The sequence below is a fragment of the Oryx dammah genome, unplaced genomic scaffold (assembly GCF_014754425.2).
Source record: "Oryx dammah isolate SB20612 unplaced genomic scaffold, SCBI_Odam_1.1 HiC_scaffold_17, whole genome shotgun sequence".
Classification (NCBI taxonomy): domain Eukaryota; kingdom Metazoa; phylum Chordata; class Mammalia; order Artiodactyla; family Bovidae; genus Oryx; species Oryx dammah.
This window is the reverse complement of record NW_024070201.1, coordinates 33,629,812-33,701,900: the sequence shown is the minus strand read 5'-3', so window position 1 is coordinate 33,701,900 and position 72,089 is coordinate 33,629,812. Positions and strand designations below refer to the sequence as shown.

At 40.5% G+C, this 72,089-nt stretch overlaps 1 protein-coding gene and 1 pseudogene across 1 annotated transcript; both read right to left on the bottom strand.

Annotated features, from left to right (window-relative positions):
- Window positions 1-15,070: 15,070 nt before the first annotated feature.
- SAAL1 (serum amyloid A like 1) lies at window positions 15,071-40,432 on the bottom strand. The gene is made up of 12 exons (XM_040258255.1): window positions 40,258-40,432; window positions 38,803-38,916; window positions 34,495-34,578; window positions 33,451-33,530; window positions 31,878-31,937; window positions 31,628-31,743; window positions 30,836-31,016; window positions 28,576-28,658; window positions 28,298-28,486; window positions 23,637-23,833; window positions 20,830-20,922; window positions 15,071-19,820 (listed from the first exon to the last, which is right to left on the bottom strand). The coding sequence occupies exons 1-12, from the start codon at window positions 40,387-40,389 to the stop codon at window positions 19,728-19,730; spliced, it is 1,422 nt and encodes a 473-aa protein (XP_040114189.1). The 5' UTR covers window positions 40,390-40,432; the 3' UTR covers window positions 15,071-19,727.
- A 3,641-nt stretch (window positions 40,433-44,073) lies between these two features.
- On the bottom strand, window positions 44,074-50,236 carry LOC120876108 (annotated as a pseudogene).
- Between the last annotated feature and the right edge of the window lie 21,853 nt (window positions 50,237-72,089).

Genomic DNA, 72,089 nt, shown 5'->3' with positions numbered 1-72,089 from the left:
ACTTAAGAACATAGGGCTTTGATCTTTACTAAAATTTGGCCGCAGCTTGACCTGATAGAACTTATGAAGCATTTTTATTCTGTCTTTATTGTTACTCCCAAACCCCTTTCAGAACCTCAACATTTTCCCCTTGTCACTTTTTTTCTTTCCCCCTTCAGGCTACCTACCCCCTCTTACTCCTTCAGGGGCAAAGCCCACCATACTAGCCTAGTAAGACAAAAGGTTATGAAGTATCCAATGGGTCACACTTGTTTGGACATATGTCTCATGAAGAAGTGTATATTTTACTTTGAAAGCAACACTCTAATAGGCCAGTGCCAACTGGTACTTCCCGCTTTTCTGTGAGAGGCAGTGAGCTATTCTCCTATCACCTTTCCTGATCTGAGTAAAGACACACTGGGATATAGGAACCTGCCATGTGAAATAATGAACACATACCAAGAAGGCAGTCCGAAGTCCAACATGCCCTTGGTATAGAAGAGGTCAAGGTGTTTACACTGACTGTTTTCTCCATTAAGTTTAATCAGTAACAGTGTAACTTAAATTTCTATGATCTAGGAAGCACAGAGCATTATTAAAGTATTTTGAAAGCATGGATGCTATTTGAAGACAGAATTAAAAGCTTCTGGAAAGACTGGTGAGAAAGAAGAGAACCCTCCAGAGAACCTTGATGTTCTTTTCTGAATGGAGGAAGGGAATGAGGATGAAAGTAAAGAAATAAAAAATAAAATATGAAAATGTGAAAAACATTATTTCAGGAAATAAAGGCACCAGCAAACAAAATGGTAATAGAAGATACATCCCTGCCTGAAGATAATCTGACAATAATACATCTCCAAATGAACTCCAGTGAACTTCATAGGTCACAGATTATAGCTTTACAGAACCATGTATAATTATTTTAAGCTGTGCTCACTTCTACTTTTAAACCAAATAAGTGAATTCCATCCTTCTTTGAGAATTAATTGACAGGCGCAAACTTTCACTGGGTTCGAAAGTTCAACTCTAGTCTTTTTGCCCTAAGTCAATTAGAGCAGAGCATCAGTGGGGAGTTAATTTTAAACCTCTGTAAACCAAATGGCCAGAGGCAAGATTAAGCTTACCTCGACTATTAACAGGATCTGAACTAGTAGGTCGGATGCCTCTTTGTTAGCTGCAACCTAGTACTGGAGCTCTTAGTCCTGGGTTGGGGTGGAGGTGATAAGATGTGATGCTTGAGAGGCTTTGCATCAGAGACTCCCTTTTCTTTGGGAGCGTCTAAGGGAAGGTTCCCTTTGTAGGAGTAGAAGGAAAAAAAGAGATGTTTTAGTTTGACATAGAAGAGAAGAAGAGTGCGTCTGTTTCTGCTAGCATAGAGGAATCATGCACTCTTGGGTTCAACTCAACTTCAGTTTCCTCACCTGTAAAATTCAAGACATATCTACTTCACAGGGTTTGTTGGGGAGGTGAAATCAGATGACATGTAAAGAGCCTGTTTCTGGCACTCAAGAGGTCCTCAAAAATAGTATCTTTTCGCCCCAAAGAGAGTAGGCGGAAGGCAGAAGAATGAGTGACCACAGGAGCACAACTTCGACTTCCCAGACCCAGCTCCCCACAAGCATTTACCTCCCGGAGGATGATCCTGCCTCTCCCCGAGCCAGCCCAACGCCCCCAAATCCTTGACGGTGGTCCCTGATCCCGACGGGAAGGCACCAACCCACTCACCTCGAGGGCGGCTTAGCTGTGAGCTAGATCCGCGCGCAGCCTCGCGCTGCCCGCCTCTTATAGAGGCGGGCGTCAGAGCCGACCAATGGGAGCCCGAGACGGCCGTGCAGTGACCAATGAGGAAAGGGTTCGCCTCCGGGCGGGGGTTGACGGGGCACCCAAGGAGCTGACCTCCTCTGGGTGCTGACTGTCCCTGCCAGCCTGCGCGGAGACTCGCACGCCTTAGCCTTTTAACTAAGCTAATGTGAGGCCATCCTTAACTACAGAAGTCCGACCAATATTAAGCAATCGAGTTGGAAATTCCCTCCAAATCAAGATAACATCCGTTATTGACATCGTAGGCTTGCACTGCTTATCCTGCTTGGCAACAGAAGCAGGAATCCGCCGCCCCACCCCCACCCCACCTCCCAGAATATGTGCTCTTAGGTTAATAGTCCAGCCCAGCCTCATCGTTCTCTTGATGCCTTCCCTTGTTCCTTAAAACAAAGCAATTGACCTTTTAAGAAGTGTTCCGTACCTTTCCAATTTAAGAAACTTTAAAGCTGCAAACAGATGAGCACGCTGTATTAGCAGAACATCGTACGTGAACAACGTGGCACTAAGTTCAAAAATTTGGACTAAAGTACTTGTTGATTGAGCACTCAGTCCATAAGATCCTGTCCCCAAAGGCTATATATGTGCTTCAACTTTTTTAAAGTCAAGTTTGTTGATGTATAATTTACTCACAGTAAAATTCACCCTTTTGAGATGTACATTTCTGAGTTCTGACAGATATAGTTGTGTAGCCACCAAAGGAACATAATATAGAAAGTTTTTCTCACCTCAAAAAAGCTCCTGTTTCAATTCTCTCCCCGTACATCCAACCCTTGACAACCACTGATGTAATTTATGTCAGTCTAGTTTTTCCTTTTCTGGCATGTCATACAAACGGAACTATACTGGCATGTGTTTATGGCTCTGGCACTTAACATGATGTTTTTGAATATCATCCATTTTGTTGCCTGTCTATCAGTAGTTTGTTCCTTTTCATTGCTGAATACATTTTTAAAATGCAGGACACCTACTGCTTTCAAGTGCACTCCTCCTTTTATCTGCCTAATAATACTATGAGATAAATATTATCCTCATTTTACAGGTAAGGAAACTCAGGCTCAGAGAGGTTCTATGACCCTTCTCTGGCACAGGCTGGTAAATAGAATCTCAAACAAAAGTATTTTGACTTTAAATCTGGTATTTTTACTACAATTCCATGAAAATCACTAGCCAGGTACAGACGTTTCAGAATCAAGCTGTGGTCAAAGACTGATTTCCTAAAGTTGGGTCTTAACCACCTCTGTTAAGTCGTTCAAAGAAATCAGGAGAACAAGTTGGGCACTAGCTCTATGTGAAAAGCTTTGAGTAATTGATATAAATCTATCTAAGGTCACTTTGAAGGACTGCGCAAAGCAGGAATTGTCTCTGGACCTCACTGAACGTACTCAGCTCCCACAATCCTAGGAGCTTGCAGGCATTTGGGTTTTCCCACTACTCTGACAGAATTCTAAGGTAATGCTGACTCTCCCCTAGGTATAATGTTTGACATCTCAAACATTGTGCTTGGAATTCCACCAAAGAATAATTTTCACTGGAGCTAATGATACAATTTAAATTAAATTCATACACTCTGACAAGGCACAGAGAAAGAACTATCACTTGGAGAAAAATTATGTGTATATATATGCCTAATTAGAAGAGCTTATAATTAATATAAAACTGATATCATAGAATGAAAAAATTACATTTCCATGGAAGTTATGGAAGAGGTAAATTAATCAAGACTTGAAGAAAAGAAGCCGTCTCAGTAAATGTATTCATTTTCCACCATTGCTGGAACAATTTGCAACAAGCTTAGTGGTTTAAAACAACACACATTTATTATCTTATAGTTCTGAAGGTCAGATCCAAAATGGGTTTCACTAATCTAAAATCAAGGTGTCAACTGGCTTATGTTCCTTTTGGAGGCTCCAGAAGAAAATCTGTTCTCTTGCCTTTCCTAGCTACTAGAGGTCCCCTGTGTTCCTTGGCAGTAATAAACCATAGTGGAAAGGAATATGAAAAAGAATATAACTGAATCACTTTACTATACACCAGAAAAAGACACATTGTAAATCAACACTACTTCAATCAAAATAAATTAAAAAAAAGTTTTTAAGAGACTTTCAATTGCCTTTAATGCTACTCTCCAAGTTAAGGACAGAAGTGTCACCACTGGATTCAGCAACAGGGAAGTCACTGGGATCCTCGATAAAAGCATCAGTGATATATGGCAAAGGGAATCCAGTTTGTATGTGCAGAGGTAAGATTAGGCTTCAGAAATAATATCAGCTCCTTCAGGAGGTTTATTGTAGAAAGGAGCATAAAAAATGGGGTAGAAACTGGAGGGGAATATGAGGTGAAGGAAGGGATTTTTTTTTTAAATAGGAGATAATAGAGAAAGAATGATCCAATAGGGCAGAAGAAATGGATGACTTAAGGAAGTGAGAAGATAACTGTAGAAGCTGAAGTCCACCCTGCTGATCTCATTAGTTCTAATAGGTCAGTCAGGTAAGCCTCCTGATTTCCTAGGTATATAATCATATCCACTGAAAAGGCATCTGAAAAACATCTTAGTACTTTTCAAATAAGTGAAAAAAGATCATTCTAAGTGAGTAGAATGGTTTGGAGGCCATATAGAGGGATATCTGGTTGGCTGACAAAGTTGTTTCTCGAATTGGCAGATGGAAACAGGAGTATTTGCCTTTTAATAATCAATGAAATCCAGTTTTCTGCCTCTATATTTTGACAAGAAGAAGACTGATGAAAAACAGAAGTTATGAAAAATAACAATTTGACCCTTTCTAATATTTAAATCTTATTTGTTTTTCATCCTATTCTATTAGTCGGGCTGTCAGAGCAATTTTCAATAATAACATCTTGTTTTGTTCCAGACTTTAATGCAAATGTTTCTGTTTCAATTAAGAATCCTATCTGCTACAGGTATTATGTTAATGAAATTTTCTTTTATTTCAGATTATAAAGGAGTTTTTCTTAGGAACAGATGTTACAAATTCTATCAAATTGTTGGCATTTACTGATTTGAGTTCTTTTTAAAGTTCATTTCCTAATGTTAACTTATCGTTGCATTCATAGGATAAATTCACCTTGTTCATGATGGTTTTATGGTTTTTTTAATATATATTTTGTGTGTTTGCTCAGTCATGTTCAACTCTCTGTAGCTCCATGGACTGTAGCCTGCTAGGTTCCTCTGTCCATGGAATTTTTCAGGCAAGAATACTAGAGTGGGTTGCCATTTCCTACTCTAGACCTTCCCAACCCAGGGATCAAACCTGTGTCTTGCATCTCCTACATTGGCATGCCAATTCTTTACCACTAGTGCCACCTGGGAAACCCAAATAATAAATAATTCATATATATTTTAATATGGTGTTAAATTGTATTTCTTGGTATTTTGTTTAGAATTTTTGCATCCATATCAATAAATAAGACTGGTCTATAGTTTCTGGCTCAGTCAGTAAAGAATCTGCCTGCAATGCAGGAGACCCGGGTTTGATTCTTGGGTCAGGAAGATGGCAACCCACTCCAGTTGCCTGGGAAATCCCATGGACAGAGGAGCCTGGCAGGCTACAGTCCATGGGGTCACAAGAGTCGGACATGACTGAAGTGACAAAACCATCACATAGTTCCTTTGTGTATGACTCTTCTTATGCAGTTGTTATCTCTGTAGAAATAATTCAAAAAATTTCCACCATTTTCTGTTGCCTTGAAGTAGAGATGGGGGTAGTTCTTTTATTACCTTTTCAACGTCAATATCAGTCTTTTACAGTTTTCTGCCTCTTTCTGGGTTTAGTATTGAATCTTTCCCTAAAAAAATTTTTTTTTCATTTCCTTGTGGTTATGTTCTGGTTTTCCTTCTAATTTTTTTTTCTTTATTGTACCTGAATCAAAGAATGTATCTGTATGATTTCTACTTAGAAAAATTTATTAGGATGTCTTTTGTGGCTCATCACATTATCTCTTATGGATGTTATATTAAATTTGAAAAGAATGTGAATTTTTCATTTGGGGGTATGTAATAATCAAGGCAGAGTAAGCAATCCTATAGTAATGAATTATCCTTTTATTATCATAACTTAGTAAAGGTTTATTTATCTCTCACTCTAAGTCCAACGTGTATTGGGTGACTCTCTGGGGAAGCTTCCCTCCATGTGGTTCTGTGTGGTTACTCAGGGATTCAAACAACTTCATCCTGTTGCTCTGCCATCTCAAGCCATGGCTGTAACCCAAAGGGAGAGTTTCCCAGTAGCATGCCAGCTTTTAAATGCTTTGGCCCAAAAATGATACTTGTCATCACTGTTCTCACTTCATTGGTTATCACTAATTGTATTGTTCTTTCTTACTGCAAGAGAGCTTTGCGGTCTAGTCTCCTGATAAGCCCAGAAGAACCAAATATGGAGAGCCCAAATATTCTTTACTATAGAGCACCAAGGTCTAGGTATGTGTGCATTCAGTGCATAGGAGTTGAGAGCATGGACTGTGGGGCCATACACAGTCTTGCCATTTACTTAGCTGTGTGATCCAAGGCAAGTTACTTACATTTTTCGTAACTGGTTTTTTCCATTTGTAAAATGAAGATAGTAACATGTCTATCCCATAGGACTGTTATAAAGATTAAATGAATACATGCTTATAAAGTATTTAGAACAATGTCTAGCTCATAGATTTGATAATTAAAACATAAAATCAACATTTAAAAATAGTTATTCACATTCTCCATGTCCTTACTTTTAATTTACTTTAATTTTTTTTAAACTTGGTTTGTCCATTTCTGAAAGGCAAGTTTAAGTTTCTTACAATTAAAAAAAAAACTCCTTGTATTTCTAACAATATATTTTTCCCTCTATTATTTGGTATTTTAAAGTTTATGATTGTTATATCTTATTAATTTTATCAATTATAGTTTATGAAATAAACCAAGTGTCTCTTTTTGCTATTAACTTTATTCTTAATTTTTTCAATTCTTGTTTTCGATTTTATTACTTACTTAATCATTATCCACCCCTTTATTGAGTGCTGTCTGTCTTAGGTTTGTCTCTTGTAAACAACAAAAAACTTGATTTTGTCTCTTAGAAAAATCTTTACCTTTTAATAATGAGATTTAACTCATTCATATTATGTGTATATTTCACCCTAAAATGTATATTTTTCTTTCCTAGCCAAATTTTTGCTGGATAGATCAAATTTTCTTTGGTCTCCTTCTTTTTTAAGTAGTGGTTCCACAATTTTTTCTTATTTCAATAGTAATTATCTTTGAATGCTTAACATACTTAAATGCTAATGTTCATACACTAACACTTAACAATTGTAACAAACACCCCATCAACTTTTACCAGTGATTGTTTGATATTAACTAACAAACTTCCTGATTTATTGGTTCATTGCTTGTAGAGGATATTACTGTTTTTACGCTTTGCATCTATTTTCTCTTCTTCCATTAGCAGAACCCCAGTTTTCCTCTGGAGATCCATATCTCTCCTAGTCTCCGTCCATTTGCTTTGGGTAGATTTTATTCTACCTACTTTCCACCCAGTTCTAGGGTAATCACATGACTCTAAACTGCTGATCAGAGAATTGTAAGCCTTTAGCCAGATTAATCAGTTCAATGATGGTAACATGATTTGATATGAGCCCATGCGAATCAGGCCTATGACTTATTTATAATTCAGAAAAAGATCCTCTTTCTTATCTTTAACCTTGGAGGATAAAAGCCTGGAGTTAATGAAAGTTAGCCAGTGGAGAAGGACACCAACATGAAGACACGACTGAAAGATGAAGAGAAATTAGGACTAATGACTTTGTTTGAATGTCTGGAACCACCCATACCCGAAGCTTGCCTCCCATTTTTTTATTAAACCAAGGACTAAGTTTACCGTGAATTCATATTTTATTTTCTTGAAGTAAATCCTTGACTTTTTATTTTTCTAGAAAGACTTGGATGGGTATTAATTATATTTTCAGAATACTCACACAAGGAAAAGTGTTCCAATTCTGGAGACTTACTGTCTTTGTCATTTCATGTGTCTCTTCGGGAAAAGAATAAGTAAAACTCACAGAGCATTTCATACTATGGCAGTCCCATGTTCAATATGATAGATATAGGAAAAGGAGAATTTTTAGGTAAAGAAATAGGCTTTACAGTCAGACAAATTTTGATTCGAATTCCAGCTATCTCTGTGATCAGCAAAATTTTCTTAACCTTTCTGAACTTTTCTTCATCCAGAAAACAAAGATGATATAATCTCCCTTGTGAAACTATTGTATTAATAAGACTATGTATGTAAATTCCCTGGTTCGGGGATCAGGTCCCAGCAAACACTAAGCACTCAATAACTGCAGGTTTCCTTCTTTTTCCCTTTCTTTAAATCTCTTCAATATAAAGTAGAATATCACCAGAGACAGGAACATTTAAATACATGTCTTGGAACAAATAATTTATTGAGTTGAAAAATAGCATTCATAAAAAAAAAGAAAAATAGCATTCATGATCTACACAATTATTTTTTAAAAGTTGCAGTCCCAAGATAACATACTTCTAAGATAGCCAGAGTCATGCTGAATTTTCAGTTTTGTGTTTTGATATATTAAATAATATATCAAATCTGAGTGTATATTGTATGGAATGTATGGAGGGCTTTCTCTTTTTTGTGTAGTAAGACCTCAGACGTTAGAAGCCATATGGGGTTCTATCTATTTTCAAATGGAATTCATTTGATGATGCCAAGGGATGAGAGAGATCAAGCCACACATAATCTTTTGAGTACTCAAGATCTAAATCTACTAAATCTCCCTCCAAAAACAGTAATCTTCACACCATGGTGTCTTTAGGGATCATGCATCTCTGATAACACTCACGTGGCTTTATGGGGGAGAGTTGTGTACTAGTCTGTTGACACACAGCTTTAACGCAAGTTTTATTCCAGATCTGCTTCAAGTCTCAATTCCACTTCTAAAAATTACAACTGGAAACCCTGTTTATCATTTGAACATTCTTGCTTCAACACATTACTCCAAGAGATCCTGGCTTGTGGTCATTTCTAACACAGTGAACAAAGCAGTCCAAACAGACAAAAACCTTTTACTTTCTGTGCATTACAGCTTGCCTGAAGTCACACAGGGAATGACAAAGGGGAGCCAGAATCCAAGACCTCACTTAACCCAGAGAATTTCTCACCTCCATGTACCACCAAATTAAAAAAAAAAAAAAAATTGACTAAGAAATCCAAAGGACTTTTTTTAGTTTCTTCAGGTTTCTAGACTTCTCTGGCTTTGGGCTGTGAGTCATATGGAAACCTCCTAGTCCATTACTGAGAGGTAATTACGAATACCATCTGAAAGACCCAAGACAGTCCAAATCCAGGAAGCAAGATTTACATAAAAGGCAATGCAAATGGTGCTCCCTTGAGTTGTGCAAAACAGCATTCCTGCTCAAGTTAATAAATCAAAGTGTGAAAAAATGCCACTAACTACAAGGTCATGCTGGTTATTCAGACCTTTAGGACGGAAGAGACTATCTTACAGCTGGAGAAACAGCTGGAGAAACAGGCCCCACTGCCCGGGCGTACTTGGTTCCCCCTGCTGCTGCCCTCTTTGCTTTGTGCTGTTTAAAGAGGCATCATCTCTCCTCTCATTCCACACAACCAGTCATTCCTCCTACAAGCCAAACAGCATTAGCTGCAGCTGCAGAAAGAAAAGCCAGTACCATTTTTCTAATTAATGATCTCCGAAGCTTCTGTGAAAGGGTATCACTGAGCCTGCATCAAGAAAAATGAGCAAACTTGATGATTAACGGCCCTTCTCCTTTGTTTCTCCAACTGAGCTCAAGATAGTGTGACCAAGCTTTCACATTATCAGGAAGATTCTGAAAGACTCTAAAAGCGACCACTTGGAAGAGTCAACAGAGGAAGGTATACCATTCGGACAGACAAGGAATGCCCCTCTTGGAGTTCCACAGGGTCAGAAAGGAGAGATGGGAAAATCTACCTAGCTGGCAATTATACCCTGGATCTCACCCCAGAAGAGGTTAGTTGGGGGCACATTTTCTTAAGTGCCAGATATTAGAAGACTATAGATGCTATTACAGCAGAATTTAATCCAAAAAGCCCCAGTCTTTCCCTACAGAGAGAGAAGCAGCCATGCCCTTAATCTGCCTTTAGTCATCACTGGGGGCTCTGGCTTATGTGTTACATAATATTTTCCTCAGAGTGCAACAAAGACACTGATAATCAGATGCATCAATAACTTGAATGTGACCTGCTAAGTAGGTGTTTAATAACAGAAAGAGCCAAGAGGACTCACACCAAAGCATGATCAGGAAAAGGAAGCCTCAGAGAACCCCGAGCAGCCTGTGCACCCTGTGGATGATATGGGTAAATACAGATCACACAGCCACTTGGCAAGTTCAGAGCCACTTCCAAACACTGCTGAGAGCCTCTCATCAGCGGCTGCACAGCGAGGTGCTCTGCTGCTTCCTCTGCAGGCTGTGGTCGTGCTCACCCTATCGAGAGTCAGGGAGGTGACCTCCCAGGTGGGTACCTGGCCAAAGGCAAGGAAGACGAAGTGCCACACACGGCCCTGCTCTCTGCCAACTGGCCCACATGTGCAGCCGACATGGTTATTGTTTGTCTCTGTAATAAAGTCATTGAGTGAATTCTGTAGAGCTTTAAATCAGCTGCATAAGCATCACCAGGCAACTCCTCCAGGAAAAGGAGCGGAGGATGGTGAGGTACAGACCTCCAGGGACAGTAAAAAGACAAGTGTGTCTCTTGAAAAGGCCCTTGCACTGGAAATGCTATGACATCATAAACTTTGTGCTGACCATGAAATCCAATCAATACAATGGTCCTGGAAGAGGCCCAAGCAAGTGAAGTGTCCTTAAACCAATGGTCCCCAAACTTCACTGTACGTAAGAACCACTCGGGGGGCTTTAAAAATCCTGATGTCCAGTTTGTACCCCATACCAATCAGAATGTCTAGAGGTGAGAGTTGGGCATCAGTAATCTTTTTTTTTAAAGCTTTAGATTCCCCTAGGTGATTTCTAGGTGCATCAGTTTGGGAACCACTGATTTAAGTTCATTAGCTTCAGGTAAGCCTCCCTCTGGAAATGGAGCATAGTTTTTATTTACTTATTTAACATTTGTGGAGCAAATGTCACATCCCAAGCACTGTATCCCCAGCACTTAGCATTGTGACTTCATGTAGCTGGCAACTGCTAAATGCTTGTTGAATGAATAAATGAACTCTACTTACACAGTCTCTCTTGTTTCACATAGAAGACTGGTTGTGTGTTAGACCTGGAATTCTCCAGTTTCTCTTTTCCTTTAGATAGGCCAGCTTTTAAAGGAACACAGGGTTTCACCCCATGATAGAGATCCTTCATGGCTCCACCATACATATTAGATGGTCCCTATAAATTCTAGATACAAAAGATGTCAGTCAGCAAGCCTCCTGAAATGAAATCTTTTTCATCTATTGTCTTTCTCTATTTTCTTGGAAATGAATCTATGCAGAGAAACACTGAGTATATCTGACTGCAGAAATTCCAAAAGGAGTCTGTAAGGATTCTCACTTATCTGCTAAAACTTTGGCAACTCCTTCTCCTCTCTTTCCTCATGTTGCTGCTGCTACTGCTAAGTTGCTTCAGTCGTGTCCGACTCTGTGCGACCCCATGGACGGCAGCCGACCAAGCTCCCCACATCCCTGGGATTCTCCAGGCAAGAACACTGGAGTGGGTTGCCATTTCCTCCTCCAATGTATGAAAGTGGAAAGTGAAGGTGAAGTCGCTCAGTCGTGTCCGACTCTTACCGACCCCATGGACTGCAGCCTACCAGATTCCTCTGTCCATGGGATTTTCCAGGCAAGAGTACTGGAGTGGGGTGCCATTGCCTTCTCTGTTTCCTCATGTTACAGGGTCTCAAAATTCAATTCACACTGGTACTCTGATAGGGAGAGAAAAAGTAACAGCTTCATTTTGTTACCATAATAAAGCTGATATTTTCTGGGTCTCCATCTGTTAGTAGCAGGAAAATTTAAAAACCAAATATCCAATTCCGGTGAAATTCACTCTGGTCCAATAAGCTGGTGTCTTACACAGCTGCCTCCTACGATGCTGTCCAGGTACACAGAGGAGGGGTGTAGCCAAGATTCATGGTAGATGTGAAGATTATGTTCTTTTCTACTTGGACTTCTTGGCTTCCAGGGTTCTTGTTGTTGCTTCATCCTCACTTGAGGTAGTGTCCTAGTTTCTGTAAATTCAGCATTTTATCTTGTTGGGTTTGCCTCGGGCTCCACAGTGCTCCCTCAGTGACTAGGCCTCATCTCAGCTCCCACTGGCAACAAACCCTTGAGTCTCCTACATACACATCATTGCTCCAACCTCCTGGATCAAGGCCTCGTCCTCTCCAGCCTCTGCTGTGGCATCACCATGTCCTGCTACAGCAGGCCTGCTGGCATATTCACCAGCTCTCAGAGCCTCCCTCTGCAGGCAGGATGGAGTCAAGCTCCGGGCTGGAGATGCTTTCTTTATGTGGTCCCGCAAGAAGGGGGGCAAGTATTTATCTGATGTCCTTAACTGTAATGGCGGATGGGCAACAGTGGAAGGGAGCTTGCTGTTAGGCCTGTATTTAACTGCAGGGAGCTCTCTACCCACAAAGAGACCTATATATCTCTTAAGAGTTATGTAAGCCTCAAGAGAGCCCCAGTCTCTGACTAGCATGTAACTTTGAGAAGTGAAAGTAAGTCATTTCAGAAGAGACATGGACTCTGACTTTTGGAGATAAAATAAACGCTTGTTAACTTTGTTTTCTTCCTGTACCAAATTGTCAACTTCTTAATCCCACTGAGCATCGTGCTAAACACATGGCAAATTCAACACACACACTACAACTTCCATACCATGGCATGCATCACTGAGAAGTGTTCATTCACAATTCAGTTTCTCTCTTACTGGTTCAGTAAACAACAAAGCACTTACTGATCCCATATTGGAAGTTTATCCCTGGTTTGAGATGTGACAAAGAGACCTGTGTTCTATGAACATCCATTTTCTCCCACAGAAGACTAAATCCTCTGCTACTGAAACACTTCAAGGCTCAAGAGCAATGTTAACAGAGATCAATACTAGCATATAGGGTGAGAGAACTGGTCCACAGTGATGAAAGTAAAAGTGTGAGTTACTCAGTCTATCCAATTCTTTGAGACTCCATGGATTGTAGCCCGAGAGGCTCCTCTGTCCATGGATTTCCCAGGGAAGAATACTGGAGTGGGTTACCATTTTCTTCTCCAGGGGATCGTCCCAACCCAGGGATTGAACCCAGGTCTCCTGCATTGCAGGCGGATTCTTTACCATCTGAGCTACCAGGGACAAAGTGATGGTACAGCCTAAAAAGAACTGAGCTCAAATTTCAGAGCTGGAAATGAATAGATTTTAACCAAAGCATTTCCCAAACTCAGGATGTGGCAAATAAATTCATGGCAGCACTTCTGTGGTAGAAGTAGACACAAATAAAAATCACTGCTGCTGCTGCTAAGTCGCTTCAGTCATGTCCAACTCTGTGCGACCCCATGGACGACAGCCCACCAGGTTCCCCCGTCCCTGGGATTCTCCAGGCAAGAATAATGGAGTGGGTTGCCATTTCCTTCTCCAATGCACTAGACCAACCCAATTCATTTGATGACAATGACGTAAGCTACAAAATCCCCTTTCTGCTCCCTTTGCATTTATTTCCAGGAGCACAGATAACCTTCCATGTGTATCTTGGGTCCAATGCCCAGTGATTCTGTTGTGTTTGGAGTTATTTAGACCTTTGGGCATTAGACTCTCTTTCCGTACCTCTCTTCCTCACTGTCCAGTTGCTTTCTTCTGGTTCTCTATATCCAGAATTGCAAAAAAATAAATACCAGCTCCAGCTGGCAACAAACCCTTGAATCTGTCTCATCACTTTTCCAGGTTTCGAGGAGAGGCGAGAGGAAGAATTTTTTTTTTTTTTTCCTTTTCAATTAATTTCCATTTCTTTCAAGTCTGAGTAAACTCTGAGCACAGAGCAACCAGGATGATATGATTATGGAAACTATTAATCTCTCCATCAAAGGAGAGCCAAGTCATGGTTACGGAGCAGCTGGCACGTTCCTCCAAAGGGCTTCTGCAGCATGATCCTCCTGGTTTCCTTTGGCTGTAAGTGCTCAGGGCACAACCTGTGGCAACTTCCTAAAAAATAATCCTTGAGTGCCTTGTGAGTTGTTCTGGAAAACTGTGTGTCTTTTCAGCAACAGTCCTAAATAGCCAACCCACATTAAAACATGTTCAAATAGAAATCAAAGATAAAAATCTACTAAGATTTCACATTAGTCAAGACTGATCTGAAAATGTGAAATTTGGACCTTTAAAGATCATTTAGGTATCACTTTATGGGGGCAACAAGCAAAGGGGTACATTTGGAGTAAGAAATTTCCAAATTGCTTTAAATATTGAATACTATAATCACAAAAATTAAAGTAACTTCTATAAGTTAGTCAGGACACAAAAGACAGTTACCTGGTCTGTCCAAACATTTTTTTTTTTTAATTAAAGAATTCAATTTGAGGACTTTGTTCCAGGGTCCACAACGTTGACAGATTTTTTTTTTCTACCACTGGTGACAGAATACAGACTTCTCTGTGGTGGGGAAGTTAAAGGATGTTAAGTTTGTCCACATGAATGCTAGCTGACTGACCACGTAGATGTTTGTTCCTGGTTAACACCAACTGCATTTTGAAGAAAGCACACTCATAGGTTTACAAATGCCACCAGCCTTCCCAGACACAGGTCCTTGGAGAGTTAACTTCCAAAGATGCCAATTTTTTCAAATAATATAGGGTCAGAAAGTGCCATTCAAAATAAAATTACATGATCCTGCATTGACTGAGTGACTTATAATAAAGCCGTATGTCTATATATATAGATATTCTTGAACTGTGGACTATGATAAATATACATTCCCCACTAACCCACACACCTTGCTTTCAAAACATACACTCCTTCGTGGAAGCAAGCCCAAACTTCAGGAAGTCAAGCTCCTCCAGAATACAGAAAGCCTCCTTGTCCTTTCTTCCACTATCTCATTGCTGGAGTCTGCATGCACAACGGGCCTGACCAAGCAGGAAATTGTCAGTTCTATGAAAGAACTGTTCCCTAAAATGTTTCAATTTCTCATGTAATCATATAAACCCTGAATGGTAAGCGGGAAAACCCATAAAATTATAAACAGATCCCGTGATGTCAAAGGAAAAAAAAGAGTTTAATAAGCAGGCTTCTTTTATTACAATAGACTTGACGTCATTATTTATTATTTCCAATACTAAAACACAAAGACACTTGTCACATTATGGACCAGGATGAAAAGGACATGTGGACTTTCCTGAGTATTTTAATATCCTCTTATTGACAATAGATAGAAGAACTGAACAAGGACTGGAAACAGGAAATGATTTTAGTGATTTCATTACAGTAATAGAGAAAAGCATTTCCAATGACAGAGATTGGCAGATGGTCTCCTAAGCCTCCCACTTCTAAACAGCCTGCAGGTCACCAAGCCCAATATTGATACAAGCTCAGTATGTAATTAACTAGGTGTCCTAGTGAGCAGAAATGTTTTTATAAATACATGCTGTAGCCTTAGCAGTAGAACACAGAACCTGGTGTTTAAAAGTTAATTTAAAATCATTTCACAAGGAAACGTATTTAGAGGCAGCAAGAGGCACACAGTTAAGACTGCCGCTAAAGAGCTCTTGATGTTCTAGTACAAATCATATTTGCAGTGAAGTTTCAAATATGGTATATTTCACTTAATATATCCCTAGTGAAAAATAAATGTGGTTGCAGAATTTTCAGATACTTGAGACTTTTCAGATCTCATTCAAGAAAACTTAAAAGGCTTTACAATATATTTTGAAATCATGACGCATGACGTCTCCAGCTTTTTTTTTGGGCTCAAAACTGCTTTGGCTATTAGGTGTCTTTTATGCTTCCACACAAATTTTATGATTTTTTTTCTATTTCCATAAAAAAAATCAGGATTTTGATAAGTGCTACAATGAGCCTGTAGATTATGTTGCATAGTATGGCCAATTTAACAATATTAATTCTTAGAATTCATGATCATGTATATCTTTTCATTTGTGTCTGCCTTAATTTCTTCTGTGTTTTATAATTTTTCAATGTGTAAGTCTTTCACTGCCTTTTTGATGCTACTCTAAGTGGGATTGTTTTAAGAACAGACATATAGACCAAAAAAATAGAATGGAGCCCAGAAAGAAACCCATACACACACAACCAATCTTTGACAAAGGTGGCAAGAATATACCGTGGGGGAAGGACAGTCTCTTCAATAAGTAGTGCTGGGGAAAACTGGATGTCCATGTGTCTAAGAATGAAAATGTACCTCTCTCTTACATCATACATAAAAATTAACTCAAAATGGATAATAACATAAATGTAAAACTTAGACTGTAAAAACTCTGAGAAGAAAACATGGAGGGAAGTTTCTGATAGTAGTCTTTGCAATTATTTCTTGGATATGATACCAAGAGCACAGCCAAAAACAGACAAGTGGGCCTACATCAAACTATTCTGCATAGCAAAGGAAGCAATCAACAAAATGAAAAGGCAGCCTATGGAACGGGAAAAAATATTTCTAAACCATATATCTGATAGTTTATATTCCAATATAATGGGAAATCTGCAACTCACTAGCAAAAAAGCTTCACAAACAACCTGATTAAAAATTTGGCCAAGGAACTGAATAGACATTTCACCAATGAAGACGTGAATGGCTGACACGTATATGAAAACGTGCTCACCACCACTCATCACCAGGGAAACACAAATCAAAACCAAAATGAGATTATCACTTCACACCAGTTAGGGTGGCTATTATCTACATACACTAACGAAAGATAAGTGTTACTGAGCTTGTGGAGAAAAAGGTACCCTTGTACACTGTTGGTAGGAATGTAAACTGAAAGTGACATCTCAGTAATACCGTGGCAAGGTGATCAGCGTTAGTATGCTCCAGATCAGCCTTATCCTGACAAAGATGGAAAATAATCATTGTTTTAGGAAAACAGAGTTGGGGGAGGGGATGAATTAACCATGCTCTTAGCTAAGTTACTTACACTTCAGCAATCTCACTTCTGGGTATCTGACCAAAGGAACTGGAATCAGATCTCAAAGAGAGAGCTTCACCCTCGTGTTCACTGCAGCACTCTCCACAAAGCCAAGACACAGAAGCGACCTAAGTGCCCACTGACAGGGAAGAGAATACGGCATATACACACAGTGGAATACTATTCAGCCTTTAAAAAGACAAGTGTATTTAGACTGCTTATATTAACTTAATGTTCAATTGGCTGAAGCAAAATGACTTGGCCAAGCTCAAAATCAAAGGGCAGGGAAATACACTCCAGTCACCAAGAAGCCATGGCAAGAGAATGGACACAGAGAGGTGAAGAACTGTGAACAATGATCTGTTCTGCTCCAGGCTGAGTGACCTCTTCTGTTCTTCTATGCAGGACCATTTCTTCCCGTTACTCTACAGAAGACTCTAGAATGTGAGCTCCACTTGGCCAGATTCATGTTTCTTTGTCTACTACAAAATTTCCAGTATGTATATCCTTGTCCGTTAAGTTGGCTGCTGTCTTCCTAATATTTAGAATAACACCTGGTACATAGTAGACAATAAATATGACTGGCTGCCCCCAAATAGGGTCTTCAGCCTTGCAAGTTACATGATTTTCAGAGTCCAGCCCTGAACCTGCTTCCGCAGAAAGCACCATTTTAAAATATCACTGTAATTGATACAAGTGTTAATTTTTGGTAAACTCTTCAAACTGTGTAGCATTAAAAAAAAAAAAGTTTTAACATTGCTCACTTAAAAAAAACTATTTATTATAATTTATAGATTTAGGAAGTTTTCAAACATATCGAAGTACTATGAAAATATGCACCACTTCATAATGTTACAATAGCAAGAAGCATCAATAAGGCAGGTTCAAGGCAGAAATGGAAGTAGAAAATAATATGGACATCCCGAGCCTCCCCCTGATGTATCCTTTTTCTCCCTCTGTAACCTGGCCACTCTGAATGGCACTCTTTTGTTCAGACATCCAAGGTTCCTGTGCTCCCCCTTTTAAAATGTGCCCTCAGGAAAAGAGAATGTGAATTTATACACTGACGTTAAACATGACAATAACTTGGAGTATTACTCTAATAGGCTTATTTGCATCTTTAACCTTAAACTTTAAGAGATAACAGAAGTAGAATTTTTACCACTGGCTAGCAGGTAGGAGTGATTACATAGGTGCCTTTGAAAGCTCACATTAAAGTCACATTCCACTTGGCAGACAGGCTACCACCAAAGACATACAAACATACATAAAGCAAACCTACCAATTAAGAGTTTAATCGATAAGATTTTAATTTCACAGTTCAATTCTTTTTGGCAGGGTACTTTCAACACTAAAATTACCCCCAAACTGGAAATTCTATATCTTTTACAAACAGCACAGGAAAACCCTGTGTTTTATCAGCAAAGGTCATTCAAGGAAAGAATACAAAGTGTGAGGCAAGACTAATGCTTTAAAGATTAAAAATTTTAAAGATTCTGCAATAGACTGAGAAGAGGCTATACCAGAAGAAAGGCTTTGGAAAAGCTGGCTTTTTCATTCATAACCGCTATTTTCTGAAAATCTACTAAAAGTCCACTTTCAGTAACTGAAATAATACAAATTGGGTACTTCCTATAAGTGTAGCTGGTTGATTCTCAGAATACGTTTCATTAGGAAGCACTATACTGAATGATACAGTGTGACAGGAAAATCACGTATAACAGTCTGTAAACAACCAGAAGTTATGAAACTTCCTCAATCTTAACTTAAAAAATCTGAAGTCACTCAAGAAAATCGTTTTCTGAAATTAAACCAGATAATTTTGCTAATGTGCTTTCATCAGAATGTTAGCATTTTCATCTTCATATGTAAAACACTGGAAAAAACCTGAACTGTAACAAAGCTAAACTAGTAGTTGCTTTTGATTGTTACTAACAACCTAGCATGGAATCAATACAATTAAAATGGATAGAAAGGTTTGCATATTGTGGCACACACCATGAACTGGGTATACTCAAAAGCCATTCCTATCTCCCTTCTCTCTTGCCTTTCTCTCCTATAGAGGCTAGAAAGAAAACAAGTACTTGATTTCAAATACCTGCAATTAGGGACAGACATAAGACATGGTTCTGGCCAGGGAGGGCTATCTTTTCTAAATAAAAAGTAAAGATTTGTTAAGAGAAAGCCCCTTGGCCTCTTTCTATTTTTTCTTCCATGAATGTGGAAGAAAGGACCAGAGATATTATAGTCCCTTTAACCAAAAGACAACAATAATGAACACAGAGGTCTACCCGGCAGATCACATAGAGATAAAAGGAGTCATGGTCCCTGAGCCACCTTATCAGGGCTGGACTGCACACTTCTGGACTTCTTATTGCATAAAATACATACAAGTTAACAGATCAAGCTACTGTAGTAGGGTTTTCTACTAGCGCAGCTGAATGCACTTGCAGTAGATATGAATACAAAATTCTGAGTAAAAATCAAATTGAGTTCGGAAGAAAATCCTCAGTGACCTCTCAAATATTCTAAAAAGGACCTCTATAATAATTTTGTTTTCTTTATCTGAAGACAAATACTATACAACCAACACACACACACCAAAAAAAAGGAGGGGAGGGAGATGATGTTTGAAGGTAGTGAAAATATTTCAATACCAAACAAAAATGAGATAAGGCTGGAGGAGAAGGGCATGAGTATAATACCAAACAATTATGGTGCAATATTTCCTATTTGTCAATTTCAACAGTCAGTGAGTCCATTTCTTGGGCAGAGGATTCTAATAGTTTTTAAGTCTGAATCTTCAGACTTGGGAAGCTTTCCTCCAGGTTACCAGCAAGAGTCTTATCAACTTCACGGAGGATTTTGAGAAAGTCTTCCACCTGTGAGTTAAACAAAAGAATCAAATAAAAATAAGTAGAGGAAAAGATACCTTAAAAAGATACTGACTACTGTCTATAAAAACGCTCTATGTCTTCTAAATAGTCCAATGGAAAAGAAATGTTAACAGATTGTCAGATGACAAGAATAGTACTTCCTAGACAGTCCTCTGAAACACCAAGGAAATGCCTAGCCCTTATCACTTTGTTTACTTTTACTGTTATTTGTTTTTGGTTGTGCTGGGACCCCGTTGCTGTGTGAGGGCTTTCTCCAGTTGTGGCGAGCAGGGGTTTCTCACTGCAGTGGCTTCTCTTGTGGAGTGCAGGCTCTATGCGGGCGAGCTCAGCAGTTGCGGCATGTGGCTCTAGGGCGCTCAGGCTCAACAGTTATGACTCACGGGCTCTAGAGGACAGGCTTCGTAGCTGTGGCGCATGGCTTAGTTGCTCTGAGGCATATGGAATTTTCTCAGACTAGGGTTCGAACCCATGTCCCCTGCATTGTCAGGAGGATTCTTATCCAACTGGTCCACAAGGGAAGTCCCCTCGTTTATTTTTAAACTATATTTCTCCTCCTATTGATTCCCTTTGAGGGTCCATTACCAGTTATATTATCATCCTCCCTTCTGATCCACTCCCTCACTCCCACATTCCACATTCAATTTTTCTCAAAAAACATTATTTTGAAATTGCCTCTAATGGTAGCAAACGCAATGTAATTTGAAGGACCATAAAAACCTATTGACTGTACCTATCTAAGAATCTTATTTTTAATTAATATATATGCTACAACAGAAAAGGATACTATGAATTCAGTGTTGATCCCTTTGTTGCTCAGGCTAGTGCCGTGAATTATCCAGCAGTCATCTATCTGACAAAGGCACTGAGTCAGGCGTAGTATATGTGCTATCTTTCTTCACAAAGGCCTCAGAGATCAAGCAAGTGCTGATTACTGAAAACATTGTACGAAGTAATCCCCTGAAACTCGGCCACCTATACATTGACTCATACTCACCACAGGGCTATAGAAAGGGAGAAGATTTTCAAATGCACAGGAACACTTCTGTTTGCTTAACTGGCCCTCCTTTAGTCCCTGAGTTACAGTCTCCTAAAACAAATAAATAAAAAGATCTGTTATCAAAAAAAGGAAAATTTCTAAAGCTACATCTGGCGAATAAATACAAATCAGTTTATCCAGTTCCCCACTGATCCTACAGGCATTTCAAATGTTCCAAACTGAACCTGCCATCATTTCTCCTTGTCTAACCCAAACATGTGCTCCATTGAAGGCACCACCAACCCCCAGGCCTGCTGCACAAACCAAAACATAGGGTATCGCCAAGACGTCCTCCTCTGCTGCTAGGCCCCCCACCTAAGTGTTTAGCTCTCCTCTGCTAAATCTCTCTCATCTCACCCCTGCTCTCCATCCACTCTTCCACTGTCTAAGCTCTCACTCTTTTTCCTTGAGGATTACCAGCCACAAGAGCCTATTGGTTGGTCTCCTGTCTTGCAGCTTCAACTCATTCTAATCCTCTACTACTTCTGGAGTAATCTTTCTAAACAGGTCATATCACTTGATGTTTCAAAAAAAACTCTAGTAGTTCCTCAGTTTCCTCAAGATTAAGTCCAAATTCCATTAAGTATGACATATCAGAATTTTCAAGACATATCCCTGGTTTATTCTCAGCCCACTTTCTTCCTATATTCTTATCACATAAAAATTAAGAAACATCTACATCCCTCCCTCCAAAAAAACAAAAACAACAACAAACAATGGGAAAAATACTTGTAACAAATATGCAAAAGATATAGAATCACCCAAGGAGGTCATACAAAAATCAAGATGGATAAGTTTACAAAGAAGGAAACACAATTAATATATAAATATATGGAGAGATATTCAATCTCACTAATAATAAAAAATTATTAAGGCTATGGTTTTTCCAGTGGTCATGTATGGATGTGAGAGTTGGACTGTGAAGAAAGCTGAGTGCCGAAGAATTGATGCTTTTGAACTGTGGTGTTGGAGAAGACTCTTGAGAGTCCCTTGGACTGCAAGGAGATCCAACCAGTCCATCCTAAAGGAGATCAGTCCTGGGTGTTCACTGGAAGGGCTGAAGCTGAAACTCCGGTACTCTGGCCACCTCATGTGAAGTGTTGACTCATTGGAAAAGACCCTGATGCTGGAAGGAATTAGGGGCAGGAGAAGGGGACGCTAGAGGATGAGATGGCTGGATGGCATCACCAACTCGATGGACATGAGTTTGGGTAAACTCCGGGAGTTGGTGATGGACAGGGAGGCCTGGCGTGCTGCAATTCATGGGGTCACAAAGAGTCAGACACAACTGAGTGACTGAACTGAATTGAACTGAATAATAAAAAAAAATGCAACCAAAATAAGGTGTAATATATCTGTTGCATTTTACTTGATATAAAAATTATAATACACAACAATAAGGATCAAGTAAAATCAACATTTTTCACACATCAAGAGCATTTTGGCAATATATAGCCATTTATGCCTCAGTCATCTTTGCATTTATCATGTCGAACCCAGCCATTTAGCTTCTGAAAATCTATGTTAAGGGAATAATCCCAAATCTGGAAAAGGGAAGCATGATAATTCACCAAAAATACAAATCATCACAATAACAAAAGCTTGTTTTAAGGAATATTCTTCTTAAAAGCATCAATGAATATGATCTTCATCATTGCATGCATAAATATATTCTTCCTAAAATATATGGCTTCATGGGAAATAGATGGAGAAACAGTGGAAACAGTGTCAGACTTAATTTTGGGGGGCTCCAAAATCACTGCAGATGGTGACTGCAGCCATGAAATTAAAAGACGCTTACTCCTTGGAAGGAAAGTTATGACCAACCTGGACAGCATATTGAAAAGCAGAGACATTACTTTGCCAACAAAGGTCCATCTAGTCAAGGCTATGGTTTTTCCAGTAGTCATGTATGGATGTGAGAGTTGGACGGTGAAGAAAGCTGAGAGCCAAAGAATTGATGCTTTTGCACTGTGGTGTTGGAGAAGACTCTTGAGAGTCCCTTGGACTGCAAGGAGATCCAACCAGTCCATTCTAAAGGAGATCAGCCCTGGGTGTTCTTTGGAAGGAATGATGCTAAAGCTGAAATTCCAGTACTTTGGCCACCTCATGCGAAGAGTTGACTCACTGGAGAAGACTCTGATGCTGGGAAGGGTTGGGGGCAGGAGGAAGAGGGGATGACGGAGGATGAGATGGCTGGATGGCATCACCAACTCGACAGACATGAGTTTGAATGAACTCCGGGAGTTGGTGATGGACAGGGAGGACTGGCGTGCTGCAGTTCATGAGGTTGCAAAGAGTGGGACTCGACTGAACTGAACTGAACTGAGACAGAATATGCTCAAAGAAAGAATATGCTAACAATCCTGCACATATTCAGGAAGAATATTTCTTAAGACAAGTTTATAGTAAATTTTGAAAACCGATTTTTTGGCAAATTGAGTATTAAACAAACTGGTTCTCAGTGAAAAGTTTTTCAGTATATTGAATTGGAGTCAGGAAAAGTGCTTATAATGTTAAGTGAAAAGAGTGGCCTTTAAAAATTGTATAACTGGTGAAAAGTATATGAAAAGCACATAAATAAATATACCAATTTACATCAGCTGTTAGTTTGAGTATAAACTTATAGTGATAAGTTTTTTCTTTCTCTATTTCCCCAAATTTATGTAAAATTAAAAAATGAAAACACTAACAATAAAATTTGAGAGCAGAAAGTAATCCATACTTTCTTTTTGCTGAAGAAAGCATTTATACTTTTCTCCTACCTTTGTTAACACCTGGAAAATATTAGAAAGAAATTCACATGAAATATCCTTCAAGATTTTCAAGTGGAAATCCTCTTGGGTTAAATCAGACTTTTTAGTTTCTTCTGTGTTAGACTCCACTGAGTTCTCTGGTTTCTTCTGACAGTGTTCCATATTTTGTAAGACACGAATCAGGCTGTCAATTAGAGGAAGATCCACTGTACAAAAAAATCAAGGGGCAAGGAATCAGCCAGTTAAATTTGGTTACCATTCATTCATTCCTGCACATGTACTGAACACCAACTAATACTAGACACCACTGTATTTTAGGTACTGTAGATGTGGCGGTAAACAAGGTTGTCAAGGCCTCAGAGTTCAAGAGGCTTACGTTTTTATACTCTCAAATAAGCAAATGAATAAAACAGATTGAAAAAGAAACCCAAAATGATGAAAAAGAATAGATATCAAAAAATATAATTCAGGAACTGCCTCCCCCCTCAAGATTTAAGTTTGTAGTTTGAAAATACCAGGGAAATGAATAAAAAATAGTCCACATGGAGATATATGCTTTAAGTTATCAGATTTTAAGGATTTTTTTTTAATGAGGGGCATTATAATTGTATTTTGAGACAGTTATAGTTATTAACCTTATTAAATCTCAGATATACTCAAAAAGCAAAGCAAATAAATCATATACTGAAGTATTTCAATATAAATGTATATTATGAAAAATATGACAATATTCAGATCAAACATAACTATCATCAACATATTTAAATGGTTTAACTCATTTACTGAAAAGAAATAACACATCTAAAGCAAAGTATTAAGAAAGGTTGAAACAAATAATATAGACAAAGGTATTAGAGGCAAATGCAAACAAAAGGAAAACAGGGGATATGAACTTTATATCTGATATAAGAGGATTTGAGCAAAAAAAGTAAGTATTATGGGAGACAAAGATGGACAATTTATAATGAATGTCTATATACTAAACAATATGCCATCAACATTCGTTAAACTACAAATGATGAAAAGGACAAACATATTGGCAGTAAAAAATATTAATTTTCCCTCTTTTCATATCAAATCAAGTCGAAAGAAGTAACTAAGGTTTATGGAAGACCGAATAAACATAACAGCTGACAGCTCCAACATTTACAGTCCAGCTGAGGCCTCTCTTCTCCGCTCTAGACTCAAGACTGTCAGCTCAACTGCTCCAGCTGGTCATGGAGTTGACATCTCAACCTTACTAGGTTTAAAAACCAGTCTTTTCTACCTTAGTAAATGGCAATTCTTTTGCACAAAAATGCCAGACAGAGCTTGACTTTTCTAATGCTCATTCTACTAGTCGGCAAATCTTGGCACTATTTAAAAACGATCAGAATCTGACTATTTTTCCCCACCACCTCCCCATTACCTTAATCAAATTATACCACATCTTGCCTCAAGTTCACAGCAGCCTAACTAGTCTCCCTTTTGCCCCCACAGAAAGCCTGTTAAAGTCTGCTCACGTCTGTCCACCCTCTGCTTAAAACTCCCACAGTTTCCTAGCTCATTAAGAGCAAAAGGTAAAATCAAGCCCTCCCCACCCAACCCCCATTACCTCTCTGGCCTCAGGTGCTATTTCTCTTTCCCATGTGGTCTTACCCCAACCATATACAGCTTCATTGCTCTTCTTCAAATATACCAGGCATACTTCTAATTCGGGGCTTTTACACTTGCTGTTGCCTGGAATGCTTTCTGCCCAAGTATTCACATGAGTCACTTCATTACTCCCCTCACATTTGTACTCAATGTCATCTCCTCAGTCAGGTAACTTAACCATAAATGCAAAAAAGACACTTGAAAAAGAACAAAGCTAGTGGAGGTGATGGAATTCCAGTGGAGCTATTTCAAATCCTGAAAGATGATGCTGTGAAAGTGCTGCACTCAATATGCCAGCACATTTGGAAAACTCAGCAGTGGCCACAGGACTGGAAAAGATCAGTTTTCATTCCAATCCCAAAGAAAGGCAATGCCAAAGAATGCTCAAACTACCGCACAATTGCACTCATCTCACATGACAGTAAAGTAATGCTCAAAATTCTCCAAGCCAGGCTTCAGTAATACGTGAACCGTGAACTTCCTGATGTTCAAGCTGGTTTTAGAAAATGCAGAGGAACCAGAGATCAAATTGCCAACATCTGCTGGATCATGGAAAAAGCAAGAGAGTTCCAGAAAAACATCTATTTCTGCTTTATTGACTATGCCAAAGCCTTTGACTGTGTGGATCACAATAAACTGGAAAATTCTGAAAGAGATGGGAATACCAGACCATCTGCCTCTTGAGAAACCTGTATGCAGGTCAGGAAGCAACAGTTAGAACTGGACATGGAACAACAGACTGGTTCCAAATAGGAAAAGGAGTATGCCAAGGCTATATATTGTCACCCTGCTTATTTAACTTATATGCAGAGTACATCATGAGAAACGCTAGGCTGGAAGAAGCACAAGTTGGAATTCAGATTGCTGGGAGAAATATCAATAACCTCAGCTATGCAGATGACACCACTCTTACAGCAGAAAGCGAAGAGGAACTAAAAAGCTTCTTGATGAAAGTGAAAGAGGAGAAAGAAAAAGTTGGCTTCAAGCTCAACATTCAGAAAACGAAGATCATGGCATCTGGTCCCATCACTTCATGGCAAAACTAGATGGGGAAACAGTGGAAACAGTGTCAGACTTTATTTTGGGGGGCTCCAAAATCACTGCAGATGGTGATTACAGCCATGAAATTAAAAGACGCTTATTCCTTGGAAGGAAAGTTATGACCAACCTAGACAGCATATTCCAAAGCAGAGACATTATTTTGCCAACAAAGGTCTGTCTAGTCAAGGCTATGGTTTTTCCAGTGGTCATGTATGGATGTGAGAGTTGGACGGTGAAGAAAGCTGAGCACTAAAGAATTGATGCTTTTGCACTGTGGTGTTGGAGAAGACTCTTGAGAGTCCCTTGGACTGCAAGGAGATCCAACCAGTCCATCATAAAGGAGATCAGTCCTGGGTGTTCATTGGAAGGACTGATGTTGAAGCTGAAACTCCAATACTTTGGCCACTTCATGCGAAGAGTTCACTCACTGGAAAAGACCCTAATGCTGGGAGGGATTAGGGGCAGGAGGAGAAGGGATAATAGAGGATGAGATGGCTGGATGGCATCACCGACTCGATGGACATGAGTTTGGGTAGACTCCAGGAGTTGGTGATGGACAGGGAGGCCTGGCAGCTGCGATTCATGGGGTCACAAAGAGTCGGACACGACTGAGCGACTGAACTGAACTGAACTGAACTGAATAAAATAAAACTAGATTAGTATCTCCTCAAATGGTACAACATAAATAGCTTAACCCTAAAATAGCATCATGATTAATGAAGCTCTAGAATCATGGCCAATTAAAGTCAGGAAAAAGGTAAAGATCACCATTATTACATAACCCCAGAGGTACAAGGCAATCCATTAAATAACAAAGAGGTAGAAAAGTGAGAAAACATCTAGGTTCAACTAAAAGGAGTGTCAGAAAAGTCCAAAATTACCACTGGAACAACCACTAAAAACAGTAAGAGAATTCAGTTGGAGAAGGAAATGGCAATGCACTCCAGTATTATTGCCTGGGAAATCCCAAGGACAGAGAAGCGTGGCGGGCTACAGTCCGTGAGGTTGCAAACAGCTGACATGACTTAGTGACTAAGCAACAGATGCAAAATTAATATACAGAAACCCAACAGTCCTCATATATTCCAACAGCAATCCGTGGACAATACCACAGACAACAGCAACACACAAAATATTTGCGAATAAACCTAATAAGAAATATGAAGATCTGTATGAAAAAAATCATAAAACATTACTGAGAGACATAAGACATAAAACTCATAAAACATTACTGAACAAATGGAAAAGCACATGTTCTCAGATACTCTATAAATTTAACATCTCAATCAAAAAAGTCAAGAAGACATTTTGGTTTTGTTTTGTTTGGAACTTGTTAATCTAATTCAGTGTTAAAAAAAAAAGAATAATAGTCAAAAACATACTGAAATATTAGAATGAAGGAGGACTAGCCCTACTAGGTATCAAAACATAAAAGTCTTAATAATTAAAACACTATTGCTATGAATATATGAATAGAGCAACAAAAATGAATCAAGTATATATGGAAATACAAAACACAGTAACAATGATCTTTCAAATCTGTGTGGGTAAACTGGTTTATTCACTCAGCAATGTTGAGACAGCTGGGCCGCCATCTGGAAAAAATGTGAAACCACATCTCACATGTAACACCAGAATAAATTCTAGATGGGTCATGGATTTAATGGTATTAGTCATAAAAAATTACTCTGTGAAAGACCATGTGTTTGCAGAGGAAAATATTCATTTTTATTTCTCAATGAAAAAAGCTGCCTAAAAAACAGGGGAAAAAAAATACTTATGGATCTGAGTGTATAGTAGTTATCTCTGAATGGTCAGATTACAAGCTCTAGATTTCCTTTTATAAATTTAATTTTTTTTTTTTGTATTGAGCACGTGGTATTTTTTATTCAAGGGAATAAAAGCACTGAAAAAAATGGAAGAAAGGAATAAAATGAACAACAAACACCTCTGATGAACCAGAATTTAACTTAGTGAACTAAAATTACACTTACCTTTTCCTATCTTTAGATACTCTTGTTCAGTCTGGGAAGCATAGATGGCAGACAACACTGAAAAAACCGAGGCCAGCACTGTTTTCTGTTCCTGCAGTATGATGGGCGGATCATCAGACTGGCAGAATTCATGGCACACCAGGTCAAAAAGTAAATTCCAAGTGTCTTTTCCAGTATCTGGACACTGTACTTGATAAAGATGATGAAGAAAGTAATAATTAAAAAAACAGAAGACAATTAAATGAATAACTATTGTGCTCCCCCACTCAACATCTTACCAATTGCTTGGATTCCATCATCTACTGTGGTGAGCAGCTGTAAGATACGCATGTAAACATCGAGCCCTTCTGGATTTTCAGAGCTAAACACAAAAAGCAAAAGCCCTGAATCAACTCTCAGTCTGTGGAATTGTGACCATTCATTTATTCAGTAAATATTTATCGTGGTACTAGGCACTGCCCTACATGCTAAGGATAAAAAAGGGAACAGGACAAAGTCCTTACATTCTAATGGAGGAAACAGTCAAAAAACAAATATTATGTAGTACAATCAACACACACTGGGCAAGAAGTAAAAATTCGTTTTGACCTTGGCCCATGAAAGTAACAATGCAGAAACCTACCAGGTGACAGGACACTTCACCATGCTGGTGTACTTGAACCATCAGACAGAAAGTGACTGAGACTTCTACAGAACGAATGTAAGGCCCACGGCGCCCAGCACTGACAATAGTGATGTTCTTAAAACTTCACAGGATCATCTTACCCGCTGAGCTGGGAACACTAAAACCTGGTAAGTATAATCTTTGTGATAGACAATCTGGATTCCTAAATTCCTAAGACTTAGTTCTTCGACCACAATTAAGTGAAAAGATAGTGAACACCTAAAAGATGGTTCATAGGCACTATGTTACAGGCTGGGAAAACAGATACGTATACGACACCCTTACCTTCATGAAATGTACTGTCTAAAAGCAAAGCTGATAATTACAGGGATAATAAATCATAGTACAGTGATATGAATGTAACAGTAGAAGATATCCAAGTAGCAGACTTTATTTAGTTTGGAGAGTCAGGGAATGTATCCTAAGGGGCAGAGAAATGTTGGAGGCAGAGACAACATGGTGTGCAATGGCCTGGAGTCACGGTGGCTTGGTTCAGTTGAAGAAATGAAGGAAATTTCCTGTAGCTGAAACAGAGGACAGGAATAAGGATGGAGAAGCACTGTATAAGGTCTTGTAGGCCAGAAAAATCTGGACCTCATTCAAAGGAAGGCAACTGAAGAGTCTGAAGCATGAAAGTGAGATGATCAGTATATGTTCTGGAAAGACAGCTCTATAGTCTAGGCCTGGAAGAGTGAGCCTTGAGGCTGGGAACTCAGGTTAAGAGAATGGTGCAGCTGTCCAGCTGTGCAACTGTCCATTGTAGCCTGGCAGGGGCACAGACAAAGTTCCAGAAAAGTCAGGAAAAGAGACTTCCCTGGTGATCCAGTAGTTAAGAATTTGCCTTGCAATGTGGGGGATGCAGGTTCAATCCCCAGGCGGTTCAACGCCCACATGCCAAGGGGCAACTAAGCCTGGTGCACTGCAGCTAGTGAGTCTGCGTGGTGCAAGCAAAGATCCTGCATGCCACAACTAAGGCCTGCTGAAGCCAAATAATAAGTATTTTTAGAAAGTTAGGAAAAAAGCTTGGAGGTTGACTGGCCATGGGAAAAGGGTGGGATAGGGAAGTGTCAGTAATGGCTTCCACATTTCTCCCACATTATCCAAATGGAATAATGATTACCTCATTTACTGAGATTAAGAATACTGAAGAAGCAGGTCTGGGGGAAAATGATGAGTTTTACGCTCACCTGGATAAAGGACATAAAATTTAAAGGTTTTAGTGTGGATTATTTGGAATTCCCTGGCAGTCCAGTTGTTAAAACTCTGCACTGTCACTGCTGAAGGCCCAAGTTCAATCCCTGGTCAGGGAACTAAGATCCTACAAGCCACAGGGAGTAGCCCCCCAAAAAAAAGTAGGTCAAAAAGCATTAAGAATCAGTTGACCAACAGGCAGATCAATTCATAAATTAATTTTCTACTGACTAGCAAAAACCAGTTTCGGTGATCTACAAGATCTAGTAATCACTCTTAGGAAGATGAGCCCAAAAGGCAGTCACTTATCCAAGACTGGCACATATACGCAAGGAGTAAGAAAACAAATGATATCTGACATTAAAGGAAGAAGTTGTCACATGGCCAGTAAAAAATAAAGCACAAAGAAAATCTTTTCCATTTGATATAAAATTATACAAAACTGCCTAAGATTTTAGCCTACTGCTAGGTAATACTAGTATTAGAACAGGTATTTTGCAATCATTATGATTCTTGCAAAGAGCAAATACACTGTCACCAATATTAGTAGTGAATCAAACCTGTCAAAAGATCAGCTATGTGCTACTCATCCCGCCGAAAGGTAACTAAGAAGACATACGATGTAAGGATGCTTCTAGCAACGGGGTTTTCCCAGAGCATTTTGCACAGAGGGGCTCACCTACCGCACTTGTTTGCCAGCTTCAAGTACACACGGCACAATTCGAAACACTGGCTGCTGTTCAGAATCTTCCTGGGGTTGGTCCAGAGCCTGAACAGCCCCATTTCTAATCCATTCCAACATTAGCTTCTCATCCAAATCAAACAGCTTGTCCACAACCTCCCCAACCTTTACCAGCAAGTCAACTGCAGAGAATAAAAGAGATATTGAAATAAGAAACAAAAATTTTTAAGCAGTAAGTCTAATCAAAATTCCTAAAATTTGAAGGCTAAATCTTATCAAAAAAAGCTAAAAGGCCAAGGTTCAATCCCTGGTCTGGGAACTAAGATCGTACAAGCCACAGGGAGTAGTCCCCCAAAAAAAGTAGGTCAAAAAGCATTAAGAATGAGTTGACCAATAGGCATATCAATTCATAAATTAATTTTCTACTGACTAGCAAAAACCAGTTTCGGTGATCTACAAGATCTAGTTATCACTTTTAGGAAGATACCAGCGCCCCAAAGGCAGTCACTTATCTAATCAAAATTCCTAAAATTTGACAGCTAAATCTTATCAAAGCATTACTTATTCCAAGCACAATCTGTTTTCTACCTTCATTTAAATTTGCTTGCGTTCCTTCAAGTGGGAGATTTATCGGTATCTTGAGAGCTTAAGAAGAAAGTTTATATCTTGAACTGAAATAGTTTCTCACCTAACACTTAGTTTTTAAGTGACCTCTAGAGATAGTTATATGTGGTTTCCTAAATATTAAATATAATTTTAAAAGATTTTTTTTCTAGATTACATGGTGACTTACCATTTGTTGAACTTGACATGATAAAGCAAATACTATCATAAATAGCTGGATTGTCTCGAATTCTTTCAACCCAGACACTGGCCACTTCTGTCTGGGAAAGGCAAGTAAGCAACAACCTACGTGAAAAATGTGAGCTTAATACCTATCTTTCAAAAACAGTAAAGAAAATTCAAGAGGGAAAGGGCAACTCTATTCTCCTGGGTCCCCTTATGGGTGAGTATAGAGAATCCATGAAAAGAAGAAAGCATACCTGCTTGTTTCCAGCAGAGTAGGAGGGTCTGAATCATTCAAACAGTGCAACAATACCTGGCTACAAAAACAAAAACGGTAACCCAATGTGCCTCACTTCTCTCATTTCAAATAGCACAACAGAATTTTTAGCTTTTTAAACATTTTAATTGTGAAAATATGGCTTACAAACATAAAAACCAGTAAGATGCGAATCTACACTTGGCGAACAATTATAAAGCAAGGCATAGAGCACAGCTGCATCTCTGTAGCCTCTCTGTGTGTCTGTACAAATCACAGTTCTCCTTCCCACCTAGAATGAGTACTACCCTGACTTTTCCAGCAATCAGTTTCCTGGTTTACCCTGTAGTTCACTTATATATTTTGGTTTTGAACTTTATATGAAAGAAATGATATTGTATGTACTCTATTGCATCTGAGCTCTTCTGCCCAATACCATCTCTTTACAATCTATCCATCTTGTTCCTGTAGCTGCCGATTCACTGCTGTGGAGCATTTCATTGAATGAATATAAAACAATTTATTTTTCCAGCCTACTACTGATGAACATTTGGGTTGATTCCAATTTGGGGCTATTTCAAGCAATAGTTATAATACTTTTTGTATGAGTATCCTGATTTATGTGTGCAATTTCTCGTATCATATACCTGTAAGCGACATCACTGGGTCACAGTGCATCTTCTAATTTGACTAGGTAATGCCCAACTGTCCCAAAGTGGTTGAAGAAATGTATATCTTATCAGCAACATACACTGTTCCATATTTCTTTTTAAGATAAGTATTTAATTAAATTTATAAAACTTGTCAATATTACTCATTCAGATTTTTAATAGGTATCACTAGACACCAAACATAATCCTAAGTCATTTATTCCATGAATGATTCTAAGTTATGGAAGAATAAATACCTTAAACTAGGATCTTAAAGTCCTTCCACAGCTAGAAGAGATAATAACCTCTATTTGGGAAGCCCCAGGTACTTGAATAAGCCCTACAGCTCTTCCTGAAAATAGTCTAGAACAGTTTTCTTCACCTACTGTAGGCACGTATTTCTTTAAGATTCTGGTTAACAGAATTAAAAGAGACCTATCCTCTAAGCAGAAGTATGAGAGCCTTTGAATCACAGGGGCAACCCTGTATCCTCTAGTCTGTTGGCAAGCCAATCCACCCACCATCTAAGTCACAATTCCCAGGGTGACTGTGGTCAGCAAGTCTAGCTGTTTTAGACTGCAGCTCTGCGCCTCTGCACTCCCTGAGACTGAACTGTTCTGGACTCTGGTCAGAGGCTCCATCTCCAAGCTCTGCCCCACTGGTTCTTATCCCACGTGGGTGACGATTCGGGCTCCTTTGCAACCAATGCTGAAGACAGGCTTAAATTCTGAATCATGTCCACAAATAGTATGGAAGCCCTCAGATACCATCATCAACACAGAGAGAAGTTCTTGGAGCATGCTCACCAGGAGAAAGAAGTACTACATTCCACGTTTCCCTCTCTCTTATGTATAAGGATTTCCTTAGGGATACGAACCATGGATCTGTCTTTTAAAAACATAGTTATTATGTAGTAAAACTTACCCAAGATTTTTATCACTGCTGATGGACACACATATCTCCTGGAAACAGGCCATATTACCTAATATTCCCACACAGATTTCCTGCCAAATCAAATTTCACACGTCACAATGGCTCCAAGGTGAAAGGTATACATACAAAAATAACAACTTGGGAAAAAAAAACAAAAACCTTTCCCTGAGCCAAGCCTGGGAAGAGAAAAAGGGAAGCAGCACACCGGAGTATACTGCCTGTACCCTAATTTGACAACTGTCCAGTAGTATTTGAGAGGAGACGAAAAACACAAGGAAAAGAAAGATCAAAAGCAGGCAGGAGCTTGTGGAAGAAGAAACCTTATGGATGAACTGAGTCATAACTGATTGATAGGACTCGAATGTACAAACAAGACAGACATTCAAATGAGAGGGAAAGGGTCGGCCAAGGCAGGAAGGGGATAATGCAATAGAGTGAACAAAAGCTAACACGGAAAGCTGCCTGTATTATCACAGTTACTGGGTCAGACAAAAGGTCCGTTCAGGTTTTTCCATGACATCGTACACAAATAAACTTTTTGGCCAACCCAATATTAGTAGCACACGGTGGGAGGAGAGCGTGAGATAAATACAGCAGAAAGAAAGGATCAGGATTAAGGGCCCTAAATGTAATGTTGAAGAGTTTAGACTTAATCTGAGTTATCTGAAGTCATGAAGGTCCTCAAGAAAGTGGTCAACATACTGTAATATTTTAGGAAAATTATTTTGGCAGCAAAATGTATAACACAGGATAGTGAAAAATTTTTTAAAGACGCTAACTTCAGTAGTAACAGCTAATATTTATTTAGCACTTACTATTCCCATGCACTTTCCATGTTCCATTTCATTAATAATTTACAAGGTCTGTACCATCATTATCCCCATTTTTCAGATGAGGAAATCAAAACACAGAGAAGGTAAACAACTTGTAGACTGATCTGTAGCCACTTCAGAACAGTAAAGTGAGAAATGAAAGACTACCCAGCATCTTAGGTCACTGCTCCAGAGAGGCAGCTTTAGAAATGTATGTACTCACTCTTAATCGAGGACATCTGGATTTGGCCAATACTCCCATAAATATGTCAGGAGCATTAAATTCTTGGAGAAACAAAGCCACATCCTGAAAACAAAAGTGATTATTAACTTGGATGGTGAATATTCCTCCTTAAACCCAATAGCGTAGGCAACCTTAAAAAAAATGAATTTCATATACATTTCTTTTCAGGCACAAGGGAAAAAATGCATAAGGCTAGGAATTGTGTCAACAGACAAAAGTAATATGAGAGCACTGTGGTATACGGCCTCAAGGCAATGGAACAATTCCAGAAGAAAATCAGAAGTGACTGTGATATTCCAGAGCACCGTCCTCCTTTCTCTGCCTTGGATGTAGTTATCTTAATGATCTTTCTACCCACCAGGAATTCTCATTAATTCATTCAAACACATTGCTGATTCCAGGTATCATGCTAGAACATGGGAGAAGGGGGAAAAAAGTAAGTCATAATTTTTGTCTTCTAAGAGCTTAACACTTACTTGACAGAGAAAAAGAGATAAAAGCTCCTGTTGGGTCATGCCCCAAATCAGAACTTTTGTTTTCAAAATCCTCAACAGAAAAAATTCTGATCACAATGTAATTGCAACAGCTTCACATGTTCAGCCTAGAGAGTCTGCCTGGTCCCCAGGGCCTAAAGGGACACATCACACAGGTGAATGAACCGGAAGTGGACATGTGGCCCAACCTCACTAGAAATGTGAACTCCAAAACTAAATCAATTAGCTGTAGAGATTTGCATTGTAAAATACTGAAATAAAATTAAGCTTTGGGCTGCCTATTGCCTTGGATATTCACCAAACCTATGGAGTGTATTTGCAATAGTTTAACTTAGAATACATGCTAAGTGGCTCAAATGAAAATGCCCTTCAAAACGCCCTCAAAGAGAAAGGCAGTAATCCTTCAAAGCAGCTGAAACTGTGGTAACTTGCATGACTGCTGGCTAGGAGAGAAATACTATACTTATTCAGAGATCATGGTCAGACAGAACAATATCTTCAAAGATATACTCCAAACTGAAAGTCACAGCACCAGATGCTCTCCACCCTAAGTGATCAAGCTGTCTGTCAAGTATGCATCTCTCTGCAGCATGCAGGGATTTACTTATTTAATGACAGTTAATGACTCCTGGAGTAGCACAAGGTAGCCTAATAATATCAATGCCAGTAATAGTAACAGCAATGAACATTTATTGAACAAGCAGTAAATCCCAGTGAAGTGGTTTGCACACTATCTCATTTAGTTCTAAAAACAATCTTAAGAAGTAGTTACGATCATTACACTAATAAGCAAACTCAGGTTTTAAAAGGTTACGTAACCTGCCCAAGGTTATACAAAAAGTAGGAGAACAAAGTCAGAATTTGAAATCTGATCAAGCCCATGCTCTTAGCCAGCACACCATCCTAACTCTCTTAGGTATTCATCCACTCATTTGGTCCTCATAAAATATTTACTGAAAAACTCAAGTAATAGGCACTGTTTTGAACTCTGGAGACATACTAGGGATAAGGTCTCAATCCCATCTAGTTTTCCTTCTAGAGGTATAAACAAATAATAAACATACAAACAACTAATCTATTAATACATAAATTCTAAGTACTACAAAGAAGATAACAAGATGGTATGTGCTAGAAACCAAGGTAAGGGGGCCTACTCTAGATATATCAGAGACAGTATCTCTGAAGAAGTGACGTTAAGCTTTTAAGAGAAGGAACTTAAATCTATCAGAAGAAACAGGCTCAAAACAATCACTGAATAACAGGAATGAACAGGTTCCACGAGAGCAGAGGAGAGGAATCCTGCCTGGAGTGTCTGGGGAGACCTCACAGGAGAGGTGACATCTGAGCTGGGCCATGAAAGATGGGGAAGATTTTGTGGGGTGGAGGACATTCTGTGCCGGGAGCTGCATAAGCAGAGCATGAGCGCGTGAGAATGCAGGAAGCGCCTGGAAGCCTCTGGCCCTGCTCAGACACTGAGTGGCAGGGGATAAGGCTGGGATGAGCTTCACTGGAAGGACTATACGCCAGAGAATCAGCAAGCAGCTCTGTTCTCCAGAGGCGCTTCAAGAACCACCACAAGGGACAAAGAGAAGACCAACAGCATGACCCTCCCTCCACCCATGATCTCAAACAGTGGCTCTATTTCACCTTTTTATATTTGAGGTTTTCACACTAACATTTCGCTTGAAAAATGAGTTTTATTTCTTTTAAAAAAATGTTTTCAAACCATAACTTCTTAACAATTGGAGGACAAACAGAGAAGACTTGAACAATACTCTCAACTGACCTGATCAAACTGACATTTACAGGACACTCCACCCAGCAACAGGAGTATACACATTCTTTTTAAGAGAACATGGAACACTTACCAAGACAGATCAAATACTGGGCCATAAAACGAGTCTCAATACATTTAACAGAAGTCAGAGTGTTCACTAACCACAGTAATAGAAAGATAGCTGAAAAATCCCCAAATATTTGAAACCTAAACAATGTACTGCTAACTCATTAACCAAAAAAAATTAAGGAAAATTAGAAAATATGAATTGAACTAAATGCATATCAGAAGCTGTACAACAGTTCTAAAGCAATATTTAGAGGAATATTTATAGTGTTAAATGCCTATATTAAAAAAGAATGATCTCAAATCAACAACCTCAGCTTCTACCTTAAGAAATTATACAAAGAAGAGCATATTAAACCAGAGTAAGCAGAAGAAAAGAAATAATAAAAGATCAGAGTGGAAATCAATGAAGCAGAAAATAGTAAAGCAACAAAGAAAAATCTGTGAAGATTAAGGAACCATCACTACAGATATTAAAAGGATAATAACAGACTGCTGCTGCTGCTGCTGCTAAGTCACTTCAGTCGTGTCCGACTCTGTGCGACCCCATAGACAGCAGCCCACCAGGCTCCCCCGTCCCTGGGATTCTCCAGGCAAGAACACTGGAGTGAGTTGCCATTTCCTTCTCCAATGCATGAAAGTGAAAAGTGAAAGCGAAGCCACTCAGTCCTGTCCAACTCTTAGTGACCCCATGGACTGTAGCCCACCAGGCTCCTCCGTCCATGGGATTTTCCATGCAAGAGTACTGGAGTGGGGTGCCATTGCCTTCTCCTACTATGCCAATAAATTCAATAACTTGGATGAAGTGGATTAACTTCCTAAAGAACACAAACTACCAAAGTAACCAGAACAGCCCTGAATCTATTAAAGAAACTGAATTTACAGTCTTCCCCACAACATACTGCTAAGTCGCTTCAGTCGTGTCCAACTCTGTGCGACCCCAGAGACAGCAGCCCACCAGCCTCCCCCGTCCCTGGGATTCTCCAGGCAAGAACACTGGAGTGGGTTGCCATTTCCTTCTCCAATGCAGGAAAGTGAAAAGTGAAAGTGAAGCCACTCAGTCGTGTCCGACTCCTAGCGACCCCATGGACTGCAGCCTACCAGGCTCCTCCATCCATGGGATTTTCCAGGCAAGAGTACTGGAGTGGGGTGCCACTGCCTTCTTCGAACATACTGCTGCTGCTAAGTCACTTCAGTCGTGTCCAACTCTGTGCGACCCCAGAGACGGCAGCCCACCAGCCTCCCCCGTCCCTGGGATTCTCCAGGCAAGAACACTGGACTAGGTTGCCATTTCCTTCCCCAATGCAGGAAAGTGAAAAGTGAAGTCGCTCAGTCGTGTCCGACTCCTAGCGACTCCATGGACTGCAGCCTACCAGGCTCCTCCGTCCATGGGATTTTCCAGACAAGAGTACTGGAGTGGGGTGCCATTGCCTTCTCCAAACATACTAACAACCACTAAATGGTGAGTTTTATGGTAATGATTTGTATCTCAATAAAACTCATTTTTTTTTAAAGTAACATATATATACACAAAACTAAAAACAAACAAAAAACAAAATCTTCCCACAAAGAAAACTCCAATATCAGATGGCTTCACTGGTGAATTTCACCAAATATTTAAGGAAGCATTGATAGTAATTGTACACAAACTCTTCCCGAAATGCGAAGAGGGAAAATTTACCATCTCATTCTGTGAAAACAGCGTTACCTTGGTACCAAACCAGACAATGAAAAGAAATGAATATCATGAATATACATGAAATTTCTAAACTACATTTTAGTAACTTGAAAATCAATCAGTGTAGTTCATATTCACAAATCAAAACGAAAACCCACATGACCAACTCAACAGATTTAGTGAAAACATGACAAAATCCAGAGACTTAAGGACTAAACCAATCACCATCTCCTTACTCAACAGTCTTTTCAGCTTCATTTCCAATCCCATACCTCATCCATGGACATATCCCATACTCTGCAAATTTCATTCTCCATTTCTTCATCAAGCTCCATCTGCTGCTCCTCGTCATCCGAGCTGGATTTGGCATTTTCAGGGCTAACCATCTTCAGAAACACAAAGTAAGGAGGTGAATAAAGGCTGTCCATAGCACTCCTCCAGTAATATTATCCCATAATTGTTTGGAAGTCACAAAGATTAGTATCCTCAAAGTACCTTCTTCTGCAAGAAGCTTATTTTAAAAAACTAGTATCTGGGGCACCTTGGGTAAATACTGCTGCTAGGCACTGGGGTAGAAATATAAAGGTAAATAAGATTTAATCACTTACTTCCAAGTAGTTTAGGATCCAGTGGGGAAAAGACATATAAACTGATAATCACAACAGAAAAGGTAAGTGATTCAACTGAATTGTGGAGAGTTGTGAAAACAAAAAGATGGACCTATGTCTGGGAGAAGCTTTCCCAAACTTCTCTTAGGAGGGGATATTGAAGCTAAATCTGAGGGGAAATCGGAGTTTGTCATCCTGAAGAAGAGGAGACAGAGAAAAGTACAAGAGTTCAGAGTTAAGAAAAGGCCTAGCATGTGTGGGGAATGGTGAGCAGTTTAGCGTGCCCATGGGCAGATAAATCTGGAAAAGCTGCAAAGAGCCCTGGATTCCAGTCTAAGAAATACGAGTTTTCCACTGTAGGCAACAGTAACTATGAGGCACTCTCATGGATGACTTTTTTTTTTTTTAGATTATTCGGGCAGCTGTGCAGAAGATGGACTAGAGAGGACAGTGATTGAAAGCAGAGGGAAAAGTTAGGGAAACATGAGAAGAACGTTCACATTTATTGAGAGGCTCCTATAAGGCAAACTACGGTAAGCATTCTCTGGCTATCATAATCTTATTTAATCTACACAATAACTCTATAAACAATAATACAAATACCACCCCACTTTATAGAAACTAGGAAAGAAGTCGGTTACGTGACTTGCCCAAAGTCACGGAGGGCAAACCGCACTTTTGACATCAGAGCTGCAGGAAGCCCATTTATTCTACTACAGTGAAAGTCCTCGAAACAGATAAATTACGACCTGGGCTTCAGAAACGACAGTGGCAATGGGGCGCAAAAACCCACTGCATCACATGCACTGCATGTAAGCAATGCATTTACACGGTCACGTATATTTGGAAATTTTGTAAAATTAAAACATTTTAACCAAAAGCATTCCAGCATCCCTGCCGTTACACTTCCCTTTGTATTGAGGAGCACAGAGAGCGGCGCCCGGCAGTTTTGGGGTCCGCGGGTAGACAGCCTGGAGGCCAGGGGTAAGGCCCGGCCGCGGGGCCTGGGGAGGGGTCGTCGAAGGGACGGCGGCTCCCGGGGCAGGAGGGCGCTGCCCGAGGCGGGGCGGCAGCCTGGGGAGAGTAGGGGGAGCCCACGCGAGGCGCGCGTTTCCGCACCTGGATGAGCCCGCTGAGGACGCCGAAGAGCCAGTGCTTGCTGTAGACCGTGCTGCCTATGCAGTCCCCCCCGGCCGCAGCCTCCTCGTCCTCGTCCCGACTCGGCGGCGGTGGCGACGGGTTGCGGTCCATGTTTCGGCCGCCTCTGGCGCGCGGGAGCTCCTCCGGAAGCCGCAGGAGGAGGCGAGAGACCGCCAGGCGCCAGAGGGCCCAGCGCAGCTCCCGCCACAGCGCCCTCTGCCGCCCGGAGCCCTGCCGGCCTGAATACCCGCCCAATGCATATGCCCACTGGGATGGGGAGCCCAAATGTCTTGGTCTTACCCAGCGCGGTTATATTCATAACTGTTATTTGTCACCCTCCCTGGACCACATATTCCATCTCTCCAGGAGCTCTTGAAAGTGAAAGTGAAGTCGCTCAGTCGTGTCCGACTCTTTGCGACCCCACGGACAGCAGCCTACCAGGCTCCGTTGTCCATGGGATTTTCCAGGCAAGAATACTGGAGTGGGCTGCCATTTCCTTCTCCCGCGGACCTTCCCAACCCAGGGATCGAACCCGGGTCTCCTGCATTGCAGACAGACGCTTTACCGTTTGAGCCACCAGGGTAGCCTGATTGGAATGGCCAGGGTGTGGGGGCAGGGAACAGGACGATGTATCCGCTACAGACGTGAAACTATCGGACCTCTGACCTTTGGGCGCAGTTGCCATTCTTAAAAAACATTGCTCTTCTCCCAGGTGTGTTCGGAATCCTGGGAAAGACGAAAGTCACCGGTAAGAATGTCAGTGTTACAACTCAGTTCAGTTCAGTCGGTCAGTCGTGTCCGACTCTTTGCGACCCCATGGACTGCAGCACACCAGGCCTCCTTGTCTATCACCAACTCCCGGAGTTTACCCAAACTCATGTCCATCGAATCGGTGATGCCATTGAGTCGGTGATGTATTTTCAGTTCCTGCTGCTATTTAGTCTGATGGTACTAAACCTCAGGCCCCATGCTCCCCCACACCCTACAGCAAATATTTTAGAACACCTCTTTAAGGAAATGAAGTTTACAGATGATATAACCTACCTCAACATGTAATTTCAATAACACCAATATGATTCCCTGGAGAAGGAAATGGCAAGCCACTCCAGTATTCTTGCCTGGAGAGTCCCATAGACGGAGGAACCTGGCAGTCTGTGAGGTCGCAAGAGTGGGACACAACTTAGCGACTGAATTACTACTACTAAAATTCTCACTGGAGAAGGAAATGGCAACCCACTCCAGTATTCTCGCCTGGAGAATTCCATGGACGGAGAAGCCTGGCAGGCTGCAGTCCATGGGGTCAAAGAGAGTCGGACTGAGTGACTAACACACATGCAGTATGATTCCCTTACAGAAAGGAAAAATAAAATTAATTTAAAATAAAATAATATGTGTTTTAATGTTTTAACTGCTCAGGCACAACAGTACTAGAAGATATCAATATACTAAAGATCTCCAATTTTGGCACATACATATCAGATTCCTGTGAGCCTCATATTTACAAATGGAGAATGACTTAGGTGTGGTTCCTGAGGGACCCTGCTTCTCAAAATCATGAACAGATGATGGTAAAATTTCTAACAAAATAAAGTTCCAATTTACATAGCAATTGCACTTATGGAAAATTTTAAAGTATATTAAAAGTGAGCAAAAAATACTCTGTATTAATATATAAATACAAGTGGGTCTTAAGCTCAAATAATTATACACATTTTTTCACCTTTTGTTCAGGGGCAGACTTTGTGGTATTTGAATTACTCAGTTTTGGAAGCCCATTTTAGGGAAAACACTACAAAATTACAAACATTAAATTAGTTACAATATGAAATATTTATTTAGCATGGGAAAAAAGAAATCACAGCAAATCACCAATTTAAAGTAGCCAACTAATACCTTAAAGTGAAATCCAGAAAAATACCTGTTTTTATTAATAAGCAGCCTGACACACTTCTACAATCTTTTTTTCTTGTTTTAATAGACTTTATTTTTCAAGCAGTTTTAGGTTCACAGCAGTATTAAGCAGAAGGTACAGAGATTTCCCATAGAATCCTTACCCCCATTCATAGATAGCCTCCACCATTATTGACATTCTCCACCAAAAACAATAAACAACATTTGATACAATTGTTGAACCTACATTGGAGTATCATTATCACCCAGAGTCGATAATTTACATTAGGGCTTACTCTTGGTGTTGTACATCCTATGAATCTGGCAAATTTGGTGGTACTGGTGGTAAAGAATCCACCTGCCAATGCAGGAAATGGTAAGAGACAGGCATTCAATCCCTGGATTGAAAAGATCCCCTGGAGGAGGGCATGGTAACCCACTCCAGGATTCTTGCCTGGAGAATCCCATGGACAGAGGAGCCTGAGGGGCTGCAGTCCATAGGGTTGCAAAGAGTTGGACATGACTGAAGCGACTTAGCATGCATGCAAGCCCACTGGGGCATCTTTATCATCCAGAATCCATAGTTTTCATTAGGGCTTACTCTTGGGGTTGTACATTCTATGACTCTGGCAAATTTGCAATGGCAAGTATTTACCATTATAGTATCATACAGAGCAGTTAGTTTCACTGTGCTAAAAATCCTCTGTGCTCTGAGTATTTGCAATCCTTTTTCAATATAGTTTTTGCTATGGTTTCTTTGATCACCTTTTTATATGACAATGGCCTTGAAAGGTCATTTTCTATGACAAAAAAATTGGTACTTTTGTCTTTAGCATAGTTGTTTAAATATTTAAAAATTATTATTGGTAGTTTAGGAAATTATTATTGGTAGTTGAAAGCTCCTTTCAGCTTCACAGCTTGTTATTGATAATATTCTGTAAAGTTTTGACCACTTGTACTTTTCTTTCATTTTCACAGTGTCAAACTTCCCTATGCTGGGGAGTATTTTCTACTCAGCAGAATTGTTTAAACAAAAAAATAATTATTCACTGTTTTGAAGGGTTAGATTTGTCTATAGGACCCTTTGGGACTACTGTGTTCTTTGGAGGAAGATTTGATCTTTTACAATAATTGTAGAATAATCAAAGTTTTTATTTCTTCTTGAGTCAGTTTTTGTAAATTGTGTTTTTCTAAAAATTTGATGATTTTTTATCAAGTTTTAAGCTTTACTGCCGAAGTTTTTCATGGTGTTCTTAATATCCTTTCCAGGATTTGGAGTACAGAGTTGTGGACAGATCATTGTTCCATATAATGGTCCATATATGGTTTATATAGCATGGTCTGTGTTCTGGACGTAAAACTGGCATGCCCTCCATGTGGAGGGCCGACTATACTGTGTTGTTTTATATGAAGCACTTAGTATTTGCGGATTTTGGTTTCTGCAGGGGTCCTGAAACCCATCCCCAGAAGTTATCAATGGATAACTGTAGTTTTACTCTGAATTATTACTGTTGTTTATTAGTACATTATTTCCTTTTTAAAAACAATGATGTTTAATGATCATCCCATAGTATTAAATCATGTCCAATCCTTCTGTGACTCCATGGACTGTAGCCCACCAGGCTCCTCTGTCCATGGGATTTCCCAGGCAAGAATACTGGAGTGGGGTGCCATTTCCTTCTCCAGGAGATCAAACCTGAGTCTCTTGCATTGGTAGGCACCTGGGAAGCCCTAGAGTAAGTATTAAATACCAAAGACAAATTGACTTCACAAGCATTTATTAATTGTTTTTTGTGCTCCTTATATACTATCAAGTACTGCAGATACAGAAAGCAGTAACTTAGCTCTGCACCATCCCTGCTCCCTTGGGGCTCACAGCCTATCCTGCACAGAGTGAGAGGCAGCTCAGTACAGCTTAGTACTGGCCAGAGGCTTGCCAGCAGGTCTGCAGTGATTGGGGTCTTCGCTGCTCCGGCCCCATTCATTGGCAAACTGGTCGGCCCTCGAGTCCTCTCACCCATAGCCACTGTCTCCATACTTAGACAAGCCTGTGACTCTCTTAGCATTCTCTCTGGCATCGCTGGAATGGAGAAGCATGGGGAGGAGATTAATCCAGGGCTGATGAGCCACAGCTGTACCCTCCCCATCTCTCCTCTTTCCAAGGAATCAATGACTGTGAGAGGAGCCAAGGAAAGAGGGGCTAAAACTCTGAGACAGCACACCTCAGCCCAACTTAACCCTGTGCTGGGTGAATAGCTTTCATAGGAAGAGGGTTGAGAACCACTGGTTCCACCAGCCCCATTCTGCTCTTCAGCCACTCAGACCCCACACTGGGCACAGAACAGGAGGGTGGGTAAGAGGAGGAGGGCCCACAGCCCTAAGGAAAGTTCTCCAGGGCTTGGCCCCTTCATATTCTCCAAGGCAGCCAAGCTCTGCTCACCCATCCCTGCATCGCCAGCGTCCCTGGTACCTGATCAATTTAGCAGCCCAGGTGCTCCCTGGTCCTCTTTAGGCAGCATCATAGTTCCCTGGGAGCGGAAGTATTTGTCTGAATCTTTGTAGTTGGCTTCTCTCATGTCAGTAAGAAATGGCCAGTATTCAGGTTCGATCCCCTGCAGATGGAAACGGCACCCCACTCCAGTATTCTTGCCTGGGAAATCCCATGGACAGAGGAGCCTGGCAGGCTACAGTCCATGGAGTCGCAGAAGGATTAGACATGATGTAATACTATGGGGATGATCAATAAACATGATTGTTTTTAAAAAGGAGATAATGTACCAATAATACTGGCCATTAATAATAATTAATCACCAGTATTCTTGCCTGGAGAATTCCATGAACAGGGAAGCCTGGCAGGCTACAGTCCATGGGGCCACAAAGAGTCAGACACGACTGAGTGATTAAAACTACTACTACTCTCTCACGTCAAGTAGGCCTTCCATATGTCTTTAGCCGCTGGAAAGGAAAAGAAAATGATGAGATGAATGTGATCATATCTTGGCAAAATAGAGAAATGATACATTTTCTTCCCACTGCGTCCAAATTTCAGCCTTTGAGTAAGCCCTTGGAAATTATTATATTGGCTTGAAATAAATATTCCTTTACTTTTCACTTCTCTGATTTAAACTTGTGAGAATCACACTTGGTGCAAGTTTTATTCTGTTTGATTCCATTTTAAGCCTGTTGGTACTTTGTTTCTGGTGGGGTGTGATGTGTGCAAGAAGAAGTCAGATGCTCTTTAAAGGACATTTGTTTGTACAATGAACCTCTACCTGGAAAAATACAGGAAAGGCTCTGACCAAACTTGAGAACAAAGGCAATACTAAGGGAGGCTGCAGATACAGGATAGTTCTAACAGAGTAAAGGGGAAAATATTCATCCCTGTACACTCAGTGAGGACAACTTGGTTCTGCATACATCTGAGTTCAGTTCAGTCACTGAATTGTGTCCGATTCTTTGCGACCCCATGGACTGTAGCATGCCAGGCTTCCTGTCGGTCACCAACTCCCAGAGCTTACTTAAACTCATGTCCATAGAGTCAGTGATGCCATCCCACTGTCTCATCCTCTGTCATCCCCTTCTCCTCCTGTCTTCAATCTTTCCCAGCATTGGGGTCTTTTCCAATGAGTCAGTTCTTCACATCAGGTGGCCAAAGTATTGGAGTTTCAGCTTCAGCATCAGTCCTTCCAATGAATATTCAGGACTGATTTCCTTTAGGATGGACTGGTTGGATCTCCTTGCAGTCCAAGGGACACTCAAGAGTCTTCTCCAACACCACAGTTCAAAAGCATCAATTCTTTGGTGCTCAGCTTTCTTTATAGTCCAACTCTCACATCCATACATGACTATTGGAAAAACCATAGCTTTGATTAGACAGACCTTTGTTGGTAAAGTAATGTCTCTGCTTTTTATCATGCTGTCTAGGTTGGTCATAGCTTTTCTTCCAAGGAACAAGCGTCTTTTAATTTTGTGGCTGCAGTCACCATCTGCACTGATTTTGGAGCCCCCCAAATAAAGTCTCTCACTGTTTCCATTGTTTCCCCATCTATTTGCCATGAAGTGATGGGACCGGATGCCATGATCTTAGTTTTCTGAATACTGAGTTTTAAGCCAACTTTTTCACTGTCCTCTTTCACTTTCATCAAGAGGCTCTTTAGTTCTTCTTCGATTTCTGCCATAAGGGTGGTATCGCTACATATCTGAGGTTATTGACATTTCTCCCAGCAATCTTGATTCCAGCTTTTGCTTCATTCAGCCCAGCATTTCACATGATATACTCTGCATATAAGATAAATTACCAGGGTGACAATATACAGCCTTAATGTACTCCTTTCCCGATTTGGAACCAGTCTGTTGTTCCATGTCCAGTTCTAATTGTGGCTTCTTGACTTGTATACACATTTCTCAAGAGGCAGGTCAAGTGGTCTGGTATTCCTATCTCTTGAAGAATTTTCCAGTTTGTTGTGAGCCACACAGTCAAAGGCTTTGGCATAGTCAATAAAGAAGTAGATGTTTGTCTGGAAATCTCTTGTTTTATCTATGATCCAACAGATGTTGGCAATTTGATCTCTGGTTCCTCTACTTTTCCTAAAACCAGTTTGAACATCTGGAAGTTCATGGTTCATGTACTGTTGAAGCCTGGCTTGGAGAATTTTGAGCATTACTTTGCTAGCATGTGAGATGAGTGCAATTGTGCATTTGTGTGTTTGAACATTCTTTGGCATTGCCTTTCTTTGGGATTAGAATGAAAACTGATCTTTTCCAGTCCTGTGGCCACTGCTGAGTTTTCCAAACTTGCTGGCATATTGAGTGCAGCACTTTCACAGCATCATCTTTTAGGATTTGAAAGAGCTCAACTGGAATTCCATCACCTCCACTAGCTTTGTTCGTAGTGATGCTTCCTAACACCCACTTGACTTCACATTCCAGGATGTCTGGCTCTAGGTGAGTGCTCACACCATCATGGCTATCTGGGTCATGAAGATCTTTTTTGTATACTTCTTCTGTGTATTCTCGCTATCTTTTCTTAGTATCTTCTGCTTCTGTTAGGTCCATACCCTTTCTGTCCTTTATTGTGCCAGTCTTTGCATGAAATGTTCTCTTGGTACCTAATTTTCTTGAAGAGACCTCTAGTCTTTCCCATTCTATTGTTTTCCTCTATTTCTTTGCATTGATCACTGAGGAAGGCTTTCTTATCTCTCCTTGCTATTCTTTGGAACTCTGCATTCAAATGGGTATATCTTTCCTTTCCTCCTTACCTTTTGCTTCTCTTCTTTTCAGTTATTTGTAACCCCTCCTGAGACAATTATTTTGCCTTTTTGCATTTCTTTTTCTTGGGGATGATCTTGATCACTGCCTCCTGTACAATGTCATGAACCTCCATCCATAGTTCTTCAGGCATGCTGTCTATCAGATCTAATCCCTTGAATCTATTTGTCACTTCCACTGTATAATCGTAAGGGTTTTGATTTAGGTCATACCTGAATGGTCTAGAAGTTTTCCCTACTTTCTTCCATTTAAGTCAGAGTGGTCTGGGCATATTTGGCACCTGGGAAAATTCAATTAGCAGGTGATAAAAGTGAGTTCCCTAAGAGATTTGAAGAAACAGGGTAATTAGATGCAGTAAAAGGGCAACTGGTCCACCAGTTCTAAAGTTCTGTGTCCTCTCCAGTAAAATGGAGGAGTGTTGCCTCCCTGGGGATGTTTATGCAGAAGAATTGAGGGAAATACAGGTTTAGTTTATAGAACATTGTAGGTGCTCAGTACACTATCACTCTCTGGTCCTTAGGAAGAGTATGATTAAAAAAAAGAAAAAGAATGAACTAAGATGAGGAGCAGAGAGTTATGGACAGAAGGGATCTGGTCAACTAAAATTAAATGGCCACATCTTTTTTCTAAAAAAAAAAAAAACAAAAAACTGCTTATCAGGAAAACAAGAAAAATCTAACATAGAATTATAATCATGGTTTATATAGTGACTCTATGAGATAACCTATCTCCTTTTCATATATTTGTTATGTTTGACATTTGGAAAGATAGTATTGTTGAGAGTTATGACATCTCTATTATTCACACTGATTTAAATAGCTCCTTGGAATCCAGAATTCTCATAAAAATATTTCCAAAATGCTTGACATACGTATCTTGTCACCTAAGAACAGGAAAACCAGAGGTAACTGTGCATACTTCAGTGTGTATAAAAATTAACTGGGGTGCTTAATAAAGGCCAAATTTCCAGTCTCAGCCCCAGGGGTTGTGTTCAGGGGAGGAGTTGTGTGTGGACCCAGGCATTTACACAGAGCACCACAGACCACAGGTGATTCTCACGCAAGTGATCCTAGAACAACCCTTGGTAGAACATTGACCTCAGAGATGAAAAGAAATTTTTAGCTGGGTCTGTGAGAATTTCGATAAAATTAACAGCAAACTTTTAAAACAGTTAAGTCAAAAACTATCACAGAAGAAAAACACAAAAAATAATTTTGTGAAATAAACAAATTTTGGCCACTTCACTCTGACTAGTGAGGTCTACATATCTTGCTATAGGATTCTCGCCAGGTCTCAGCCTCAGTAGAACCATTGTCAAGGTAATCCATGGTTCCATTTTTGTGGGGAGGAGAACTCTAGAGAGTTTCCTTTCAAAGGCACCACATCCCCACCATCTGTCATCTGCTCAGATAAAGGGCAGGACCTGTATTCACAAACCCCTTACTCTCCCACATGAACTCTTGTCTAGGAGGCAGTAGAAGTGCCAGCGTTAACAGCAAGGTCTGGGAGCTCACCATTCAGGGTTAAACCCTGCTCTGTTGAAGGACTTTGTTACCTGTCCTAATCTCTTGTTGCCTCTGGTTCTCTGTTAAGGGCTAATAGTAGCTACAATTCAGGGCTAAAAGATTAAAACCTGAGGATGAAAACGAGTTCATTTATACATACAAAGCTTTTAGAACAGTGCCTAGAGGAGGCTCAGTTATTTTAGTTGCAAGTATTAAGTGGGTGGAGAGTGTGAACACTCCCCAACCATTGGATGCATGTATCTCGTGGCTACCAGACTCGGAAGTGAGCTGTCCCCTGGTTGCCCACGAGGGGACAGCAGAGCCATACTTGTATTTAAGGAACACCTGATGGGGCTTCCCTGACAGCCAGTTGGTAAAGAATTCAGTCTGCAGTGCAGGAGACCAGGGTTATATTCCTGGGTCGGGAAGATACCTTGGAGAAGAGATAGGATACCCACTCCAGTATTCTTGTGCTTCCCTCGTGGCTCAGCTGGTTAAGAATCCGCTTGCAATGTGGGAGACCTGGTTTGGTCCCTGGGTTGGGAAGATCCCCTGGAGAAGGGAAAGTCTACCCACTCCAGTATTCTGGCCTAGAGAATTCCATGGATTGTATAGTCCATGGGGTCGTAAAGAATCAGACATGGCTGATAGACTTCCCTGATAGCTCAGTTGGTAAAGAATCCTCCTGCAATGCAGGAGACCCTGGTTCGACTCCCGGGTCAGAAATGTCCACTGGAGAAGGGATAGGCTACCCACTTCAGTATTCTTGGACTTACCTTTTGGCTCAGCTGGTAAAGAATCCGCCTGCAATGAGGGAGACCTGGGTTACATCCATCACCTGGAGAAGGGAAAGGCTACCCACTCCAGTATTCTGGCCTGGAGAATTTCATGGACTGTATAGTCCACGGGGTCACAAAGAGTTGGACACAATTGAGCGACTTTCACTTTCATTTTCACCCCTGAACCCAGATCTCTTCCTCACTCCTGTTGAAAGTTGGGGCCCAAACTTCATGTGACATCAGGTTTGGGGATCCCCAAAGATGAGTGCAAAGCTGGTCAGAAAAGCCTGACAAAGTGCTACCACAAAAAGCAAGCTCCTTTTCTGCCTGTTTGTGGCCTTTGCCCTGTGGGGATGTGGCCTCTGCTCAGGTGAATCCTGGGGGAAGCAGACACAGCCTCCCCTGGCCCATCCTTTGGTCCTCATTTTGACTCGCTTCCTTGAAGAATGTTCCCCATCTCTGATTGCTGATGCCCAGGATCAGGAAGCAGAAAATGATGCCCATGGAGAGCTTCATCCTGCTGCAGAGAGATAAGCAGACTCAACCAAGGATGAGAGGTCTTGAGGAGGGAGTTCTAATGTTGATACAACCTTACTTTCCAAAAATAAATGCCACTGAATTTTATCTCAATAGATAGATGATAAATTGTATTACAGAGGATCCAGTTCTCATTTTCTTGTGAATCATTGGAATCCCAATGATTTCCTCTATGAAGGATTGCAACGGGCTTTTAGCATAAACCACTTTCCAGTCCAGTCATCCTCTGTCAGCCCGGAAACCCAACTGCACTGCAAGTTACCCAAAGGCATGAGGAGTCTGGGCACCATGCCTCTGCAGTGATGAGACAAGGTGAGCAATGCTCTGGTGTTTGTGGACCACCTGCTCACCCCATCTCTGCCTTCACACAGAAGAAGCATATGAGGGAAGCCCTACCCCCTGAAGCACTCACACCTGGTGAATTCTAACTATCAGAATAGTAGACTCAGGAAGGCAGCAGAGAGCTGGGGCTGCAGCACAAGAATACTGGTGAAGAGAGAAAGTCTTCAAGGAGGAAAAGTGTTGGAAAGTTCTAGCACTTCACCTTTGGCTGTGTCTTCCTGCTGAGGTTCCTGGTGAAGCTGAGCTGCCTGTGCTGGCTGCCTGGGAGATGGCACTGGTGCTTTATATACTGAAACTCAGCTAGAGGAACAAATCAGAAGATGGGTTTGAAGCAAAAAAGAAAAAAGACGAGAAATTTTGGGAAATCCCTTTTGACCAGAACACAGCATTCAAAACAGCAGTATTATTCTTCACTTACATCTAATTTCCCTAAATTGTGCAATCTTGCAGCTTTCAAGAGAGTAGAAACTTAGGCTTTTTCTGTCTGTTTCCAGTCTCACTCCTGGTGGGGACAAGGTGTTTTTCCCCCACACAATAATGTACTGACATTTTCTGTGAAGGGTAATCAATATTAGAAAAAGAGAGTTGATTGCCTAAAGAATGTGAGGATATAGGGTGAATGGAACAGCAGAATAGGTCCATTGCAAAGGACAGCTCAGGATGAAGCTGGGACCCTAGGGTACAGCAGTAGGAAGGAAGGAAATAGAAACCAAGGAAAATCAAACTTCCAGCACCCACATAGGGTGGACTTAGCACTGGGAAAGGGAATTCTCCACTCGAGGGTATCTATGAACAGATACTGTTGGCGATCAGAAAGACAGGCTATGTGGAGAGATCACTGTAACCCCAGGAATGTTGAACTATAGTGTAGAAATTTGCCATAATGTTGTGTAGTAATGACACATCGTAAAAATGATCAGGAATGGACCCACTGGCTGTTAAATGGCCAGAACAGAAGATTTGAGAAGGATGCAGAGAAAGCTGGAACTGAGTACCAGAATGCTGGGAGGGTGAGATGTCAGAGAACAGCTGTTTCAACCAGAAAACAGGACAGGGCTTTATTCTGTGAGTTTGGTGAGACAATCCTGAGAGGGACCTTCATGCAAGTGCTATCACAAGGAGGAGTCTCTGATGAACTCCTTGCCCCGTCTCTGCCTCCTCATCCAAAAGGGAAATTTCGAAGGTCACTGGATTTCCCTAGGGGAGAAGGGATGGTGCATGTGTAATATGTCAGAGACGGTTGGTGATTCAGAGGACTTCAGCACTGCTCTTCCTGATGGTGGGACCATGAGTTGGAAGCCTCAGGAGGGCAAGTAAGGCCCAGCGCAGGGAGCACCACCTCAGGATTCTTGCCTGGAGTGTTTATAGGAGAGAAGGAATGTGAGCCATGCATTGGAGACACAGAAAAGCAATCTCCAACACAGATACAAGCAAATCACAGAGACTTGGGAACTGAGACACTGCTGCTGCTAAGTCGCTTCAGTCGTGTCCAACTCTGTGCGACCCCATAGATGGCAGCCCACCAGGCTCTGCCATCCTTGGGATTCTCCAGGCAAGAACACTGGAGTGGGTTGCCATTTCCTTCTCCAATGCATGAAAGAGATGCTAGGAGATGGTAAATAAGAGTCTGGAAGGACATAGGACTTGTGCTCAAGTGGTAACCCTGAGAAAGGGAAGAAGGGTGAAGAACTGGCAATCTGTTATTAATAGCAGACTCGGGGAAATAGGAGGAGGACATTAGACAGAAGAACACTGGCCCCAGAGGAAGCAAGCCTAGTGAGGATGACTCTGGTGTCTGGGAATCATTGTCTTAGAATAGAGCCTCTCAGAATAAGGGTGATGCCTCCTCCTGGGTCTAGATCATATTTTATTTCTTGTAGGTGTAATGAGATGAATATGTGAGGCAGATAGCTGTCTAACGGATTTCTCTGTCCCTCTGGTTCTTATCCAGGGAAAAACTAAGTAACATTCAAATATTCCCAACAGAACTTATACTCCTTGGGAAAGATGGGGTTCTCTGTGGTCCAGGTATTCCAGGTCCCTGAGCTGGCTCAGCTGAATGTGAGTGTGCATGGAGGGGAGAAGGGATGCTGTCAGTCACCCACAGTCACTGACGCTGGGCATGCACTGCGGGCTACTCCATAGAGGGGGGCTGTGACGTCCACCCCCCTTTCTCCTGCTGTCCTCCTACTTTCCTCAGGGCAGAAATCATGAGCCAGTGACCACATTCTGTTGCAACTCTTTTACTTAGTTTGGAGCCATTCATTACTGGAAATCCACTCCCCACTTCCTCATGTCACTCCAGTCATTTCTTTTTGATAGAATCATTAGAGAGAAAGCAAGTACAATCTCTAGAAACCAAGTCAAGCATTGCAAGTTCTTCACCTTGTTTCTTAATGCACTCTGTCTTCCTGGCAGGGACATGCTTAGAATAATAGGCAACAATGGTGGTCAGTTCTTTTCATTTGTTTTTCCTGCAAAAGAAAGGCACCCTGTCTTGGCCATATCAGAATCTTCAGGCTTTAAAGGGATCTCCCAAGAGTTTCCCATGAGTCACTGTGTCCTGGTTTGCATAGATGGTCTCTGTTAGCGCCTATGGTCCCAGGGTGTTAATAGTGACAGTTAGTAAACAGGTCTACTTTTGACCTGGGTTACATAAGAAATTAGATGGTACCCCCTACTCCAAAAGCCATGTGTGACAAGGCTATTGAGACACCTAAGGGATCTCCATTTTTCTCTCACAGTTAATATAAGCTGTAGAGAATACCAAGGCTATGAAGAATCAGAAAACAGAATAACAAACAAAAAAAGCCCCACAGAATAGCATCTGAGGCCTAAGTCCCAGACTCAGAGGGATAAAAAGTAAACACTCATGAGCAGTTCCATCAATGTAAAGTGAAGAAAATAATACCTACCTTATAGAGTTGTTTTCAGAATTAAATGGTTAATGTTTTAGGGCTTGGATCAGTTCTGGGCACACGTGAAATATTTAATACATTTTAACTCTTCTAGAGTAACCAAAAAAATTCATAATAATTTATACTTTGCAGAAGACAGAAAGATAAACTAATATATTATTGTGAAAGCCATGCAGTATTAATATATTAACAAGTAAGACTATCAAACAGAATTAAAATTTTAAAGATCATGGTTTAATTTTACAGGGTATAGCAACATTTTTTGAAGCCTGGGTGTCTTTCAAGTTTCCTTTGTTAGAAACAACTGTTGCAAGGATAGTTTTTGATGTAGAACACCATCTGTATTTCTTGAAGTTGCTAAAGAAGAGGAGATAGTCTCCCCTTATGCTGGCACGACTTCTTTCACCAGCAGTTGGGTGGACATATAGTTTTTCTAAGACTAAGCCCTGGAATCCCACTACATAGCACTGAGACAAAAAGAGACTGGCTTGAGAAATTCAAAATTTACCGAAAGGAAAAAAGGCCAAAGTAGGATAGTGAGCGTGGAATATTGAGTATGTAATCTTCTGTGTCTGAAGTCTCCCGTTTTGTTATGTCTGTGTGTGCTCAGTAACTCAGTCATGTCCGACTCTTTGCAACATCATGCTCTGTAGACCACCAGATTACTCTGTCCATGGAATCTTCCAGGCAAGAATACTGGAAGGGGCTGCCATTCCCTTCCCCAGGGGGGGTCTTCTCAACCCAGGGATCAAACCTGTGTCTCTTGCGTCTCTTGCATTGGCAGGCAGATTCTTTACCACTGCACCACCTGGGAAGCCCCATTTTGTTATAGTTAATATTTTATCTGAATTTCTGTCTACATGGGTTCCTTTTTCTCTTACTTTTCAGATTTGTCTGTCTAATAAAAAATGCCTGTTTAGTATCCAGGTGAGAACATTTGTGAGCATCCTTTAAGGGTTAAAACTCATGTAGTATTTAAAATATTACTGGTTTGAAAAATAAGTATTATATTCAGCAGCATTAAAATACCTTTTCTAAAAAATTTAAGTCTTCATGGACTGGAAGAATTAGTAGTGTTAAAATATCCATACCTGCCGGGGTCCAGCCCTGGTGGATCCAGGGAAATTCGAAGGGAAAGACGGCGTAGGCAAGGAAAGCTTATTTATTTAGAAATATAAGATCAGGTTAGGAAGAAATAGTGTAGTAGGAAAATTTAGTGGAGAAAAGAGGCTGAATAACTTGGTTTATGTGGAAAGCCAATAAAGTTCCAGACAAGGAGCTTGCACCATCTACGTTAGGCCACCGGCGTCCTCTTGAATAGCAGGGGATACCCCACCTTGGGTTCCCTCTCGAGTGGATCTTAGAAGCCGGGGCAAGTAAGTAGGCATGGCGAGCCTCCACGCCTCAGATGAGAATTCAGCCAGAAATTAGAGTAAAGAGGAGACACGGGGGAAACCAGTCCAGCAACTGGCCCCCTCTAGTGTCCAGAACGGCCTTTTATACATTTTTTTGTATATAGACATCAATGGATGATATAAAATTATGCAGCGTCAGCAGCCCTGGCTCTTATCAAAACCAGGCTTTCTCTCTGCATACCTAATTGTATACACAAGTCTCAGGTGATTTACATCATCTTCTAGCCAGAGGGCCAATTAACATTTTACAGCCTTTTTTCTGATAAGGGTTTGTCAACCAGAAGACTTATTTGTGTTGATCTTCCCAAAGTCTGGTGCCACTCTCAGCACTAAATAAAGTTACATTCTTACATAGCAAGGACACAAGAGGAGTGCAGTGATATATAACAAAGAAAAGTAATTAACTCAAAAATCTAGTGTTGCTAACATCAAAACTCCTATATTCCTATTCCTATATCCCAATTACATTGATTAATATCTTTCAGGTGCCTAAAAGATAAAGAATATGGAGGCCTGGCAGCACTCATTGAGTCAAGAGTGAAAACCTGTCACCAATATGATTTTTAGCTCTTTAGAAAAGGCTCTGTATCTTTAAGATGCTTTAAGCTTTGTGCCTCTCACGGTTGGGGGGCTGTAAGCAATTCACAAATTGTGAAAAGTCCGGGGGAAACTGTTAGGCAAGTTAGAGAGCCATCAGAGGGGTTTGAGCTGATGCAGTAGACTGAAGCCCTGAATTAACTTTTTTCCAGAGAATAGTGGTGGTGTGCAGGCAGACTCTGGTTTTTTGGGGGTAGATGTTCAGGAAAACTCAGGGGGAACCCCTGAAGCTAGATCACGCCTTTGCGTTTTGTCTGGCTTCCTTCCTCATGACCATTGCCACGGGCGGGATTCCTCACGCTGGCTCCCGGCACATACCACCCAAAGTAATCTACTGAATCAATGCAATCCCTATTAAAATTTCAATGCCATTTTTCACAAAAATACAACAATCCTAAAATTCACATGAAACCACAAAAGACTCCAAATAGCCAAAGCAATTTTAAGAATAAAGAACAAAGTTGAAGGCATCATAATTCCTCGTTTCAAAATGAGCTATAGTGGTCAAAACAGTATGATGTTTACATTAAAAACAGGCACATAGATCCATGGACCAGAATGGAGAGCCTTATGCATGTATGGTTAATTAATTTATGACAAATGGGCAAAGGACAGCTGGTGTTTGAAAACTGGGCAGACAGTCTTCTAAGAGCACGAAACTGAAACACTATCTCATACCATTAACTTAACTTGACTCAAACAGATTAAAGACATGGGTGTAAGACCTGAAGCCATTAATGTCCTAGAAGAAACATAGGTAGTTAGCTCCTTGGGGCTTCCCAGGTAGCTCAGCTATAGTGCAGAAGAAGGAGGAGATACGAGTTCAATCCCTGGATCAGGAAGATCCCCTGGAAAACAGCAAAGCAAACCACTCTAATATTCTTGCCTGGAGATTCCCATGGACAGAGGAGCCTGCTGGCTATAGTCCATAGGGTCACAAAGAGCTGGACACGACTAAAATGACTCAGCACACACGCATAGCACCGGGAGCTCCTTGACATCAGTCTTGTAAAGATTTTTTGGGGGGTTTAACACCAATGGCAGAGGAAACAAAAGCAAAAATAAACAAGTAGGACTATCTTGAACTAAAAAGCTTCTGCACGGCAAAGGAAACCATCAACAGAATGAAAAAGTAACTACCAAATGAGAGGAAATATATGCAAATCATATATCTGGTAATGGGTTAATTTCCAAAATATATAAAGAACTCATTCAATTCAATGGCAAAATAAAACAATCTGACTTAAAAATGGGCAGAGGATCTCACTAGACATTTTTTCCAAAGAAGACATATAAATGGTCAACAGACACATGTGAAGCTGCTCAACATCACTAATCATTAGGGAAATACAAAAACCACAATGAGATATCATCTCACACCCATTAGAATGGCTCTTTTAAAAAAGAAACAGCAAGTGTTGGCAAAGATAATTCTGCGCTGTCAGTGGGAATGTAAATTGCGACAGCCACTAAGGAAAACAGTATAGAGGATCCTTCAAAAATTAAAAATACAACTACCTAAAATATTAGTTCTAAAAGTATAACTAAATGATCTAACAATTCCACTTCTGAGTACTTATCTGAAAGAAAGGAAAGCGTTAACTGGAAAAGATATATGCAGGTCCATGTTCATTGCAGCATTATTTACACTAGTCAAGACGTGGAATCAACCTAAGTGTCTGTTGATGAATGAATGCATAAAGAAAAGGTTATTTATATATTAATAGAACATACATATATATATGTGCACGTGTATATGTATACACACACACACACATATATATTCATACATAGAAATATTATTCGGCCACGAAAAAGGAGAAAGCTTGTCATTTACTATGACTTGGATGGATCTTCAGTTCAGTTCAGTTCAGTCGCTCAGTCGTGTCTGACTCTTTGCGACCCCATGAATTGTAGCACACCAGGCCTCCCTGTCCATCACCAACTTCTGGAGTTCACCCAAACTTACGTCCATCAAGTTGGTGATGCCATCCAGCCATCTCATCTTCTGTCATCCTGTTCTCCTCTTGCCCCCGATCCCTCCCAGCATCAGAGTCTTTTCCAATGAGTCAACTCTTCACATGAGTTGGCCAAAGTACTGGAGTTTCAGCTTTAGCATCATTCCTTCCAAAGAACACCCAGGGCTGATCTCCTTCAGAATGGACTGGTTGGATTTCCTTGCAGTCCAAGGGACTCTCAAGAGTCTTCTCCAACATCACAGTTCAAAAGCATCAATTCTTTGACACTCAGCTTTCTTTATAGTCCAACTCTCACATCCATGCATGACCACTGGAAAAACCATAGCCTTGACTAGACGGACCTTTGTTGGCAAAGTAATGCCTCTGCTTTTCAATATGCTATCTAGGTTGGTCATAACTTTTCTTCCAAGGAGTAAGCATCTTTTAATTTCATGGCTGTAATCACCATCTGCAGTGATTTTGGAGCCCAAAAAGATAAAGTCTGACACTGTTCCCACTGTTTCCCCATCTATTTCCCATGAAGTGATGGGACCAGACTCCATGATCTTCGTTTTCTGAATGTTGAGCTTTAAGCCAAACTTTTCACTCTCCTCTTTCACTTTCATCAAGAGGCTTTTTAGTTCCTCTTCACTTTCTGCCATAAGGGTGGTGTCATCTGCATGGACCTTAAGGGCAGTCTAAAGCATTTAAATAAGTCAGACAGAAAAAGACAAATAGCACATGATTTCACTTATATGGTGAATCTAAAATAAAAATCAAAAGCTGAATTTATAGATACAGATTAATCATTGCTAGGGGCAGGGAGTGGGAAATGAATGAGTGGAATGAAGGGGATCAAAAGGTACAAACTTCCAGTTATAAAATAATCAAATCCTGGGGATGTAATATGCAGCATGGTGACTATAGTTAATAATATTGTATATTTGAAAGTTGCTTTCCCTGGTGGCTCAGACGGTAAAGCCTCTGTCTACAATGCAGGAGACCTGGGTTCGAGCCCTGGGTTAGGAAGATCCCCTGGAGTAGGAAATGGCAATCCACTCCAGTACTATTGCCTAGAAAATCCCATGGACAGAGGAGCCTGGCAGGCTGCAGTCTATGGGGTCGCAAAGAGTCAGACACGACTGAGTGACTTCACTTCACTTCACTTCACTTCAAGAGAATAAATCTTAAAATTCTTATCACAAGAAAAAAGAATTGTAGCTATGTGTGGTGGTAGTGGATGCTATCTATACTTCTTGTGGCAGTCATTTCACAATACAGTCATCCTGTAATATCTATGGAGGGTTGGTTCCAAGACTCCTGTGGATACCACAATCCTCAGATGCTCATGTCATGTATAAAATGGTGTAGTAGTTGCATATAACCTCAGACCTTCCTCCCATATGCTTTAAATTATCTCTATTTTACTTACAATATCTAGTACATTATAAATGCTATGTAAATAGTTGCCAAAGCCAAAGAAATTCAAGTTTTGCTTTCTGTAAATTTTGTTTTTCAAATATTTTAGGTCCAAGTTTAGTTGAGTCCTCAGATATGGAACTTGTGGATGGGAAGTTCATTGTGTTGTACACATGAAACTAATGTAATTTTCTACATCAATTATATCCCAGCATTAATTAATTGAATATGTTACCTTACAAAAAGAATTCAGCACCATGGACCCTTTCTTTCTCCACCTATTGATACTGAAACACTGTTGATGAACCATGCAAAGACGCCAGGATTCTTGGCCTCCAGAGGAGAAGAATTCAATCCGGGGCCAGAGATGAGGCTTGATCGCTCAGAGCTTTTGTGCCATAGAGTTTTATTAAAGTATAAAAGGGATAGAGAAAACTTCTGACATAGACATCAGAAGGGGGCAGGAAGAGTACCCCCTTGCTAGTGTTAGCAATGGAGTTATATACTCTCCAATTAGTTATTATAATGAACCAAAAGAATGTCTGGAGGTTGTAAAGACCTCACTAGACCTGCCGTCCATGGGGTTGCACAGAGTCGGACACGACTGAAGCTACTTAGCAGCCGCAGCAACAGCAGCAGCAGACCTACTCCCATAATTTACATTTTAAGATAACAGGATTAGCCAGGTTTTTTCCAGAGACTATCCTCAAGCAGGATACATTATTGTTATATAATCCTAAGGAATATAGAGGGGAAAAAAAGTTTGTCCTTTCTTCCTCCTTGAGAATTCCAGACCCCTCTCTCCTTGGGGACCCCTGGACTTCTCATCAACCTGCCTAGGAAATGATTCTCTCAATACTACATATCATCCAACAACTATTAATATCAATTTGATGGGTAAGTATTGACGAGCACATGGATCCTCCATGTCAAATCACAGCAAGAAGGTCACCACTTGATTAGTCTCAGCTGTATCAGATAACACACACACCAACCAAAAAATCAACAAATTATTTGGAAATTACTAGACTGATTCAAAGACTTCCCTGGTGGCTCAGGTGGTGAAGAATCCGCCTGCAATGCAGGAGACCTGGGTTTGATTCCTGGGTGGGGAAGATCCCGTGGAGGAGGTCATGGCAACCCACTTCAGTATTCTTGCCTGGAAAATCCCATGGACAGAGGAGCCTGGGGGGCTACAGTCCATGGGGTCACAAAAGAATCAGACACACAACAGACTGATTTAAGAAACAATGTATGTGTAACGGAATCACTTTGTTGCACGTCTGAAACTAACACACTATTGTAAATCTACTATACTCCTATAAAAATTTTAAAAAAGCAACAATGTGTGCTATACCCAAAACCTTATTTTAAAAAAACCTTTTCATTTCACATTGGGGTATGACTGATGAACATTGTTGTGACAGTTTCAGGTGGACAGAGAAGGGGCTCAGCCACACACTTGCATGGATCCATTTTCCCTCAAACTCCCCTCCCATCCAGGCTGCCACACAAAACTGCGGGGTCCACTGCACTATGCAGTAGGCTCTTGTTCAATACCCATATCTTTTGCTGAGCAGTTTTAGAATTTACGTAATTTTGTTCTTATGAAGGTCAGTGGCAGAATAATTAAAATTAATATATTAATTTATATTACTTTACCAGCTAAAGCTTTTAAAGTATTCCTCTCCAAGAAGCCCCCAATCCAGAAAACGGCTTATTACTTACATCGCAGAAGGCTGTCATGGCCCTCCCTCTTCCACACGTTTCTCTCCAAAGATAATGTCCATCCTAAACTTAGGGTTATCATTCCCTCGCTGTTTTAAAATTATTTTTTATCCCATATGTGTATCCATAAACAATATATTTTTAAGATTTTTGCCAGTTTTTGAACTTCTGTGACTAGATTTATGTTGTATAGTTCACTGGTCATTTACTTATTTTGATCAACAATATTTTCTTTAAATACAGGCATGTTGATGAAATACAGAAGTTCTTTCATTTTCAGCACTGAAGATTATTGCAAAACATGGATTTATCACAGTTTATTTTGACATTTGTGGGGTTTTTTTCCTGTCTTGGTATTACAGTGTTGCTTCTGGCAATCTTGTGCACATATCCTGGTAAGAGAGTTCAAATGTACAGACCTAGAAGTAAAACAGAATATGATTATGTTGAAGTTTAGTTGATAATACCAAATTGTCTTTCCAAAATGGTTATATATATATATATATATATACTTACATATTTATATATTTTACATATTTATACCCCCACAAGCAGTGGATCCATGGCCCCTTGGTTTCACATTCTAGGTCATACTTGTTTATTATGTCAAGTTGGTGGGTGATAAATAGTATCACATTGTAGTTTAAATTTGTTTTTCTGATTGTCAGTGGGGTTTGTTCTTTTTATACATTGATGAGCCATTTGTGCTTCCTCTCCTGTGAAGTTTATATTCATTTCTTTTTCCTTTTTTATTGATGAGTAAGAGGCATCATCGACTCAATGGACGTGAGTTTGAGTAAACTCCGGGAGTTTGTGATGGACAGGGAAGCCTGGCGTGCTACGGGGTCTATGGGGTCGCAAAGAGTCAGACATGACTGAGCGACTGAACTGAACTGAACTGAACTAAACTAAACTGAAGAGTTCATTATATACTTCATACTTTTGATTATGTATGTTGCAAGTATCTTCCCCCAGTTTGTGGCCTTTATTTTCATCTGTTTTCAGTCATTTTTATGGAGTAATGTATTTGGTTTTATATTTAACAAACTTATGATTCAACAAAATGATAATGTACAGCCATGCACTAATTCTTTTAAAATACTTTTTATTTCCCTTTATTTTTCAATTTTTAGAGTAATAAATTTTAATCCTAGGAACTGCAAAATTGTCTAATGAATTTTGCTTTTTAAAAAATTTCCTTCTGGTATCTTTTGATGACTACTAATGCTTACCCTTGTCATAACATGTTTTTCAATTAGGAACCATCTTTTAAAGTGAAAAATTATCTTATTCATTCCTCTGACAACCAACTTTTATAATTTGTTAATGTATTTGCTCAAGGTACAGAATATATATAACCTATGACATAGCTATCTTTGCAAGCACATTTAGAGGTAAACTTTCATTTTTCTCTCAAGTTACGGTGCATGTTCAGTTGCTCAGTCATGTCCAACTCTTTGGGACACTATGTAGCCCACCAAGCTCCTCTCTCCATGAGATTTTCCAGACAAGAATGCTGGAGTAGGTTGCCTTTCCTTCTCCAGGGGATCTCCCTGACCCAGGGCTTGAACCCACATTGAGATCTAGTTACAGAGTTTTCTTTAAAAGCCACTGCCTTTTAAAAGAGTTTGTTTTGCTTGCTATTTTCTCCTGGGAAATCTAGGAAACTTTCAACTTGGATTCAAAGGTTTAGCTGGTAGTCTCTACCCTTTAGAAGTGGATTACCCTGTGGTGTGCTAGAATTAGCTCATATTAGCTCAGGGGAGCTGATTATTACATTTTGGGGGATGAGCCAACTGTTAAGTCTTGGTCATTTGAAATTAATGACGGTAGGAGTATTTGTGCATGCATGCACGCTCAGTCACTCAGTCCTGTCTGGAGTCCCCATTCCCTATCCTTCAGTTCACTCAGGGAGATTAAAAGAGAATATTCCATTCAAACAACTTAAGAAATATTAAATTTTTGTGTACACTCTTGATTATGTGGCTGCATTTCTCCCCAGGGAAACAAACTTGGTGTGAGGCGGGGAGACTGTGATGGGGAACGACGGGTCGGGGGTGGGGGGCGGGGCAATGGATACATCAAAAAAGAAAATGTTTTACACAGCTGCTCTATCTTCCTGAAAACCAGGACCTGCACCTATAGGTTTATCCGGTAGAGGGCAGCAGCTCCCTGATACTGAGGTGAGGCAGCCTCAAGAGGTGGGTAGTTTCGCTGAAGGTCGAACACGACTGAGCGACTTAGCAGCAACAGCTCTTTCTGCTCTGGAGGGCTCCTCACTGTGCCCACACTCCAGGAGCCTGAGAAAACATCGTCCACGGGACTGCAAGTGTCGGAAAGAATGACCAACTTCCCAGAATCACAAAGTCTGACTCCAGTCACTCTCAAACCTAGAAACAGCCAGTTAAGAAACCAGATCTACCGCGTTTCTCCTCTCAGCCAGCTGCTGGTGGTGCATGGGTAAGACAACACTGCATTCTTCTGGCAGAATCCACAATCAACAACAACAACTACAACACAACACAACCAAACCCAATAACTATCCTACCATTCAATGACTATAGCATTTCTCAGCATAAAGATTCTTCAGCAACATTATTTTGAGCTGGTTAGAACCAGTCCACAGAGACAGAGATTCCCTGTTGTTGTTTAGTTGCTCAGGCGTATCTGATACTAGTGGACGGTTGTTTGCAGAAGTTTATAAAAAAACTGATAAATTGGAATGGATGAATCCAGAAGTGGAACCGTGCTAGGTAACAACAAGCTGAAAATTGTCACAATGCCTTTTGACGAATGGCCCAAAGTGAACTTTAAGAAGAGATTCATGTCATCAGGATGAACTTCCCCTGGTGGCCCAGTGGCTGAGACTCCGCCCTTATAGTCCAGGGGCCTCAGGTTCAATCCCTGGTGAGGGAACTAGATCTCACATGCTGCCACTAAGAGATTGCATGCTGCAACTGAAAAAAAAAAAAAAAAAAAAAGATCCTGCATACCGCAACAAAGATTGAATATCTCATGTGCCCCAACTAAGAACAGCACAGCCAGATAAATAAACATTTTTTTAAAATATGTATCACCAGGGAACTTGCTTTACAATGTAGTTGCTATCTGTTTTTTTAAATTATATAACAGTATTATCAATATGATTATCATTATAATGATGAATACTATTCTTATCATAGGTACTTAATTAGACCTAGTAACATATGGGTATTAAATGATTAAATTAGTTACAAAAACTGAGTTTAATTGTGTCTATGGAGAAGTACTCTGCTGCAGTTCTAGATAGCTGCTTAACTGCTCTGCTTTTTATGAGCCATGGGCACCTGGTAATGAAACAAGAAAGACACAAGACAAAGAGTTCCCAGCGATAGCATCAAAAACCAGATCTGTTGCTCTTTTTCTCAGTTGCCTAAATCACTTGTGATCTAAATCTTCTGTCTGGCTTTTTCTGACTCCGGGAGTGGGACAAAAAGCTTTAGTTTATAAGGTTTAATTACCATTGTGTACATGAAGATCATTTTCCCTCATAACTCATATTCAGTCAGGTATTTCTTCATAAAAGATGTGTTGAATACACTTATTAAATTGGTATAGCATAATCTCTGAATTTATTCATTCTGACATTTACAGCCAGTATGATCATGGGAAAGTTATTTAATCTCTTCATACCTCAGTTACCTTATTAATAAAATGAATTTTCACAGCAATTTCTATGATGTAGGGTTATTGTATGATAAACTTAAAAGCACTTATATTAGTGCATCACTGAGTAAATATTCAGTTCAGTTCAGTCGCTCGGTCGTGTCCGACTCCTTGTGATCCCATGAATCAGAGCACGCCAGGCCGCCCTGTCCATCACCAACTCCCGGAGTTCACTCAAACTCATGTCCATCGAGTCGGTGATGCCATCCAGCCATCTCATCCTCTGTCGTCCCCTTCTCCTGCCCCCAACCCCTCCCAGCATCAGGGTCTTTTCCAATGAGTCAACTCTTCACATGAGGTGGCCAAAGTATTGGAGTTTCAGCTTTAGCATCAGTCCTTCCAATGAACACCCAGGACTGATCTCCTTTAGGATGGACTCCTTGCAATCCAAGGGACTCTCAAGAGTCTTCTCCAACACCACAGTTCAAAAGCATCAATTCTTTGGCACTCAGCTTTCTTCACATCCATACATGACCACTGGAAAAACCATAGCCCTGACTAGATGGACCTTTGTTGGCAAAGTAATATCTCTGCTTTTGAATATGTTATCTAGGTTGGTCATAACTTTCCTTCCAAGGAGTAAACTACCCTTTTAAGGACCCTGTGTAAAATTCTATGGAAGGTTCTGAAGATATAAACAAAACATGAACTCTACCCCTAAGTAATTCATATTTTAATTTATTTTTTTAATGATATGTAAGAAAATATTGTGAATGATAAATTCTAAAACTAATGGAATTAATACTTTTAATTTTGACCATGATGGAGATTTTATTTAACCTGTTGATTTAAGCGACTAAATAATCTCAAAAGTACATACAGTAAGTTTTCAAACGTCGAACAACAAGCAGTGCAGAAATGTAATCAGTGAGAGAAGGGAAACAAAGTGAGCCCTACAAATGCCCCAACTTGCAGGCTGAATGCTGTTTGCAGGCCACAGCACAAAGATGGGGCAGGGGGCTGGCAGTGTCTCTGAAATGAGCAGAGATCAGAGTTCAGGGAGGCCAGATAACTTGACTGGCATTTGCAGGGAAGAGGACCAGAATGGGAGAGTTGCATAGAAAGACAACTCTGCAAACAGGCAAAGGGGGCCCCTTGGGATTTGCGCTGAATTATAGATTTCAGCACCCATGAAAATTTTTTTTACCTGAAAGTGTGAACAAATACACAAGAAATCAGTAAGCAAATATTTCCCATTGATCTCGTAGGGATGGAAACAGTTTTTGTTCCCACCAGCCAAACAGGAAAGACCTTTTAATAAACGGGGCCTTATTAAGAGTAAGGGGGATAAATTATCCCTATTGCAAAAACAAACCAAGCTTTTTCTTAAGACAATTTTTAGAACAATGCCTAAAAGGATCAACTCCGACCACAAGTAACATAAGTGCCTGGGAGAACACAGTCTAATCCACCCTAAAAGAATACAAACCTAATCCATGACAATTTCAGGCAACATTCAGCCTCCAGACAAAATTTTCAAGGCATACAAAGAAGGGTGATATTGTTATATATAACAATGTAACAATGTATATTGTTCTTTATAACAATTATACAACCATGTATATTGTTATAGGTAACCCCAGGGGAATTCAGGAAAGGAAACATGTACAGCAGTGTGAGCATGCTTGTCCTACCAGATATGGGTGAGAGAAAGAGTCAGAAGATTATAATTTTTGAAAATGGGATTTCAAGAATGCCTTCAAAGTTTGAGAGTAGTTAACCTTGGAAAAGACTCTGATGCTGGGAGGGATTGGGGGCAGGAGGAGAAGGGGATGACGAAGGATGAGATGGCTAGATGGCATCACTGACTCGATGGACGTGTGTCTGAGTGAACTCCAGGGGTTGGTGATGGACAGGGAGGCCTGGCGTGCTGCGATTCATGGGGTCACAAGGAGTCGGACACGACTGAGCGACTGAACTAAACTGAACTGAACATATATTAGAAATATTTTCTGGCTTTTTTTGTTTGTTTTTTGTTGGGCCATACTGCACAGTTTGTGGAATCTTAGTTCCCTTACCAGAGATCAAACCCAGGCCTCTGGCAGTGGAAGTGCGGAGTCCTAACCACTGGACCTCCAGGGAATTCCCTAGAAATATTTCCTGGATACTGTTATCTTTATCAATGTAACCCCTAATATTTCAATATAGTCAATTGTCAGGGAGGAAGAGATTTTCTTCTGCCTTTCTAGGTTCCTCCGGTTGGTCTAAGAAGCAATTGATATGAGACAGATCAAGGGTATAAAATCAAACAAAAGTTTAATAACATATATTTGGGAGGGGTTTCCCAGGTGGCACAACTCGTAAAAGAACCAATGCAGAGACGCAAGACTTAGGTTCTATCCCTGGGTTGGGAAGATCCCCTGGAGGAGGGCATGGCAACTATTGGTTTGGAGAATTCTTGCCTGGAGAATCCCATGGACAGAGGAGCCTGGTGGGCTATAGTCTAGAGGGTCGCAAAGAGTGGAACGTAGCTGAAGTAACTTAGTACACATGCATGCATACTTGGGAGAGACCCAGGAAAACTGAGTAACTTAGCAAAAAGACCAAAGCCCTCGTTTTAAATACAATCTTCAGCTAAAGACAAAAGAGGATGCTGAGGGTAGTGGTTTGGGACTTCAAAGGAGAGAAGGTAATTCACAGAGACATGGAAAAACAAATGTTTGCTGAGCCAGGCAGAGATAATGGGACCCAGAGTGGACTTTGGTCTCCAGGTCCTGCCAGGTTCCCCCACCACACCTGGTCCACATTCTTTACAGACATCTCTGCTGATAGCTCTATTCTGGGAACAAGCCCTTTGTCTAAACTCTTTGGGCAGCTAAGGGGGAGATAGAAAGAAAGACTCCTTAAGTCTTCAGTTTTTCAAAAATCATCAGCCTAAAATAATCTTCATGACAAACAGACACATTTTGGGGTGGCAAATTTTGTTCCCCTACATAATCAAATATGTGAAAGTCAAAAGGATTCTATTATAAATTCACCTTAGTGGGAAACTGAAAATCCATTCTCTCAGTCTAGTAATTGACCAGGCTGAGCCTTACTGCTAGAAATTTTTGCTCTGCCTTTAAAATACCTAATCACTTTTTTTGTGTGGGTGCTTGTTTTTCTCATAGTTAAATACCAAAAGGGAGTCCCTGATCCTCTTGGGGTTAAATTTGAAAACTAGATTTTGTTAGTAATACATTCCAACCACAAGAGGGAGTGCAAGACACACACATGCTTGCCCTCCCTTCCACTTCTACCTAACCTCCATACCAGACCACCTTGTCTCCTGAGAAACGTGTATGCAGGTCAAGAAGCAAGTTAGAACCAGACACGGAAAAATGGACTGGGCTGGATGAAGCACAAGCTGCAATCAAGATTGCCAGGAGAAATATCAATAACCTCAGATATGCAGAAATACCACTCTAGTGGCAGAAAGTGAAGAGGAGCTAAAGAATCTCCCGATAAAGGTGAAAGAGGAGAATGAAAAAGCTGGCTTAAAACTCAATATTCAAAAAAACGAAGATCATGGCATCTGGCCCCATCACTTCATGGCAAATAGAAGGGGGAAAAGTGGAAACACTGACATTTTTTCTTGGCCTCCAGAATCACTGCAGATGGTGACTGCAGCCATGAAGTGAAAAGATGCTTGCTCCTTGGAAGAAAAGCTATGACGAACCTAGACAGTGTGTTAAGAGCAGAGACATCATTTTGCCAACAAAGGTCCATTTAAGTCAAAGCTATGGTTTTTCCAGTAGTCATGTATGGGTGTAAGACTTGGACCATAAAGAAGGCTGAGCACCAAATAACTGATGCTTTCTAATTATGGTGCTGAAGAAGACTCTTGAGAGTCCCTTGGACAGCAAGGAGATCAAACTAGTCAATCCTAAAGGAAATCAACCCTGAATATTCATTGGAAGGATTGATGATGAAGCTGAAGCTCCAATACTTTGGCCACCTGATGCAAAGAGCCAACTGGTTGATCGCCTTGCTGTCCAAGGGACTCTCAAGAATCTTCTCCAGTAGCACAGTTAGAAAGGATCAATTCCTTGGTGCTCAGCCTTCTTTATGGGCCATCTCTCACATCTATACATGATTACAGGAAAAATCATAACTTTGACTATACAGATCTTTGTCGGCAAAGTGATGTCTGTGCTTTTTAATATGCTGTGTAGGTTTGTCATAGTATTTCTTCCAAGGAGCAAGCATCTTTTAACTTCATAGCTGCAGTCACCATCCACAGTGATTTTGGAGCCCAAGAAAATAAAAATTTAAAACAACTATATTTTTGGATAGTTCACTGTTAATGAATAGATATGCAACTGATTTTTGTTTGTTGATTCCGTTTTATGCTTCTTTAGGCCATCAGAGTGGTAAGATATCAAGGATCAATATTAGACTGTGAACTTAAGGTGTGAACTGAGGCTACTTTTAGTCATGAATCTCCCTCTTCTAACTGATGAGAGAAGCCTTGGCATACCTCACATCATCCAACTCAGCCCATCAAAGAAATACATTGAGATTGGGCTCCAAGGCCAGTAACAGAGTGCATTCCTTCTCTTGCCCATATCCTCTAGGGATTCATGGGAGGGACTGCAGCTGCTGAAGACAGCTGGTCACAAAATTGAGAATTTGGAATCACGGGTCCCAGCCATGTCCCTTTCTATTGATTTCCAACTTAGACACAAATATTAAAATATTGGCAGAAGTGTATTGTGCAAATGTGAATAATGAACGTTTTATTGTTTACAGATTGTGTTCTGGATAAAAGGAATTTAGTGATGAAGACTTTAGACTTTAAAACAGTTGGCATTTGAAAAGCTTAATAATTCATATAGCAATATATTTCCAACTTCCAACCTAGAAGCATCCTGGTTTTGGAACAGAATCAGATTCACAGAATGGAAGACTGGAATTCCGTTTAACAAGGAATGATGTTTAAGAAGTTGAAAAATAGAAGTCTTCTATATCAGATGTGACAAGGACATCATGAATGAGCCAGTTCTATAAACTAAAAGTATTCTCATTTCCTTGAAGATCATTAAGGCGTAGGTGATATAAACTTGTACTTTGGACATGGCTCATAAGGCATAGTTGATAGAAAGTCTATCTGTACTCTCTGCTCTTCATGCATGAGAATGGCAACCAAACAATGCCAAAAAGGCACTGGCAGGAGAAACACTCAGCTGTCTCCTCCATGTGAACCAAAACCGGGATTGACAGAAATAAGAGCAGCTGACAGGAACAGCTGAGGCTGACGACAAACTGATGCAGAAATGAAAACCTGATCAGACGTTCACTCCGGGAAACCTAAAAATGACAACTATGTTGTGGTTTAGAAATAATAACCCTTGAATAAAAATCAGTTACCCTGGGTTCCAATCATGGTCCAGCCATAAGCTAGATCAGTAACTTCATGCAAGTCACTGCTGCTGCTGCTGCTAAGTCGCTTCAGTCGTGTCCAACTCTGTGCGACCCCATAGACGGAAGCCCACCAGGCTCCCCCATCCCTGGAATTCTCTAGGCAAGAACACTGGAGTGGGTTGCCATTTCCTTCTCCAATACATGAAAGTGAAAAGTGAAAGAGAAGTCGCTCAGTCGTGTCCGACTCTTTGCCACCCAATGGACTGCAGCCTACCCAGCTCCTCCGTCCATGGGATTTTCTAGGCAAGAGTACTGGGATGGGGTGCCATTGCCTTATCCGTGCAAGTCACTACATTTCTATTTTTTTCAGTTTCTTCAATTCTAAATTAAGGTGGTTGTGTATTCTACACCATTAGTCTTGGTCCAGATGTATAAAAGTGCTTCTCAATGTCAGGGAAGGGAAAATTTCCCCCTCCACCCCTGGTAGTTCTTATGGCTGCACTAATAATAAAATTGGCACAAAACAAGAGAAAGAGAAACAAATTTAATCCACGCACACAGAGGTCTCATAAACATAGGATCTAAGAAGTGGCCAAAGGAGGCAGCGTTTATACGTTTTTAGACAGAGAAAAATAAATTTGAAAGAAATTGCCAGGACAAAGATATTTAGGTTTGGGTGCTTACTTAGTAAGAAATGTAAGCTAAATTTGGGCTTGGATAATAAATTAATAGAAAAGTAACAAGATTTACTTATACAGGCTTCATGGGCCTGTATTTTCTATCTCTGATGATAAGAATGTCTTTCTTACCTCCCAGTGCAGAGAGGATACCATTCTATGGGACATTTATTTCCTGATTCTGAGAGAGAGTCAAATTGTTCCTCTTGTATGGGCCACTTCTTAAGCAACTTAATTTCAAAAAGATAAGCATGCCATTGAGTCATATTTTAGGACGACCTGCCCTAGGCCCTGATGTCAAAATAAAATGCATACAAATAGTCTAAAGAACCCGTTTAAAATGCAGGTTCTAATTCACTGGTTTTGAATGGAGTCCAGTGTTTTGTATTTCCAGTAAGCTTCCATCACATTTGATGTTATTCACGTATCACATTTTAGCTAGTAAGGCACTAGAATTTGTTGGTTCAGTTTTCCTGGTGGAATCAACCAAAGGAGACAGTGAGTTATCTGATTGGCCCTTTTAAAGCATAGGATGAAGAGGGATGCGGACACAGAACAGACTTGTGGACACAGTGAGAGTAGGAGAGGGTGGGACGAATTAAGAGAGTAGCATTGAAATATATACATTATTGTACGTAAAATAGATAACCAGTGGTGATTTGCTGTGTGATCCAGGGAGCTCAGCCCCAGTGCTCATTGACTAATTTAGCCTCATGAAGCCTCCTCTTCCTTCCTGGAAACCAAGTTGCAACTATTCGCCTCTTACACGAAGAAAAGACAACCTTTTGTCTCCCTGGAGTTTTTGGTGCATAAATTTTGTTGTCCCCTGGTAATTGTTAGATTCTGGAAACCATGCTTCCCTCTTGCTTCCTGGTTCCTCCCAGATTGTTTTTCTGTGAGTGAGCCAACAACACATGTTGCGTCACCCTCTTGACAGAAACCAGAAGTCTCCAAAGTTTACACAGAATAAGCCGATCTCTGTGGCAACATCTTTTCTAAATTCTTCTCCACTTATTCCTAGTCCCTCCCACCATTCATAAGCCATCAATCTAGGAAAAGACGGGGAGGAATTCCCTGGTGGGTCTAGTGGTTAGGACTCCGCATTCTCACTACTGAGGCTGGGGTTCCATCCCTGATTGGGGAACTAAAATCCTGCAGGCTGTACAGCACAGCCGATAAAAAAGGAAAAAGAGTGGAGCCAAGAGATAAGGAAAAGTAAAACTTTCAGCGATTTCCTTTAAGAGTTTTATCTGGTGCTCCTTCCTTCTCGTGGGCCCCAGACAGCTTGTGAAACATATCACCTGCTTTTCTGGACTGAATTGTGTCCTCCCCCCAAAAATTTATAAGATGAGGTCCTCAGTGTGACTATTTGAAGATAAAGCCTTGAAGGACGTAACTAAGGTTAAATGAGGTCATCAGGAAGAGATCACATCCAATATGACTATGTGGGCAGAAAAGGAGGAAACCTCCAAAGCACGAGCAGAGAGGAAAGGTCTTACAAGAATGGCCAAGAGGGCCTTTCCTGGTGGTCCAGTGGTTAAGACTCCACACTCCCAGTGCAGGAGGGCTTGGTTTCAATCCCTGGTCATGGAACTAAGATCTCACCCACCGTGCAGCATGGCCAAAAGGAAAAAAGAGTAGGGGGAACAGGAAAAAGTGGCCATCTACAAGCCAGGAAAGAAGGCATCACCAGAGACCAACTCTGCCAGCACTTTGACCTTCGACTTCCA

Coding starts and splice junctions, on each gene's coding strand:
- SAAL1 (XM_040258255.1), bottom strand. CDS start 40,389: ATGGACCGCAACCCGTCGCCACCGCCGCCGAGTCGGGACGAGGACGAG. Junction 31,744..31,877: donor ACTCTGCTGGAAACAAGCAG/GTATGCTTTCTT, acceptor TTTTTCACGTAG/GTTGTTGCTTACTTGCCTTT. Junction 23,834..28,297: donor GTATCTAAAGATAGGAAAAG/GTAAGTGTAATT, acceptor TTTTTTGTACAG/TGGATCTTCCTCTAATTGAC.